This window comes from Pinus tabuliformis, chromosome 5_2 (genome assembly GCF_031772625.1).
Source record: "Pinus tabuliformis cultivar Carrire ecotype Pingquan chromosome 5_2, CPIR1, whole genome shotgun sequence".
NCBI classification, from domain to species: Eukaryota; Viridiplantae; Streptophyta; class Pinopsida; order Pinales; family Pinaceae; genus Pinus; species Pinus tabuliformis.
This window is the reverse complement of record NC_142306.1, coordinates 974,170,417-974,242,505: the sequence shown is the minus strand read 5'-3', so window position 1 is coordinate 974,242,505 and position 72,089 is coordinate 974,170,417.

Sequence of the window (72,089 nt, the reverse complement as noted above, 5' to 3'; positions counted from 1 at the left end):
GATTCCTCTTGCGCCTGTTAACAACTTACATCATTGGTTGGTAATCAGGTGATGTCTTTCCATGTTCGACTCCAGAACATTTCTCACATGGATCGACTTGTACTTTGAGTGAAGATCGAACAGGATTGAAGACCCCGGATCTAGTTTCATCCATTCGGGCTGCGATATATATTCAGGAAAACAAAGACATCAAATATACATCATCGCTGCACAGATAATCATCCAATCTAAGGGATGATGGCTCTATCGGAATCATCAGTCTACACTCAGACGATTGTCTGTCCTATGTACATGAAAATGAATTTATAAAGCTGAGCATGGGAAATGCCCACCTCAGCTAGATCATGAAAATATTATGAAGATAATGTATTGTATTATATCTTATTACAGGTCGCCTTCCAGCTTGAAAAAACTTCGGATCCTCATGATAAAGAATTTCACCCGACATCAAAAATTAACGACCTCATGCTTTAGGGGGCAACTGTTATAGACATTTTTGGGCACTGCAACCCAATCATAAATGTCCATAAACCAAGGGCTCCTAAGTCCCTAAAGGTGTTGTTCCGACCCCTAAAAGAACGAGGTCAACTGATTACAGCATCTCCCAGAAGTTCTCCATGAAAAACTACTCAGAACTGGTCAAAACTGGACCATTTCACCTGCTTCATGGTCAAAGTGCGTTGCATCCCACCTACCGACACACAGTAGGTGCGATGCATGTTGAAAATCCCTTTTATGGGGTGCGATGGGTGAGAGTGGACAAATGGCAGGGTCAGTCTGCAAGGTGTAGAATCATGGAATCTTCCAGAAACTTCTCCTGTGACACTTGCCTCTCTGCATTCGCCTAGGAATGAGTAAGAGATCATCAATCTCCAAGTGGAATCAAGAACTATCAGAGGGAGGACACTAATCAAATCTCAAAAGCTGACTCACCCCCCTTGCAAACATCTATATATGGATCCCTCATCCCAGAGATCCAGAGGCTGGAATTTTGTATCTTGTAAGGAAGTGCTACTGGTTTCTTGGTGTAACATCATAGTGTTGGGTGATCTAAGCTTTTCATGAGGTGAAGAAGGGCTTTCTTGCTGAGAGGATGACGCTGGGTCAGAACTATTGGTTGTAATCCTCTTTGCTCTTTCTTGATTATCAATAAATCTATTCAAGTTTTCCTCCACATTCTTGTATGATTGATGATTTATGCATTTGTGTGGTCAATATATATCTGGTCCTATATTGTTTATGATAGTAGATCTCTGTTCTTGGATAGTATTATGCTGCTTTGATTCTACAGGTGCTCTTTGAAGCTGGGTAGACGAGGAAGCGAGTGGCAAAGATCTACCAGAAGGGAAAAGAATCAAGCAAGGAGCCAAGCGCAAGACAAAGGTTGGTCTCCTTTATTCTTCTCTCATCTACTTCTCATAAAGGAAAACGAAAGTGGTTTTAGTTTGTTTGTTTCTAAGGTAGCTACCAGCCTTAGTGGGATTAGCAGCTCTGCATAGACACTATTCCCGATAACACCATGGAATTCATAGTTGTGGAAAAAATGGATGGGATGGATATAGGAATTGAGGAAATTGCGTTAGAAGGCATTCCAAAGGGGAAGGAACTAGTGTGGGAAGCAAAAGCTTGGGTGCCCCCGCTCGAAGACGGAATGGAGGTAGAGCCAAAAATTGCAGTACTAGTAGTGATAGTAGATATAGCAATAGTACCTCCTCTTTGAACTGAAAGAGGAGTATGCTCACTAGTAGCACTCATAGCTGGATTTGTGCTCCCAGCACTAGCCATCGAAGGAAAAGGACAATAAAAACCAAGGCTTTATGGCCTGTGAGTCGGGGTCCCAATGTATAATAGAACATCTGGATAATTAGGAGGAAGAGGTGAAGAAGCAATCATAGGGGCCTTAGGAATCTCTTCAACCTCAACTTCATCTTCCGACTGGAAGAGAACCCTAGAAAGGATAGGATTATCCTTATCCAAATCACAATTTTCACTAGGTCTACCTTGTGAAACTATAACCTAACATGAAGGATCAATTTTCGATGCATTTGCTGCTAGTGATTGAAAATCACCAACATAATTGCTCCTACGCCTTCTAGAAGAAGGCTTCGCACTCATAGATGAGAGCCCACGAAGCCTCTTGGATCGAAGAACTGGTCGATCAACCACTTTTAATTATTATGAGCACTTGTAAAGACTCAAAAAATTATAAAGCTATAGCAATATAGGAGCAAAGAGCATTCACTGAATGTCTCTAAAGATACAATCAATCAAGCTACTTTCAAGTATTTTTGCTCCTGGTGATTAGGAATAGACACCAAAATACAAGAAAGTAAAATAAAGGACCTTCCAAAGATAGTTTGGGATAATAACAGCCCAAGCCTGTAAGCAAAGGTAACATAAACAGTTATGCTGACCTCCAATCAAAATCCTTTGTCGGTGCAAGTACCCAAGCTTCACAAGGGCACGCTTCGGAAGTACTAATGAGAGTGAACTATAGTTTGGCATATTTAATTTCCATGTTGTGTTTTATATTAATTTTCTCAATTTTTATACTAGACAAATTTTTATGGATATTTGAAAGATGGTCAAAGCACTGAGTTGGGTTAGTAAGATGGTTAGATTTCCATTCTTTTAAGAATACATTTATCAATTGATTCCTTATTCATTTTTGAATGTTTCTCTCCACCTATTATTGGATTACAATAGTGATGGTAATTGTTCACACCATATGGAATATTTATGAAATTTAATTCATTTTACAAAGGGGATCTTCCACGATGCTTATATATTTCTCATTAAGGAGCATTGGAAAGTCATGGAAAAAGTGTTGAAAGTTGGGTTAGTTTCATAAGTTGTCATTCAACTATAAACCACATATTATGCTTTAAATCACCTAACTACACTTAGAATCATCACTAAGGAACTTCATAATAATAAAGTAAATATTCTATGTTGTTTTATTCCCTTTAGCAAATATTTTGATACAATGCTTAGATATAACATTTGGAACATGTTATAAGAGCTAGATGTTCCTTTGAGCTAGAGATATGTCACTCTAAGTTGAGGGTTGGACAGTAGAAGGTAATTGTAATATGGGATTTAAGCAAGTTTTTCATTTATCTACTACTATTTGTGGAATTTACATTGACGTTAAAGAAACACTTGGAAGATGCAAGTTGTGCTAGAAATAATTTAACTATAATTGTCATCATACTTCTTCTTTATATGGATGACAAGAAAATAAGAATTCTCAAGGATTTATGTTTGAGCATAGGTGTGTTAGTAAACATTGGTAAAAATAAGCTTATGATAATCAAATCCAAAAAAATCACTTACATTAATTTTATGTATGACAATAGCAACTTAGTGTTGGTTACTTCTTACAAATATCCTGGAGTTGACCTGCATCATAAGCTTAATTGGAACTATAACATTGAGAAATGGATTAATGGAGGGCAGTAAAACTATTTTGGTCTTGAAAATAAGTGTCTATTCATGGAAATTTTTTGTAACACCCTCCTCCCACATTTACCCAAGCTGACCGGTCCATCAGGGAAACATGTGACGAGAGGCCACTATAATCTGATTCAACCTCCCAGGTCACCTTAAGGAATTGGAACTAAAGAAACACAACCAAACTAACCTTCTAAACATGCTATAGAACCTTCAGGAGCCAACTCACCCTTCCAGGTGACCAACCCCTTAGGGAACTCAACATGCTTAATGACCTAGAGCCCCAATCGCTCCTTTTCCAAGGTATGCATGCGACTTAGAGCCCTAGTCACTCATTTTCCAAGGCATGCATACAATTGAGAACCCCAGTTGCTCCCATGAGCCTACCTGAGTGTGACTATAGCCTAATTTTGTTAGTGTTATGCCAATGACTGCAAGATTTCAGGGCTAGGACCCAGTCACTGCCCTGAACTCCAGGAAACTTCCATAAATGATAAACAACACTAAGACAATGGTACTAATGAAAACATTTGATCAATGACATGACTAGACCCTTACTATCCATGATAGATGTTTTATCAAACATGTCACAAAGATGTAATCTAGAGGTCATAACAACAAATCTGAGCTTAGGGGTCTCATACTTATCTGAGAATCGCTAGGGAGCATTGATGATTTATCACATTAGTTACATTCTCATTTATTAGGTCACATATTCATTGCTCATTCATTCACAAATCAAAACATGATGAGATCCATACATCATCTGTTAGGAAACCAGCTCACAGAAAGATAGAAAAGATAGATTAACGCCTTAGAATTCATCCACTTCGAGGGGGAAACCTCCTTTACATTACACAAATGAACAATTCTTGGATGATACAAATGATAAGACCTATTTTCTATATATAGGAGTCTAAAGGGTCATAATATAATCAGAGCCGACATAACAATAATAATGTAAGGGAACAATAATAACAATAGTGGGCTTCTATGGGGCACAATAATAATAATATGGGGACTACATGGGCACAACAATATAAAAAGGGGGTTGTACTAATAACAATAAGGGGTTACACCAGTAGTATAGGGACCTAACATCATCATTTTCATAAAACAATATCATAACCAACATATAACCAACATAAATAACAACAATATAACAACCATAAAACCCCATATAAACAAGTATATTGACCCATCATATCCAAGAGGAGAGAATCTCTTTTAACATATTCAAAATGAAACTAGTTATATGACTTCGACGAACCACTTGACCATGATAGACTAGGCTGAACAAAATCTCTCTTTCATCCAATCACCCTCGTGCCATATTCCAAGGTTGAATGTGAGATCTCATGAAGTAATCAAGCAAGACCAAACCAGGGCTTCTAGAGGCCAAACCACCTCAACCCTCAACGAGTGATTCCACCTCACAGTCAGACATCACTAACCATCACCAGTTCGGTTTCTACCCAAGTTAACTAGGGCTCCAAAGCATTTGTTCCAACCAGGGGTTCCAGGACTAGTAAGTTAACCCACAGTTGTCATCGGGCTTCTAGATCATTTGTCCAACCAAGGCTTCCAGGACTAGTAACTCAACCCACCAAGGGATTCCATATCATTTTTCCAACCAAGTCTTCCATGACTAGTAACTAAACCTAAGTTGTTACAGGGCTTCCAGATCGTTTGTCCAATAAAGGCTTCAAGGAACTAGTAACTCAACCCATAGCCAAAGGAACATGAGAGCCAACCAGAAAAAAGAAAAAAAAAAAAAAAAAAAAAAAAAAAAAAAAAAAAAAGGAGGAACCCACAACACCATGCCTATCTAGGAAATGGAAATGCTAGGACAAACCACTATCAATCCAATAAATCCTCCATTCCAATGACAGATCATAACCAAGAAACCACATGCATGTGCCATGAATGCCAAAACTAGCAAGATAATCATACATGCACTCGATACCTACAAAGAAATCCAGTTGTAGTTGTTGATATAATTGTCCTCCCGCACTTTCATGCTCTTCGTTTTCCTTCTTGCTCCAAATCCCATGTATGTCACACTCCTCCAAGAGTGCTCCAAGAAAACTCTAAGTGTCGAAGAGTATGACAGAGAGAGAATAGAGAGAGAGAGCTCCAAGCTAAAACTGACAAAATTCTACAAACTGATCCTCATAAGCCTTTTTATTAATGAGGCCTCTATTTTCTTCATTTTCCATTATTCTTTTTAATTTTCCTCCTCACATGCAACCTTTGACCTTTCACCTTCCTTTTCTCCTATTTTCCTTTATTTTCATAAATAAAATTCCAATTAATGCCTCTTTCCTTTCCAAAACCTTTTCCATTTCCTTTTCCAATTTCCTTTAGCCATAATAACTAAAATGAACACCCACTAGGATGTTTTTCCCACCATTCAGCTTGGAATATGTCTCCCATGACCTTGGTCTTATAATTTTTTACATGAAGTTTTAACCAGGGTTGTTACAGAACCCTGCTCCTTGGGAGAACATTGTCCTCAGTGTTCAATGAAACCTATAACCAGAAAGATCATTGAAAACAAAACATATTTCCTATGGAGCTTTATAACATAGCTCGTTGCAGTATTTACAATGGCCGCTACTGAAATATGACAAACATACCGCTTACCGGAGCTTTATAACACAACTCATTACGATATTTGCAATAACAACCACATTTTCTTCAACCAACAAATAACCATATTGTTCATGGAGCTTTATAAATCTAGCTCGATATAGTATTTACAATAATATGCACATATACATATGCACATTTTCTCAACTAGCAAATAAAAGGATACGATGCCTGCATTAGCAACAAGGGAATCTAGAGGCTCACACCTCCATCCTCAAAGTAATACTAGGATTCACCTCCTTCCGAGGAAGTCCAGAATCCACTGCCAAATTCAAACCTGCATCCAATGTCCATTGCTACAATCCTATGCCACTTGTTCTCTCAATGAATAGTTATTGACTCATTGCTCCAGGGCACACTCCTAATGTGCGTCTGATTCCATATGGCAATGCTAATGACCAGAATAAATCCATCCCTAACCTTCCCTTCTTTGATAAACAGTCCCTTGGGAAATTTGGTCACCCCCTTTCGTGCAGTCACAAACCTTCCAAGTTTAGTGGGCATCCCCTTCTCTGCTACATAGTCCCTCAGGCGACCCCTCCCTTTGGAAGATTTCCTCACATCAGAAGTACAAAAACCAAGGCATGTCCCTGCCTCAAAACCATCATACCAGTTATAGCATGCTCCTTGAAATCAATGGATACTATTGGGTACCAGTGTCCCACAATGGCCCTTCTTCTGAAATGATTTTCCAACATATCGTTGCCTGTTATAATTTATTCCACTAACATTGTTAATTCTTGCTTCTTTCACACACACTTCGTGAATCCCTAGAACTATGGTGCCCCAACCTGCCTCACAATTGTGTGCACTCACATAAGCAGTTCTATGATCTAATTGAACCTACTTTACATCATTTTAATACTGAACCCCTTGACAAAAAACTGTTAAAAGAACGGAAGACTCTGCATGAATTGCATATGGATTTTTGGCAGCGCTTCTGTGTACTTCAGTTTGGAGCTCCGAAAAACCAAATGAAATTCCAATATCTTTGGGATAGATTTAAATATTTCCTTCGCAAATAATTATATCCCAAGATGAAGTTGAAGTTCAAACCCCATTCAGCATACTTTAGTGATGGAGCTACGCAATCACCAGTGGACATAGTCACTGTCACAAGTGACTACCCACCTTCCCCTCATCAAACAGATCCACCACCGCAAAGTGATTTGGGAGAACATGCACACACGTATATTCAAATGTCAAAACCTCCCATGATCACTGCTCTCAATTTTCGTGCAGATTTTGTTGCAAAACCCATTGGTTGTCACATGCATTCATTACCTCAGCCTCTGTCTTCGCATTCTATCGATCCTCCAAATTACATTGTCTTGTGTTCTTTCGTTCCGGACTCTACACCTTTTGTGAACAAGGATCAAGCCACTAACGGAGTTGGTGTTGCACAACCAACTTGCATTGTCATTTATGATGAGCATGACTGAGAACCTGAACATCAACCCGTGGTGAAGGATGATCTCCTTCTGTCCACACCTCCTCCACTTTTTCTTAACATCTTTGGTGATTCTTCTATTTATGATTTTCCTTGTGTAAATACTTCCACATATGCATCTACTTTTGATCATTCGTAGAACGAACCTGATTTTAGTCCATCATTCGACAGTGGAGAGGACAAATTCTTCATTGAATATCTACCTGATTTTTCATCTTATTTTTTTGGAAATGTGGAGAGTGAATGTTCTTTCTTCTAATATACCCCTCTTTCACCTCTGAAATAAATAAGTGTAATTCACAGTTCTTGAAAAATGAAAAATGAAAAAATGACAATGTGAAAATTTTGAAAAATGAATAAGGCGAAAGAAGAGAATGGCTTCATACGCAGAGAGGTAATGCAAGTAACTGAGTCGGGGTACTGACCAGGCTCGCTGGCAGCCGAGCGATGTTGTGTTCCTGCGTGACTCCACCGATGTACTGTCCAGGTTTGCTAGCAGCGGAGCAACACCAGAGATGAAACTTAAACTCTAACTATCATATTGCTTGTGCACCAATATACCCCTCATCCCCAATCTAAGCAACTGTGTTGAATTAGCTTGGAATGTGTGTTGATAGTCCAAGAGCAGGGCAGGTGCCACATCTTTCAATCAAGCTAGTGTGGAAATCGAGATGATCTAAGAACTGAACAATACTTTTGGAGGAGTTAGACTTTATTTTCACGAAACAAGGTCCATTCAGAGAGTTGGAGTTCTACTAGTGTGTCGCCAAGTGTTGTAGCAGCTACAACCAACCTCCAAAAATTTTCCTTAGCTTTGTTTTAGAGCCTCCCTACCAACCATCCTTAGCAGCATGTATTGCATTGTCCAAGTACAAGTGCTTCAGTAGAGTTTCAGTGGTTTACCAACCCATGCTTGTCAACTTGTTTCTCTCCCATCCACAGGATGACACTACAAGACTTAACCATTTTCTGGTTGTGATGCTCAACTAGGAAATTGTGCAATTATGGAGGGGAACCAGCCTTCCCTTTGGAAATTGTGTAATCCATCTAGGCTGCCTGCTGGGCTCCAGAAATGTGCAATCCAGTCAGGAAGCCTTTCCTCTTAAAACTATAGAATGCAGCCCAACATTAGGCTTCATCTCACAAATTGTGAAATTCTGACTCACATCCAAGGCTTCAGTCCATAAATTTCACAATGCATGAGGGACATCCAAACTTGCTCAGCCTAGAAACTGCGCAAATGTCATTTCCAGGCTTGTAAGATGTTGCATGCACTCCTAGGTTGAGTGGTCCCCCCTATGACTGAGCAATCTTGATTTGCATGCATGGGCTGCTTTTTGTGAAAAGGAAAAAAGAAAAAAAAGAAAAAAAGCATCCCTAGATTTTAGGGATCCATTTTTAGAAGCTAGAGGTTACATGAAAAAGCCATTTTAGAAACCTCCCACCAAGTGTTGCTTTTTCCTAGGTTTGTGGCATGCACATCATAAGCCTCGATCTTATCAAAATTATTTATTCGAACCTTCAGAGCTCATTCCTCACATTGATCTTGGAGCTCTGACATCCCATGTCGCATCTAGGAGCATTAGGCACATTTAGCTCAACTTTTTCTAGGTAAGTCTGCTTTTCATATCTTTTGCTGCTTTTCTATCGCTTTTTGTATTTCATTGTGTACGAATGTTGTTTGCTTCATTTTGTTGAGTGCTTATTTTGATTTTAATGCATGCTAGCTTGTAGAAGCATTGTTTCAAGTTTTTCATTGCATCTCATTGTTGTCGCATGCATGACACTTTTTCTGCGCTAACAGTCGTCATTGCGGCAACTCGCTTCACACACATGCTTCTTTTCCCATTTTCTAAATATTTCACTCATTATTTGCATGCATGATCATTCACTCTTGTTTTCACTTAGCTTTGCCATCCATCCAAACTTTTGAATCATGTTTTAGTCACTTGTCGGTGGGTCTGGGCTACCTTGTCCCAACCTTGCCTTACTCGGATGGCAATGTGCATTTCTAAGAGTGAAGGCTCTACCTTCCTCCCAGAAATTGCGTAAATCTGGCCCAGCACTGGCCTCCAAGCTTGCTCTGTGCAATTCTGAGAGGCAGTGCCTTGCTGGCCCTAGAAACTACACAAATGCAATTTGTTGGTTTGCAATCCCTACTAATTGAAACTGTGCATTACCCAGTTTCAATCCTTGGCAGGCCAAGCTAGAATGTGCATTACACATTTCTAGCAATCAATCAGCTTCCTGATAGTCTAGACTATGCCTTTTGTAGTTTTGGCAATCAGTCTCGTAGCCTGCCGGTGAAAATTGCACAATCTTCCTAGTCAGTCACTCGGGTATGTTGCATGTCAGTCCTTAAATTTCTTTTGGTTTTCAATTGACATATTTCTTGCCATGAGTGTTTCTATGTCTCCAGGTATCACAATTGTTCGTCTGCCTCTCAATGGTATAGGTACAATGGCTTCCAAGAGAGCAGGGTCAAAGGACACCATCAAGAGTGCGACTGGAGATGCAATTGAGAAAGTGTCTATGAGCTTGCCTATCTACGATGACACAAAGCTTTTCATAGACAAAGATATCAAGATGAAATGGCAGGACATCAATGATACATTCTCAGGCACATTTGAGGAAAATTTGGAAGACCGCAGGGTCTATGTCAACATACACAAGTCTGGCTTGTACTGATTGCATGCAAGTATCCCGCATTTCCATGCGTGGACATGATCCACTGGATTGTCTCACATACTAATCCAGAGAAAATGGTGTTGAGCAGTGCCAGTGGAACATAACTTTCTACCTTCAGGGTGAAGGACTTTCAGGAGATGTATCACTTTCCACAACTGGTGATCACGATGGAGAAACCCTTCAGCAGACCCAACAACAGTGCAAACTCAAGAGATATCTTGAAGAGTTGGGTGAAAGAGCCAACCAAGTTCATGACAACACCTAGCCAAGTTTACAAGATGAAGATACTATGGAAGGCATATCAGTTCTTGGTCATCTTTGCATGCTGCTTATACGGCCAAGAGAGCACAAAGACCTTCCCATAGAGTTGGGTGATCGTGTTGGCTTAATTGGCCAGCAAAGGAAGACCTTGCAACTAGTCTGACATGTTGGCTCTCAGGTTGAAGGAACAAGTGATAGAAGCCCGACATCCACCCAAGGGTCAGCAAGTGAAGATATACATGTCCACTTACATACTGGATGTAGTCTGTGCCCGTCAGCAGTTCCCAGGCTTGGGTTGGGCATGGACACCTTTGGAAACCTCTATGAACACTTATTGTAGATTGTTCTATGAATGCAGCTTCTGTAGAGTTATCATACATTTATCAGACCACTTCGTCACCTTGGTGTACAATATGATATTTGAGTAGGATCCACCTTGGATGTTGCGAGCATCAATGGAGGTATTGATTGACATAGCAGATTGGTATGCCTCACCCCTTGGCACCTTCATACGGATGTACAATGCAGAGAAGGCTCCGCATGTTTTACCAAAGTTTTCCATGGACACGTTCTTCATGCAAGAAGTTTTGTATCACATCTCAACAGGGTTGTCAGCTAGACTGCACAGGAAGAAGAAGCCACCTTGGCCCGCTCTTCCTTTGTGGACCGAGTTGTATGAGATACAGAATCTCAAGCATGTTGAGTCCAAGATGGAGGAATTCAAAAGATTCAACTTTGGCACTAGAAGTTTCAATCCGTATGACCTGCATTGCTTAGTGAAGGACCACTGTGCAAGAGTGCAACATCCTTCGATCCATGGGGCGTGTCATTGGCCTGAGGAGGATCCATGGAGATACTATTATCACTTCTCCAGGCTCAATGAACTGGCCGACATAGGTGTAGAGTTTTTAGCGAAGCGGAAGGAAGAAACATCACAAAGAGTAGCATCATCAACAACAACAGACGGTAGTATACCTACATGTGACAAAGGCAAGAGGAAGTTTGTTGACAATGCAGAGGTAGAGAAAAGCTGCAAGTTCAAAGCAAACCCACTTGTGTTGAAAGCAACTTTGGAGATTGAGGCTAAGAGGCAACATCATGACAGGAGGATCGCGTTGAGGCAGAGAGATAAACAGAGGATGGAGGAAACAAAAAAGGAGTTGCAGGAGTTGAAGCGACAACTCAGGGAAGAACATGAGTTGGCAGAAGAGAGAAGGAAGTGCAGCAGGGATAGGTACAACAGAAGGTGCAACATACACATATTGACGAAACTACACCCAAATAGGTTACAGACTCATCCAGACAGCTGGCATAGAGCAGACAGGGTGAGTAGTCGCAGGAGTAGGACTTAGCTCAAGAGATTGAAAATATGCTAGAGCAGATGGACATGGATATGATTAAGCTAGATTCAGATCAGGATATTGACCTCATGCCCCAAGAGGTCACTCCACTGACTTCACTAGATCTGGAAGTAGCGCAAGTCCCAAGTGATCAAGGAGACACAAAAATCATTGAAGAAAATACCGAAGCGTAGATGAACACCATATCTTTCAACGAGTCACAACACAGAGTTGTGTAGTCACGTAGAATGCCCACTCCGAATGTCCATATATCTTCTACATAGTTTGAAGAATGAGTGATTTTATCTGATGTCCACAAGCATCCAGCAACATTGGCTGATGCTACAAAAGCATATGCCGAAGCCACCAGCTCGAGTGTTAGATTCTTGATAGCTAAAAATGAGTGTATTGATCCAGGATACTTTGGCTTATAGATGTATGAAAAGAATCACATGAAAAATTGCAACTTAACACAAAAATTCAATGTACACTCCAGAAAAGAAGAAGAAAGTACACAAAGGCACAAAAAGAAGACAGCAAGGCTTGATAACGGAGTTCATCCAATTCGGACTACGTCTCCGGGCCCAACTCAAACAATGGGGAGGCCTTTATATTAAATGGCATGAAAGAAGAGAATTTACAATCATCAACTGCATACAAGAGGCTTATACCTCCAATCTGAAAGATGGTTGTGATATGGAGGCCTCAAATGGAGAAGTGGGCAGCACCAATGCTTCCCTGGCGTTGAAAAGGGCTGAAAACATCTAAAACTTGTCCCAAACGGACGAAGTGCACTATCAACCTCCTGCCAAATGAAACAATGTGCTGCAAACATCCTCCCCCCAGGCTTTTCCAACTATTGGGATTTTATCTTGGGTCTTTTGGACAAAATCCCATTTAAATTGGGGCTGTCTGGTTCATGATAGAGACCAGTGGCATAGAAGAATTGGTGGGCACAACTGACCCATAAAATATTCTTTTATTGTTGAGGTGATAATGCTTTAAAAACCTCGAAAAACACTGAAATCTGACCAAATATTTACGTCCCGGACTTCAAGAAACATTAAATCAGGCATATTTTCTTTATCGAGTCTGTGCCTGATATCGCAATCGGCATATCGGGGGTGCACAGTCCTGGTAAACGGGGATGGCCGACCACCGATTGCCAATCGCCGATATCAACTTCGATCGATTACATCAGCATCCCACTCATATCACCCCAGTGCTTTATCACCAATTGCATTGCAAGTCGGCCCCTACCATCGCCGATATATACATATATATAGCCCTCTGATCCGATGATCCAATTTAATCAGAGATTGGCAATCGAGGTTTCCTCTGCACCCTTCTTAAATCCACCTCCATTAATCCCCCGATTGTGATTTTTGGCCTTTTAAGGCTTAAACCCATTTTTAAAGGGAAAATCCTCATTTTCTTAAGGAAAAAAGAAACCTTCTTTTCGCGATAACTTCACCATCTAGACTCGGATTGAAGTGTTGTTCACACCGTTGGAATCAAGATGGCAAGATCTATGCTCTAGTCCTGAGTTGAATTCATTCAAAACACTTTGATTTCTAAGCTTTTCCATGCCATTGTTTTGGAAGATCCACCTGGATCAATCCTCCCCATTGAGGAGCTTTTGGACCACCAAAAGCTTTTCATTAGTCAATTGGCAAGTGAGGGAATTGTTCCCTCACTTTCTATTTCTCCATCTACTTCGCCTTACTAGGGTGCATTCCCTTGAAACCAACTCAAAGGTATTCTACATCTCCTCGTCGTGAAGTCCTGGTTCTTTTGTCAAGGATGATGTCTTCGGGAAACTCATCGAGATATTTTGTTGCAAAATCATCGACTGTAGGAACTGTGCCTACCTCATCAGTGTCCATGATCAAAGGTGGTTCATACAGCTTTAGTTTCTCCACATTCACTACTGAGTACATCTGCATATATACTGGCAAGTCAAGACAAAAGGCATTATTCCCAATCTTCTCCAAAATAGTGAATGGTCCATACCAGATTGGTCGCAACTTCTATCCTTCCCCCTTCATCCTGTCTTTTCTAATGTGGAACCACATTTTGTCACCCACTTGGAATTGATGGTCGACTCGGTGTTTATCATGTCGAGCCTTGTAACGATCTTGACTTTTCTCCAACTACTCTTGCACTGCTTGGTAAATCAATTGGATTCACTGAATGAACTAATGAGCTTTGTCCCTATCATTACATCCATTGGATCCATCTTCCCTTCCAAATACCATATGAAAAGGGTCCTTTGGTAGGTAACAAAAACATGTCTCGAATGGTAAATGCTGCGTAGATGAATGCACTGCTCAATTGTAGGAATGTTGTACATATGGTAGATGTTCATCCCACAGCTTGGGATGTTTCCCACAATAGCCTCATAATAAGTGTACCACGGTATGGTTTACAACATCTATCTGTCCATCAGTCTGCGGATGAAATGTCATGCTTCTTTTAAATTTGGTGTCCATCATCCTCCACAAGCTGGTCCAAAAATCTCCAAGAAAGCGAGAGTCCCGATCTGACACAATTGATGTGGGTAACCCAAAGTGGACCCAAACATGTTGAAAGAAAAGATAAGCAGTCTGCTCTGCAGTAATCTGCTTTTTACAAGGCATAAGAATACACATCTTGCTAAAACGGCCAACGACGACATACAAATAGTCGTGACTCTTCCTAGACAAAGGTAAACCTCCTACAAATTCCATTGACACACTTTCCCATGGACGACTCAGAATAGGGAGTGGTGTGTAAAGCCCAAGTTTTCTATTAGAGGGCTTTGAAACAAAACACATCACACAACCCTTTACATAGCGAGTCACAATGTTTTTCATATGAGGCCAAAAACAAAATCTCTGTACATGGCATAAAGTCTTTTCGACACCAAAGTGTCTAGACACAAGAAAGGTGTGGGTCTCTCAAATTACATGTACTCTTTCCCCTCTGGGAATACACAATTTACTAAGGTGATACAACAATTTCCCCTGCAAGTGATAGTTGTCCACCTGTGAACCATGGGTTAGTTTTTCATAAACCTCCTTAAAGTCATCATCGTTAGCATATTGTTTAGTGTAACTCTCAAAAGATAACGAAGCATTATGCAAAATAACATAAGCAGAAATAGGAGGGCGAGATAGCATATCGACCACTTTATTGCTAGTGCCCTTCTTATACTTTATTACTAGATGAAATTGTTGAAGAAATCCCATCCACCTGAAATGACGAGATTGCTACAACTTGGTTTGTGACTTGAGGTACTGCAAGGGCTGATGATCTATATGGATGATGGTCTCCTTGCCAATCAGGTAGTGTTTCCACTTTTTCACACTCTGCACCAAGGCATAAAACTCCTTGTCATAGGTTGGATAGTTTATCACAGCTTGAGAAAACTTCTTAGAATGGTAACAAATTGGCTTCTTTTGTTGCATCAGTACAGCTCCCATGGCATAACTATTGGCATCGGTTTCGATCTCGAATGGCTATTGGAGATTGGGTAAGGCTAAGACTGGTGCAGTGTTGATCTTTTCCTTCAATGTTTTGAAGGACTTATGTTGTCTTCCTCCCCATTGGAAGACCTGTTTCACACTGTCAATGAGTGCAAAGGTGCTGCAATAACAGAGAAATTAGCAATAAATCTCCTCCAATACTGGACTGCACCTAAAAAGCTACGAACCTCGGTTACACTAGTAGGCTTAGGCCAATTTACAATTGCTTCGACTTTAGAGGGATCAATTTTTAACTAACCATGACCAACAATATGACCTAGGTAACCCAAAGAGGTTTTCGTGAACTCACACTTTGACAATTTTACAAAGAGTTTTTCTTTTCTCAGCACATCAAGCACTTTCTTTACATGATGCACATGTTCAGACCAACTCTTCTAAAGACAAGTATATCATCTAAATATACAAGAACAAAATAATCAATGAAAAGATGAAATATATCATTCATAACCCGCAAAAAGGTGGTTGGAGTGTTACAAAGTCCGAATGGCATCACCATCCATTCGAACAACCCCTGCTTGGTCTTGAAAGCGGTTTTCCACACGTCCTGCTCCGCAATTCTGACTTGGTGATAGCCATTGCACAAATCCAACTTTGTGAAATAAACAACACTCTTTAATTGGTCTAATAAATCATCTATGTGTGGTAGGGGATAGCAATTTTTCATCGTTATCTTGTTGAGCATGTGGTAATCCACACACGTCCGCCAAGTGTCGTCTTTCTTTGGCACTAAAACAATCGGCGAACCACATGGAGAGGTGCTCGGCCTGATGACACCTTGGTCCAGCAATTCCTGCACTTTTCTCTTGATTTCCTTGATCTCAATCGTCGACATCATGTACATGCCAATATTTGGTAGAGTGGCATCATGTTGTAGATGGATTCCATGTTGGATTTCCCTCTTCAGAGGTAATCCCTTAAGTTCTTGAAACAACTCATCATAATTAGAAATCAATTCAGTTAATTCCTATTTATGTTCCCAATCGCAGCCCTGGGAAGCATCAGCGAATGCTGCCTCCTTTTCCCTTACAACCATAAGCATGCATCCTTTACTGGAATTCACCAGTCTTTTCATTTTTCTAGCGCCTACAAGGCTGCCATTAATTTTATTTTGATGAGCCCTCACTATATATTCTACCCCATCCTTGGTGATTTGATATTTGTTCTCATGACGGAAAAAGACTGCCTTTCTATCATACAGGTATGGGTTCCCTAACACCATGCCACAAATATCCAATGGTATTACATCCAATTCTACTTTGTCTACTAGCTTAGAAGCAATCACAAATTTGACCTTGCACTACTGGGTTACATTCAATTTTTCTTTATCATGTATCCATTCTAGCGGGTAAGGTTTCGGGTGTGGTTTTGTCTCTAAGTCGAGTTTCTTTACCAGGGATTTTGCAATTAAATTTGCTTGGGACCCAGTATCAAACAGAGTTTCAACTTTGGTATGATTTACAACAACCCTGATATGAAATAATTCAATTCTTTTCCGGTCATTCGAAAGGGACTCATTTACAGAACTAGTGCCTTCATTAGAATTAATAGGAGGTGTAAGAGTACCTTTTTCTCCCGCTGTTGTGACCAGTGCTTCATCTCTCGAATCCGATCCAAGGTCTTGCTAGGCTGCTACCACTGTTTTCTGCTTCCCTTTTCCTCCATACTTCTTTGGACGCCTTTCTGGGTGCTACTTCCAACAGTGATTGTCATCGTGGCCTTCCTTCTTGCAGTGATTGCAATAAGGCTGCTCTCCTTCTTTGGCTGCTGCTATTTTCTTCTCCTTCCCTTTCTATTTCATTTTGGATTTACCATTGGGAGGTTTGAACGGTGACTTTCTGGACTGATCATCTCTTTCATTCTTGCCCCTGTTCTCAATATGAATTGCTTTTACGTTGGCTGAATCAATAGTGGTTGGTTCAAACAATAACAAAGAATGCCTAATATAACTATGCAGTGAGTCAATATACTTAGTTACAGCTTCAGTTATATCAAGTGCAATACCCAAATTCAGTGCTTGCTTCCTAAATTCTTCTGTAAAACTCTGAACATCCTACCCTTTGCCTTGCCTTAAATATTGCCAATTCATTAAAGATTTCTGCTTGTATCCTAAGGGATAAAACTATTCCTTTAACGCAGAAGTGAAATTAGGCCATGAGGAAAAGAGCTTACCCACATTCTTACTGCTCTGTAATTTGCTCTCCCACCAAACAAGAGCTGTGCTGCTCAGTCGTAGGGAGGCTAGCTGGATCTTTGCCTCATCCTCTACGATTTGCTGAATCCTGCAGTAGACATCAATCTGCCTAATCCAATTATTAAGTTTCTCCGCATTACTTCAACACTAAACATAGGAAGATCAAATTTAACATCTAATTTAAGGAAGGGTTTCTTAGATGCATCCTTTGAATTTCTATGATTATGGTGGTGAGAGGAAGGAGAACCTTCACTCCCATAAGGAGAAGGAGGGGGTTCTTCTCCACCATTCCCATGTGGGAACCTTGTCCTTCTGGATTCCTTTCTTCTATTTTCTCCAGTCTTAAAACTAGATGATTGATATTCTCTGCCATTGAATAGAAGGTATTTCTGAAATTACGCTCCTCTTCAAGATGAGCTTCATCTTTAGCCATGTTTCTTCTTCGAGGTGCACGCCTTTCTTCTAGATCGAAAGGTACTAGTTCCCCTTCACCTCTTTGAATCTTACTTCTTGTTAGCATACAAACATGAGATTCACATCTAAAAAGCCCTGCTCTGATACCACTTGATCCAGGATACTTTCACTTATAGATGTATGAAAAGAATCACATGCAAAATTGCAGCTTAACACAAAAATTCAATGTACACTCAAGAAAAGAAGAGGAAAGTACACAAAGGCACAAAAAGAAGACACCAAGGCTTGATAACAGAGTTTGTCCAATTCGGACTACGTCTTTGGGCCCAACTCAAACAATGGGAAGGCATTTATATTAAATGGCATGAAAGAAGAGAATTTACAATCATCAACTGCATACAAGAGGCTTATATCTCCAATCTGAAAGATGGTTGTGAGATGGAGGCCTTAGATGGAGAAGTGGGCAGCACCAATGCGTCCCTGGCTTTGAAAAGGGTTGAAAACATCTAAAACTTGTCCAAAACAAATGAAGTGCACTATCGGCCTCCTGCCAAATGAAACAGCGTGCTGCAAACATCCTCCCCCCAGGATTTTCCAACTATTGGGCTTTTATCATGAGTCTTTTGGACAAAATCCCATTTAAATTGGGGTTGTTTGGTTCACAATAGAGACCAGTGGCGTAGAAGAATCGGTGGGCACAACTGACCCATAAAATAGTCTTTTATCATTGAGGTGATAATGCTCTAAAAACCCCCAAAAACACTGAAATCCGACCAAATCTTTAAGTCCCAGACTTCAAGAAACATTAAATCAGGCGTATTTTCTTTATCGAGTCCATGCCTGATATCGCAATCGGCATATCGGGGGTGCACAGTCCTGTTAAACAGGGATGGTCAACCACCGATCGACAATCGCCAATATCGGCGTCGGTCGATCGTATCGGTATCCCACTCATATTTCCCCGGTGCTTTAACATCGATCACATCACAAGTTGGCCCTTGACATTGCCAATATATACATATATATAGCCCTCCGATCTGCTGATCCGATTTAATCGAAGATCAGCGATCGAGGTTTCCTTTGCGCCCTTCTTAAATCCGCCTCCATGAATCCTCCAATTGCGATTTTTAGCCTCTTAAGGTTTAAACCCATTTTTAAATGGAAAATCCTCATTTTCTTAAGGAACAAAGAAACCTTTTTTTCGTGATAAATTCACCATTCGGACTCAGATTGAAGTGTCGTTCACGCCGTTGGAATCAGGATGACGAGATATACGCTCTGGTCCTGAGTTGAATTCATTCTGAGCACTTTGATTTCTGAGATTTTCCATGCCATTGTTTATGAAGATCCACCTAGATCACATATGGCTAAGGAGTTACAAGAGGCCAAGCAGGGAGGAGAACATGTTACAGCATCCGCCAGAGTAGAGTTGAGGAGAGCGATACTGGATGAAGTATCGCCTCTCGAGATAGCCATGCGGTGATCCGGATTTATGCACGAATGAAATAAAGTACAGAATTAAACATAAATACAGAGATGCAGTAGAAATAATACTTCATTTCATTAATGTAAAATACTGAAATATGCTTACAAATAGAAATGGAAATAAACTAGCTCGAGCGATGGTAGCTTATCTATGAGAATAGATGTGGCGGCTACATGCCTCTGAATTGTGTTACAATGAGGCTCGAAGGCCTATTTATTGTTGAGAAATACTGGAAAACCCTAAACATTCAAAAACCTAACCCTAGGAGATGAAGTGCCAAACTAAGGGCCCCGTTTGGGTAAATTGGTACATCAACTTCCCGAAGATGTAACTTTGGCATATGATCTCCGTTTGATGCACACAATACCTTGTTAGAAATATCTATCCGAGGACTACAACTTTTGAGTGAGAAACATTAATTTAGGATCCATGTTTCTCTTATTTTTCCCAAAAAACGTCGTTTTGGACCTCAAAACGACTCCGAAAGTTCAGGATCCGAAAAAACTGTAAAAAATAGTAAATGGTGCTACAATTAAGGAAACTGAAAAACTGAAAGAGACAGTTGTGGGGGTCCAAGTGTGATAGGCGGGTGGCCACCAACATCCACCTGAATCATGCAGACGTTGTATTCTAGATTCGTCACCATGCATAAGTCAGTTGTCCATCTCAATTGTTGGCAGTAGTGTTGTGTTAGGAGAGCACACATCTTTTCAAATTTACACGTTGTTGTTGATCACATGCAAACATGGACAATGACGTAAAAAGGATCCCCATTGCACTGTCCAAAGATGATGAAACCAAAGGGACGTAACTTTGGCATATGATCTCCGTTTGATGTGCACAATACCTTGTTAGAAATATCTATTCGAGGACTACAACTTTTGAGTGAGAAACATTAATTTAGGATCCATGTTTCTCCTGTTTTTCCCAAAAAACGTCGTTTAGGGCCTCAAAACGACTCTGAAAGTTCAGGATCCGAAAAAACTGTAAAAAATAGTAAATAGTGCTACAATTAAGGAAACCAAAAAACTGAAAGAGACAGTTGTGGGGGTCCAAGTGTGATAGGCGAGTGGCCACCAACATCCACCTGGATCATGTAGACGTTGTATTCTAGATTCGTCACCATGCATAAGTCAGTTGTCCATCTCAATTGTTGGCAGTAGTGTTGTGTTAGGAGAGCACACATCTTGTCAAATTTACACATTGTCATTGATCACATGCAAACATGGACAATGACGTACAAAGGATCCCCATTGCACATTCCAAAGATGATGAAACCAAAGGCGATAGAGTTGAAGGCATGCATCTAGAGCTAGATCTGGGACTATGAGGAACTCCCGCAACTCATCACTAGTTTGTAGGCTTCACATGCACAGGTGTTCAGGAGCATGGATGTCATTGTGTGCATGCATGCGATCCCATCCATTGGCACCCTCTCCGAGGCGAAGTCAAAGAACCATGTCCAATTGGAGCTGGACATGTACTTTAATGAGTTGATATGCGTGGCCACCAACACAGACTTAGAGATCAACGCATAAAGTATGCATCAGTATGTTGCTAGTCCACTGCACTCAAGACTATGATGCACATGCTATTAGATGAGTTGGAAATAGATGCCAAATCAGTGTACCCAGATGCAATGGAGGCAGGAGTTTGCTTTCAGCAGGATGTCACCATTAAGCACGCGGACACCATAACAGACGACCAAGCTTGGCATCAGTTTTCCACCGTCAATCATCGTGAGGATTTTGAAGAGTTGGTCTTCGCACAGTTGTTTGAGTCTTAGTGATGTCTTGCATGGCTTACTCAAGCCTATTTTGTCTCACATGGGTACATGAGAAAATTGTAATGTAAACATGTTGTAACAGTGAAAGACCAAGTGTTGATAGTTGAGTGTAACAGTCATGTAGTAGTTGAAGATTCATGAGGATAGGTGAAGAGCCACAAAGGGGAATGTCAAGGGGCACCCCACCCTTTGCTATTTATAAAACCTCATAACTCATTGTACAGGATTTTAGGAGCCAAGCTTCCTATAGGTGTAACTTAGAGAAAGCTTAGAGTGTATTGTAACGAGCCTTGGCTTCTCCACAATGTAGAACTAGTATATCTCTTTGGAGGAGAAGGCGACAGTGACTGTAGTGTTCCACTGTCGGGACTAGTTGTATGTATGCTTGGATCTTTCATTTTCTTAATATAATAGAGCCAACACGTTTCATGCATATGTTTTTATTGTAGTTTAGCTATCTTGGATACTCTAATGATATATGTAGTTGTTATTTACACATGTATGTATGGACTATTTTGTATATGTTTGTATGAATCTTATCGAAATGTGTTGTTGGTATGACCATCACTTTAGATCGTCGACTAACCTACTTTCAAGCTTGTGATGTCTTGTTGCTTGTGTGTTCCCTTTCAAGCTGCGTGCTATCACAAGTTTCTAAGGGGCACACTCATCCCCCATTCCATGTGTGAGAGCCTTTCATGCACCTTCCTTGACTTGTTGCAAATGTCACACCCTTTCTACTAACAAGGACATCTTACTTACCTCTGCATACAATCGTGGTCAAGGCGATACCGTACTACCCCATTGCTGGGACTCCTACACCAAATGATCTGAGGTCTAGTTGGGACTTCTTACCAGGGAGATTCCCTAACATGTTGGCAGGTTCAACATCATCAAAACAACCCTAAATATTTTAAAATTTTCTTTCTTTGGAATAAATAAATAAAATAAAGCTTGTAAATATGTTAAAATATGGGATACAAGGGGTCACTTCTCAATGTTGGATTGGAGTGGTTCTCGATTATCTCACTGTCTCTTCTTCCTTATTAAATATGCTCTTGGTCCCGGTTTAAGTTCTAAAGTAGATTTTGTAGCATTGAGGACAATTTTTTTCACACTTTAAAGATTGATCTCTTTAAATTGCAGATTCTGGCGATTCCAAGTTAGTGATTAATTGGGAAAGTAGAAAAGTTCAAATGCAAGGCTACAACCTTTACTTTTTAAAATTAGGGAATCTCTAGAGAGTTTGGAGTGGCCTTCTATTTTGTCATATCTTTAGAGAGATAAATATCAAATCCAATGAACATTCCAAGGGAACATTGCCAATTCATGATGGGTGCTCTATCATTCACGAATTCTTTCAAGACATGATAGTTCATGATTTGTCTTTCTCCTTTCAAATTTTATGATGATGTGTAGACCTGCTCTAAAGATGAAATGTAGAAATCCCACTTGTGGTAGGGATTTTTGAGTTTTGTGTGACTTGTCAGGTTTTTTAAGTATGTATGAATAGGTTCACTAGAGACACATTGATCTTTTTTTGTGGGAGATTGAATTTTGGCTGGTTTAAAACACATTGTAATAGAAAATTCTCATAAATATCTAGTGCATCTCACAAGGAGATTAATATGCATATTTTTAAAAAAATATGAAAACTTTCTTCATTTCTAAAATATATATTAATATTAAAAAATGGGTTTCCTAGTAAACCATGAAAAAGAAAAGCACTAGTTTCAAATCATTAGATTAAAGGAAGAGGAACACTATACAATCTTATCCAAAGGAATATGGTGGGTTATTTGGATCTAAGATTGTATTACTAAAATATATTCTTACTAAGGTTGCACTACATAGATATATTATTAGTCCTTGCCATGTTAGGGAATATAGTTTTCATTGAATTTATATTAGTTTGTTACTTTTGTGTACATTTTCCATTATTGGGTGAAAAATGTTTATTAATATTGTTTTTATACTGATTTCTACTACTGTACAATGTCAAATTTTATAACATTTTATATTGGCCCATGGATGAGACTAAATATATTGGAGTGGAGGGTGACATTTTTGAAATATTTATCAAACTTGTAAAAATATATAAAGAAACAACATTAACAAATTTTATTATTGTTCTAATGCTTCCACTGAATTAATAGTTCTATCATGACATTGATATTGCATTAATGAAACTTTGATGGCATGAAAAAAATCAATGCATATCCATTCACTACTAATTACACCAATGGTCGACATTGTCAGCGATGATTATATTTTCTCATGAAATCCTCAATTCTTATGTTTTTATGTAGTATAATAGATGCATCAATTGGTGCAATTTCTTGGACTTTAAATGTTCTAGCTTGGACACACTTTCATTAGAAGAAGAATTAGTTATATTGTGGCTTCACTTTCAAGCTTCATTAAAATTTTTGCATGGAGAAGCAATTAGAGTTGAGGTTGAGGTGGTGGCCGTTTTAGTGCCTTTGGCAAAGGCACACTTGCAGTGGTAATCAATATCCTTATAATCTAATCATACATAGGTATGGTCTCAAGAGATGATGTTTCATTACCCAAGATGATTACTTGAGATGAACTTCCAATACATTTACAATATCTTCTCTTTCTTGTTCTTGGTTCCTAGTCATGTCAACTGGTTCTTAGTCTATATTTATAGTATGTGACGAGAAAAAACAAGTGATTAGATTAGGCAAGAGAGAAAGATAAGAGCTATAATTAAATATTTTAGGTTGAGACATAGAAGTTGAACCATATGAATCACCCACAAAAATAAGAGAAAGACATAAAAATGTAAGTACAAAAACATAATTTTACATAGCAAAATTTTAAAACCTTTTAATTACTTAAAATTTACATATTCTTAAATGCATGAGTAAAAAGAGATAAAACATTTTCTTACACTATTTTTGAATTACTGTTTTTCAAAAAAATCATTTATACTTCATTTTAAAGGAATAATTATTTGAATTAAGGAATAATTATTTATAATTCAAATATTGAATCTTTAAAATAAATAATATACATTTTAAATATTAAAATTTCACCCGAATATTGAATCATATGAACCATAATAGCAAGGGCAATATTGACAAAGATAAGGATATAGACACCAATAATAAGAAGGGCAAGATTAAAATAAAGATAAAGATAGAGACATAGTTGTGGATAACAAAATTGTAAAACCTTTGGGTCGGCTATTGGTGGAGAACACAGGCAAACGAAACAAAACAAAACAGGCGAGATATGGATTAGTTTACGATGCTACACAATGCTTTTTAAGGTAAAAAAGTTAGAAGTATCGAAACTATAAACTCAGCTCGCGTAAACTTTGATTTTTTTGATATCAAATTTTTAAGTATTCCAGAAATCGTTCGGGCCCTCCGATGTCACTTCTCTCCCCGTCTAATGAATAGACTTTGCCATGAGGTTTTCGAGAAAAAATCATGTCTTATTATGCGTTACTTTTGCTTATGTTTTACACGTGGCATTTTGACGAATAACTCGGAGTGCAGCTCAATTCCCTGAGTTTTCGTCGTACAGGTGTCAATCGGGGCCACGTTTGAATAAAGATGTTTTGCACGTGGCATATAAAGATGGATGACGAATAAATCGGTGTCCAGCTCAATTCCCTGACTTTTTGTTGTCAAGATCTGAGGTTTGTTAATAACAAGGGCCACGTTTGAATAAAGATGTTTCCACGTGGCATATGAACACCACTGACGAATAAATCGGCGTCCAGTTCAATTCCCTGAATTTTCGTCGTCAAGGTGTGAGCATTCTGAATAAGCGGGGCCACGTTTAAATAAAGATGCTACTTTGTCAAAAGAAAAAGAATGGTTCGTAGAAGATGGTAGTAGTTGGATATATTTTGAAGTCGTCCTCAGATTGTTTACTTTCACAAAGAGAGGTAACCAAGAAATTGTCGCGTACCCCAAATCCCTGGCTTTTCGCGAAGGTGAGAGAGACGTTTCAATAAAGATGGTAGTTTGAACTTTGTTCCTGCCGAAATAAAGAACACAGTAGTTTGTCAAAGAAGAAAAAACACAGTTGGGCTATTTAAAATAAAATATATATTTTATTTTATGTCCGCGTCTTATATTGTATCCTTTGAATATATTATAAAATATATATTTTAATTTATGTATATTATTGTTCGCACTTTAGACCGGGAGGAAATCATAGCCAAGAGGGTGTGACCTTAGAGTACACATTCTAAATTTAAGTTATATTTTAAAAACCATTATTCCATTTGCATTTTTTTAAATATAATTTTGAAATTAAATAGTTATGCTAATTCATTGAGTAGGTTTAAATTTGACGCAGAATAAGGTTCAGTGTAGTTGGCATATTTAATTTCCATGTTGTGTTTTATATTAATTTTCTCAATCTTACACTAATTAATTTTTTATGGATATTTGAAAGATGGTTAAAGTATTGGGTTGGGTTATTAAGATGGTTAGATTTCCATTCTTTTAAGAATAAGTTCATCAATTGAGTTTTTATTTATCTTTGGATGTTTCTCTCTACTTATTACTGGATTACTATAGTGATGGCAATTGTTCACATTATATGGAATACTTATGATATTTAATTCATTCTACAAAGGGGATCTTCCACTATGTTTATATATTTCTCATTAACGAGCATTAGAAAGTTATGGAAAAAGGGTTGAAGGTTGGGTTAGATTCATAAATTGTCATTCAACTATAAACCACATATTATATTTTAAATCACCTAACTACACTTAGAATCATCATTAAGGAACTTCATAATAATTAAACAAATATTTTATGTTGTTTTATTGACTTTAGGAAATATTTTGATACAATGCTTAGATATAACATTTGGAACATATTATAAGAGCTAGATGTTCCTTTGAGCTAGAGAGATGTTGCTCTGAGTTGAGGGTTGTTAATTATAATATGAGATTTAAGCAAGTTTTTCTTTTATCTATGACTATTTTTGGAATTTACATTGACGTTAAAGAAACACTTGGAAGATGCAAGATGTGCTAGAACTAATTTAACTATAATTGTCATCATACTTCTTTATATGGATGATATGATTCTTATGGTGGGATGTCTCTTTAATATTGATAAGAAAATAAGAATTCTCAAGGATTTATGTTCTAGCATAGGTGTGTTAGTAAACACTGGTAAAAATAAGCTTATGATAATCAAATCCAAAAAAATCACTTACACTAATTTCGTGTTGGCAATAACAACCTAGTGTTGGTTACTTCATACAAATATCGTCGAGTTCACCTCCATCATAAGCTTAATTGGAACTATAACATTGAGAAATGGATTAATGGAGGGCAATAAACCTATTTTGGTCATGAAAATAAATGTCTATTCATGGAAATTTTTTGTAACACCCTCCTCCCACATTTACCCAAGCTAACCGGTCGACCGGGGTAAACATGTGATGAGAGGCCACTATAATGTGATTCAACCTCCTAGGTCACCTTAAGGAAGTGGAATCGATGGAACACAACCAAATTGACCTTCTAAACATGCTACCGAACCTTCAAGAGCCAACTCACCCTTCCAGGTGACCAACCCCTTAGGGAACTCAACATGTTTAATGACCTAGAGCCCCAGTCGCTCCCTTGCCAAGGCATGCATGTGACTGAGAGCCCCAGTCTCTCCCATGAGCCTGCCTGAGTGTGAACTGTAGCCTAATTTTGTCAGTGTTATGCCAACGACTGCGAGATTTAAGGCTAATTTCAAGGGCTAGGACCTAGTCACTACCCAGAACTCCAGGAAACTTCCATAAATGATAAACAACACTAAGACAATGGTACTAATGAAAACATTTGATCAATGACATGATTGGACCCCTACTAGTTATGACAGGCGTTTCATCAAACATGTCACAAAGATGTTATCTACAGGTCATAACAACAGATTTGAGCATAGGAGTCTCATACTTATCTGAGAACTACTAGGGAGCATTGATGCATTATCACATTAGTTGCATTATCATCTATTAGGTCACATATTCATTGCTCTTCATTCACAAATCAAAACATGATGAGATCCATACATCGTCATTGTCATAAAACATTATCATAACCAGCATATAACCAACAGAAATAAAAAGGATATAACAACCATAAAAACCACATATAAACAAGTATATTTACCCATCATATCCAAGAGGAAAGAATCTCTTATTAACATATTCAAAATGAAACCAGTTCTGTGACTTCCACAAATCACTTGACCATGATAGACTAGGCTGTACCAAAACTCTCTTTCATCTAGTCACCCTCGTGCGATATTCCAAGGTCGAATGTGAGATCTCATGAAATAATCAACCAAGACCAAACCAGGACTTCTAGAGGCCAAACCACCACAACCCTCAACGAGTGATTCCACCTCACAGTCAGACAACACTAACCATCATTAGATCGGTTTCTACCCAAGTTGACTAGGGCTCCAAAGCATTTGTTCCAACCAGGGGTTCTAGGACTAGTAAGTCAACCCATAGTCGTTGCCAGGCTTCTAAACCATTTTTCCAACCATGGCTTCTAGGAATACTAACTCAACCCACCAAGGGCTTCCAGATCATTTGTCCAACCAAGGCTTCCAGGACTAGTAACTCAACCTAAGTTGTTACAGGGATTCCATATTGTTTGTCCAACCAAGGATTCTAGGAACTAGTAACTCAACCCGTAGCCAAAGGAACATGAGAACCAACCAAAAAACAAAAGGAAATGAACCCACAACTCCATGGATATCCATGAAATGGAAACACTAGGAAAAACCACTGTCAATCCAAGAAATCCTCCATGCCAGTGATGAATCATAACCAAGAAACCACATGCATGTACCATGGATGCCAAAATAGCAAGGAAACCATACATGCACTCAATACCTGCAAAGAAATATAGTTGTAGCTACTGATCTAGCTGTCCTCCTATGCTTTCATGCTCTTCTTTTGCCTTATTGCTCCAAATCCCATGTTTGTCACACTCATCCAAGAGTGCTCCATGAAAACTTTAAGTGTCCAACAGTATGACAGAGAGAGAATAGAGAGAGAGAGCTCTAAGCTAAAACTGACAAAATTCTACAAATTGATCCTCATAAGCCTTTTTATCAATGAGGCCTCTATTTTCTTCATTTTCCATTATTTTCCTTCATTTTTCTCCTCACATGCAACCTGTGACCTTTCACCTTCCTTTTCTCCTATTTTCCTTTATTTTCATAAATAAAATTTCAATTAATGCCTCTTTCCCTTCCAAAACATTTTCCATTTCCTTTTCCAATTTTCTTTAGCCATAATAACTGAAATGAACACCCACTAGAATGTTTCTCCCACCATTCGTCTTGGAATATTTCTCCCATGACCTTGGTCTTATAATTTTTTACATGAAGTTTTAACCAGTGTTGTTACAGAACCCTCTCCCTTTGGGAAACTGTCCAATGGCACCTATAACCAACAAGGCCATTGTAATCAAAACATACTTCCCATGGAGCTTTATAACATATCTCGTTGCAATATTTACAATTACCACTACTGAAATATGACAAACATACCGCTTATTGGAGGTTTACAACACAACTCATTACGATATTTGTAATAACAACCACATTTTATTCAACCAACAAATAACCATATTGTTCATGGAGATTTATAAATCTTGCTCGATATAATATTTACAATAATATGCACATATACATATGCACATTTTCTCAACCAACAAATAAAAGGATATGATGCCTGTATCAGCAACAAGGGAATCTGGCAGCTCACACCTCCATCCTTAAAGTAATACTAGGATTCACCTCCTTCCGAGGAAGTCTAGAATCCACTGCCAATTTCAAAGTTGCATCCAATGTCCAGTGCTACAATATTGTGCCACTTGTTCTCTCAATGAATAGTTACTGACTCATTGTTCCAGGGCACACTCCCAATGTGCATTTGATATATGGAAATGATAGTGACAAAAATAAATCCATCCCCAAACTTCTCTTCTCTGATACACAGTCCCTTGGGAAATCCGGTCAACCCCTTCCGTGCAGTCACACACCTTCCAAGTTCTGTCAGCATCCCATTCTCTGCTACATAGTCCCTCAGGCAACCCATCCCTTGGCAAGATTTCCTCACATCAAAAGTCTAAAAACCAAGGCATGTCCTTGCCTCAAAACCATCATGCTAGTCATAGCATGCTCATGGAAATCAATGGATACTATTCGGTACCAGTGTCCCACAATGGCCCTACTTCTAAAATGATTTTCTAACATATCATTGCCTGTTCTAATTTCTTTCACTAACATTGTTAATTCTTGCATTCGGTTCAACCACCCAACCCAAACATTTCAACCATGTTTTCTTGTACCACACACATAAATGCCATTAGATTCAAAATAAATTGAAATAACTTCAAATCGTACCTCATTGGTAGCCTCTTAATAAGGTGCACTTGCACTTATGTTCACTTCCTGTCACAACAAGTCAAACTAGATCTTTGATCAAATCGCCATGTATAAACATATCACATTCTATTTGCTAAAAACACAACCATCATAAATCATAATCATAGATCACATGTATAATAAAAATAAAATAAAATATTGACACTTATCCTTTAATTGGTCCTTTTTCTTCTAAATTTGACTTTGTCCTTTCCATACGCACACCAGATCAGTTGCCACATCTTGCAAGCACCTAGTGCTTCTTTCTTTTCTTCAATCACATACACATGCACAATGTACATCACAACAAATTTTTCCACACACAATGTATGCCACCACACAATACATACACTTACACCTGATATACATCACGACACATACACCTACACCCATTGTACAATACAACGCAATACATACTCTTATATCTAGTGTATAAAACAGTACACATACGTACACATAGTACAACACAACACAATACATACTCTTTTATCTAGTGTATAATACAATACACCTACGTACACATAGTACAACACAACAAATGCACATGTCACGATGCCACGACTACACCATGCACATACGTAGTACTACATGTACTCAACATAGCATGTACGACATACACACAATACCACATGTATACTAATACCATAAGTACAACATGTACGTGGTACCACCTATACACAACACCACCTACACAATGTGTGCACAACATCACATGTACATGGCACCACCTGCACAATGTGTACATAGCGCCAGAAGTACAACGCACCACCTGTACAACCTGTACACAATACCAGATGTACACAACACCACATGCACGACATGTACACGACACCACATGTACGTAATGCCACATGCATGACATGTACACAACACCCCCTGCACACCGCACCACATGTACAACATGTACACAACACCACATGTACAATCATGCACACAACACCATATATACATAACACCACATGTACAACATTCGTACAACACCATATGTACATAGCACTACATATACCACATGTACATAGCACCATATGTACACAACACCACATATCCAACATGCACACAACACCATATGCACACAAAACTACATATCCACCATGCACATAGTACAATATGTACACAACACTGCATATCCAACATGTACATAGAACCATCTATACCCAGCACTACATATGCAATATGAATACAACACCATATATACAACAGGCACACAACACCATAGGTACAATCACTGAATATACAATACGCACAACATATACACAACAATAGCACTGCACATCCAAAACTACATTGTCTCTACCAAGAAACCTTGCTTCTAGTTTTTCTCTGTCATCCATGATTATCCTAGCATGTCACGGATCACGTTTTTTTCGTTCCACCCATAAATTTTTCAAGGCTACTCTTCCCACTTGATTCCCCATAAGACCTTAAACCTCTTTCATGCCATTCACATACATAAGCAATCATTCCTCCACAAGCATGATCCCTAACAACCCTGTTAGATAGTGATATATATATATATATATGTATATATATATAGATATAAACATTAGCATAAAACATTCATGATCCTATCAAACAACAACGTACATACTTATATATATGCATATAAACATCAATATAAAATAATCATGATCCCTGACAACCTTGTCAGACAATGGAATACATGCATACATACATATACACACATTAGCATGATCATGATCGCAACATAATTACCAGATATCATAAGGTCTAGGTTAAGATAATTCCCTTTATCCATGCAATGCATGTACAACATTGAGAACAATAGTTGCCAATTTATCCAATGCATCTGATGCCTCAAATCCATTTACTTTACCTTTTCATTACCTTTCTCATGACTATCTTTCCACTGTCCATTTCCACCAATGGACCCAACCAATCCAACTGGTTGTTACATTCTTTCCTTCAGCTGTCCTTATACGTGAAATGAGCTTCCTCCAAGTCTTACATTACCTGCTAGGTTTCATTCATCTCTCCCCAAGCTCCATTAACTTCCTCCTTCCGATCCAATTCCCAAGACCTCAAAACACAAAAGGAAAGAACAATAAACAAAAAAGAATAAAGCCATGAAAACTAATAACAATTCGACACCACAAAAAAATGGCATGGCCATGCATTAGACATAATCAAAACTACAAATCAAGCACAAGAAAATCACAAAATATTGGAAGCACAAAACTAGCAACAAACACCATGAATCAACCCCATGGTTTGCAATGCCTCCAAGTGAAATTTCAACCTGATCCTTCTTCGAAATTTCACGATAGTCTCTTCTGCCATGTTATCCCCTGCATCATACTGCCATAAACACATAACTGTCAGTTCATAAATAAATATACAATATATCATTTACCCTACCTTGTTTTTCCAAGTACATTTCCCTGTAATAGAACACATCCATGCCATCTCTCAAGGGACTCCAATTCCCTCGATGGATTAAGCTATAACTAGAAACTAGCTAATACACCCATCAAATACATGTTCATGACTATAATACATATCCACATAATGTTAGATGAAATCAAGGTTAAGAAGACTTCCTATATTCCAAGCATTCATTCATTTGGAATTGTGGTTTCTAAACCTAGCCAAAGGAATTTTGCCTACTTCCTTTCTTTTACCTTTACCTTGTTGCAACTGAGTCTTACTATGTACTTTCACATCAATCAACGAATAATTATATAAACAAATCAAGTACTACCTTGTCATGCTAATACCAAGCATGTTTCACTGCAATTGTTTACACATGTCAGCCACATGTTCCAAGGATAAAAAAATCATGTCTATTAATTGAAATCAACCTTTTCCAAGACTAACAACCATGTCATAATAAACTAACAGTCATTAATGATACTACTACAACTAGCACCTACTTACACTCAAGCACGTTCTAGTTGTCTCAGCACGTAATGTGTTAGCACAATTGTCTTGAAACAAGATCATTCCTTCAGGAAATCTTATAAAAACATAATCATATCATGAAAGTAATGAAACATTTGGACAACATATATATGACATAATAGACACCAAAAACGCAAACAAAAAATAAACGACATAATCAAACATTCAAATACCAATTATACGACATGTTGTCACTTAAAATACCACCAACAACACAAGTGGTGCAAGGGAGATAGAAAGCCTCCTAGAGATAGCCTCTGAGTTGATTGTAGACTAGTTCCTAGGACATATTAAATAGAGGAGTGCATGAAAGGTTATATGTGAGGGGTTTGCAGCACTCCAATTGTCACATAATGAAAGATAATAAGGGGGCTCGGTTCATTCCTCCAAAGGTATGAGTTATGTATTTCAGGTACTTCCTCACACACATAGTTCCCAGGAGTATCACATAAAATAGCAGAGGCCAATTACTTCAAAGGGTCTTATAGCTTAATAAGCTTGTAGAGTAAATGAGAGAGGATTAGGAGAAAGCATAATTCATCATATAGAGCTGAAAACATCTAGAATTCTATATTGAACACATAGAGCTACAAGCCATGGGAAATTCTACACTTGTTTGAGTTACAAGTAGGGATAATGGACTGAAGAGAGGATGGGTGCTATGATTCATATAGAGAAGCTTGAAGATATAACTTCAGCCCTTCATACAAGAATTATGCATTAATAAATCAACACACAGGGATCTATAAGGAAGCATGAAATAATTTCTAGCCGTTATTATAGCATGAATGTAGAGAAGAATATGAACATAATGGAACTAAATAGGAGGATAACATACTGTAATACTAAGAAGGGGGAATCACCAAAATTTCTTTGATAGTTTGAAAGATATGCTTGTGCAAGGTAATACAGTTTGAAATACAACTCATTCACTTACATATTTACAAGCCAAATTGGTATCACAGAGTTCAGACCAATTGGGTGAGAAATTCTAAAACCATTGTATAATGTTACTTTCCCCTATTTATAAGAAGAGGGGAAGAGCTTGGGTTACAGTTAAAACAAAAATCTTGGCCTGAGCTCTAGCTGTCTACCAAACTAGCTGACTTGACCATAGTAAGGCTCTGTTGCCCAAAGATTACAATCGGGATCTGCTCCCTTTCCTGGAAATAAGAAACTACATAAAATAATAAGAAACATGAGGAAGATGGAGGAATAGGTTCTTTACGGTTCTTGTGAAGGCTTCTGATCAAGACACTTCTCTGTCATCAAGCTCTTTTCTACTATTGAGGCGGTTCACTATCCATTCTCCCTTAAATTCCTTTGGCGCCGACTCTAGATGCGTGCTATGAGAGGGCCTTATCTTGAATGCCCGCATACCTAGCTTGAATGCGCCATACTTCTATTCAGAACCCCAGCTACCGATCCATACATCCTTTAAAGCTCTACACAATCCATTTTAGTGCTCTAATACACATGGGGATGTGTTTTATGATTTAACAAGCAGTCTATCGGGTGTGGGCCTTTAACGCAGAAATAAAACGAAACAGGTGAGTTTCGACTTCCCTTTAAGCCCTCATGCTTTCACCCCCTTTCTATGAATTCCTTCATATGACTGGGGGATATGACTAGGGGCTTAGCCCTCAGGCGCTAAGGCCTTCATGCTCCCGTCCCGGGAGCATTTTTCCTTTGTTACTTGGAATCCCACACCTTGATCCTTGATAACATTTTATCTTTAGCCTTTTTCCCTTGACACTTTCGATCACCGACCTATGGGGTAGAGTGTTGAATGAGCATGAGGATTTTGAAAGGGATGGAGCCGATATCCCTATAACTCTAGTGTATAAAATATCTCATCCGGGGAGTTCCTATATATCGCAACTGCGAACTAGGAAGGAACTTCAGCAGAAGAATGAACTTTTTTGTGTGCGATTGCCAATTGCCAATCTACAAGGTGGGTGACATCATCACTACCATGTGTCACCTTGTAAGTGGTGACACATGTCACTCGGAAATGCCCCTATAGGACCCCTGAAAACACCGAATTTGAATGCCACGTGTCCTCTGTACTGGCATGTCACTTCTGTACTACACGTCATTGATGACATCAACTGCCATGTCATATATATGAGCCAATGGGATTGCACCTCATGGCCTCTTGGAGGAGAGAGAAAAATGGCCCGCTCGACCTTCGTTTGCATGCATTTCCTTTGTTAAATGATTTATGTCTTTCCACGACGATCTAACAATGTATCACAAATCAAGCATATGACAAGGTTCTTAAAGTTAGAACCTCACAGCCACACAGATCACCGATATATGGGATTTACTATGATAATGCGGGACTACAGGACTACAGGACTATAGGACTACAAGATTGATGTACTGTGGGATGCAGGATTGCAATATCGCAAGACTGTGGGACTGCGATATTGCAGGAATGTGGGGTGCGAGATTGCGATATTGCAGGACTGTGTGACTACAATATCACGGGAATGCGGGATGCAATATGGCCGATATGCGAGATTTACTATGCCCGTATCCCCTGACCTCCGATCTGCAATTTTCCTTTGTATTTGGTCCTTTCCTCCTTGCTTTCCAGGTTTTCCAAGGTTATATTTAATTTGCTTTAACTTCTGATCCAGAAGTCCATTTTTTGACTTCAATATACTGTTGGAAATCTCTTTCCGAGCACTATGAAATGGAAGCAGTTTGATTAAGCTCTGATATCATTCTATGGCTTGGGAAATCGCTTCAAATTCACTGTCATGTTGCACTCTTTTCACAACTGCAAGCATATTTAGCAGTGAGTGACAACATTGGCTCCTACTGGGGATAGTGCCTTGTTGGCAAGGTGATGAGAACCTGCAAACCAGTATCCTTCACCATTGGGCATGGAGTCAAAAATATATGAACTTTGTAACCAAAAAAATCTCCATGGGACTTTCCTCATCAATCTAAAAAATGCAGAAATAAAAATTCTAACAAGATGAAAAGAAAATGTTTAGTTGGTGAGCTTATTTATGTACATTCCTACTTATGCACCAGAGCTTAATTCACCTAGGTTATTTCAACCCTCCAATGGAGCCAGAATAGCATTTGAGTGCTAGACCTAGTGCCTTCATGCTCCTGAAAAATAAAAATAGAAACAAGCATGCATCATGAAAAATCTTCAAACAAGGAACCCGATACATGGTGTTGAAACAACCTTTGTTACTGGTTTAAAAATATGCTCATGTACTCAAGTACAGGGTCATGAAATTCACAAGGAAATTTTGCAGGTACCTCCTTTTCATGAGCAATATGCTGACCAATATCCTCTTGGCCAGGGAAGCCACAAACATTTCTCATCTTCATAGCTTTAGACTTTTCGAGAAAATCTTGTTAGATATCATTTTTGGGATTCAACTGCGTTAAGTAAGTCATTCAAACGTATGACCATTTCCATGAGAGGTAGTCGTAACTGACTAATTTCTCATGATTTTTGAATAGTTCACTTAGCACTCATTGCATCGGGTGATGCTCACAGGGGTGAAGAAGTGGGATTGAAACTAGTGAAATGTGGAGAACGAATCACATAGCATTAATCATCACTTCTGGGGCTTGCACCTGGTAACCAAGACTTCCCAGGAGGTCACCCATCCCAGAACTCCTCTGGCTCAAGCGCGCTTAACTGTGGAGTTTTTCCCCACAATCAAGCCCACTTAGCCTGCTACCCCATTTGCAAAACCTTAGCAAGTATTGTGCCTCATGAACCATTCAAGTAGAGATCCCTTGACTCTTTTTGAATTTAAGTATGGGGGATTTACGCAGTGCATTATATTAGATATCATTTTTGGGATTCAACTGTGTTAAGTAAGTCATTCAAACGTATGACCATTTCCATGAGAGGTAGTCGTAACTGACTAATTTCTCATGATTTTTGAATAGTTCACTTAGCACTCATTCAAACGTATGACCATTTCCATGAGAGGTAGTCGTAACTGACTAATTTCTCATGATTTTTGAATAGTTCACTTAGCACTCATTGCATCGGGTGATGCTCACAGGGGTGAAGAAGTGGGATTGAAACTAGTGAAATGTGGAGAACGAATCACATAGCATCAATCATCACTTCCGGGGCTTGCACCCGGTAACCAGGACTTCCCAGGAGGTCACCCATCCCAGAACTCCTCTGGCTCAAGCGCGCTTAACTGTGGAGTTTTTCCCCACAATCAAGCCCACTTAGCTTGCTACCCCATTTGCAAAACCTTAGAAAGTATTGTGCCTCATGAACCATTCAAGTAGAGATCCCTTGACTCTTTTTGAATTTAAGTATGGGGGATTTACGCAGTGCATTATATTAGATATCATTTTTGGGATTCAACTGCGTTAAGTAAGTCATTCAAACGTATGACCATTTCCATGAGAGGTAGTCGTAACTGACTAATTTCTCATGATTTTTGAATAGTTCACTTAGCACTCATTACATCGGGTGATGCTCACAGGGGTGAAGAAGTGGGATTGAAACTAGTGAAATGTGGAGAACGAATCACATAGCATCAATCATCACTTCCGGGGCTTGCACCCGGTAACCAGGACTTCCCAGGAGGTCACCCATCCCAGAACTCCTCTGGCTCAAGCGCGCTTAACTGTGGAGTTTTTCCCCACAATCAAGCCCACTTAGCTTGCTACCCCATTTGCAAAACCTTAGCAAGTATTGTGCCTCATGAACCATTCAAGTAGAGATCCCTTGACTCTTTTTGAATTTAAGTATGGGGGATTTACGCAGTGCATTATATTAGTTAAGCGCGCTTGAGCCAGAGGAGTTCTAGGATGGGTGACCTCCTGGGAAGTCCTGGTTACCGGGTGCAAGCCCCGGAAGTGATGATTGATGCTATGTGATTCGTTCTCCACATTTCACTAGTTTCAATCCCACTTCTTCACCCCTGTGAGCATCACCCGATGCAATGAGTGCTAAGTGAACTATTCAAAAATCATGAGAAATTAGTCAGTTACGACAACCTTTCATGGAAATGGTCATACATTTGAATGACTTACTTAACGCAGTTGAATCCCAAAAATGATATATAATATAATGCACTGCGTAAATCCCCCATACTTAAATTCAAAAAGAGTCAAGGGATCTCTACTTGAATGGTTCATGAGGCACAATACTTGCTAAGGTTTTGCAAATGGGGTAGCAAGCTAAGTGGGCTTGATTGTGGGGAAAAACTCCACAGTTAAGTGCACTTGAGCCAGAGGAGTTCTGGGATGGGTGACCTCCTGGGAAGTCCTGGTTACCGGGTGCAAGCCCCGGAAGTGATGATTGATGCTAAGTGATTCGTTCTCCACATTTCACTAGTTTCAATCCCACTTCTTCACCCCTATGAGCATCACCCGATGCAATGAGTGCTAAGTGAACTATTCAAAAATCATGAGAAATTAGTCAGTTACGACTACCTCTCATGGAAATGGTCATACGTTTGAATGAGTGCTAAGTGAACTATTCAAAAATCATGAGAAATTAGTCAGTTACGACTACCTCTCATGGAAATGGTCATACGTTTGAATGACTTACTTAAAGCAGTTGAATCCCAAAAATGATATCTAATATAATGCACTGCGTAAATCCCCCATACTTAAATTCAAAAAGAGTCAAGGGATCTCTACTTGAATGGTTCATGAGGCACAATACTTGCTAAGGTTTTGCAAATGGGGTAGCAAGCTAAGTGGGCTTGATTGTGGGGAAAAACTCCACAGTTAAGCGCGCTTGAGCCAGAGGATTTCTGGGATGGGTGACCTCCTGGGAAGTCCTGGTTACCGGGTGCAAGCCCCGGAAGTGATGATTGATGCTATGTGATTCGTTCTCCACATTTCACTAGTTTCAATCCCACTTCTTCACCCCTGTGAGCATCACCCGATGCAATGAGTGCTAAGTGAACTATTCAAAAATCATGAGAAATTAGTCCGTTACGACTACCTCTCATGGAAATGGTCATACGTTTGAATGACTTACTTAACGCAGTTGAATCCCAAAAATGATATGCACTGCGTAAATCCTCCATACTTAAATTCAAAAAGAAAATCTTGTTGCTGATCATTTGTTACCCATTTGTCAACATGCCAACCTTCTTGGAAATCTGCAGTAGAATCTTTAGTTTTTGCGCTGCAAGAGTCAGAGATGAGAGGGCCTACTCAGACTTCCCGACAGGGACCTTTCTGCAATAAGTAATCACAGACACTACTTGGTCCTTCGACTTCGGGCTCTTCTTGAAATTTTTGTTGTTGGGAGCCTTCTCCCCACTTGTTGGTAAATGGCCCCTTTTTGACCCCAGCAACCATCTCTTCCCCCTCTAAATAATATGAATCATGCTTTGGAGGAGGGTCTTGGTCTTTTTCTCCACGTGAAAGATGAGCATTGTGAAATGGAGGCTTTTCACTGACTTCCTGGTGGGCTTCCTCTTCTTACAAAGCTTCCCTTGACTGGAAGCGTTGTGGATCTGTATCACTTGACTCTTCACTAGAGTCGTATTCATCATTGGAAGGGGAAACATCACATTCAGCCGAATTATTCCTTGGAGGGTTTGTTGGAAGCTCAATGATGTTTCCTTCTTCACTTTCTCGCTCAATGGGTGATGCTTCTTGATGCGAGTAGATGTTTTCTTGGAGTGGAGCTCCACAAACATCTTCAATAGAGTCATCAACCTCGGGAATGTCTTCATTATTAGAATAAGCGCAGCAATATTCAAATAGAGAATTCAGTGGATATAATCCTCTGTAATAGTGATTGAACGATCTATGAAAACTTCTTAAGGAAGATATGCTGCCACGAGGTATTGTTCTGTACCAGACTCTAGTATCCTCATCTAAAGACCACTTGAACAACTTTATTTGTACATATTCAAGAAAAATACCTTGTTTCTCCATGCATTCATGAAAGTATTTGAGGTGTTGGTCAAATCTTCTCTCTGTATTCCCACTGAATCTAGGCAAATAGGTATTCCACTCATGAAATGCAAGGACATGATTGGGATAACCAACAATAGAAGAGAAATCTAGTGGGGAAAATTGATTGGCCAGAAATGCAGGAAGGGCCATCTCGAAAACCTCCCTATGAGTGATTTGAGTTTCAAAATTAGGGAAAATTTTCAACTCTTGTCACATCAGAGTGAGTATGGGGCTGCTTGAAAGACAGAATGATCAAACAAAGATATTGATAGTGGAGTCGCCAGGATGTTTACCATAAAATTGATAGTAGAGTCGCCAAGGTGAGAGATCTTCAACCCACACTTTTCTTGTTCACCTAACAGAGGAATTGTAAAATTATGTTGTACCCAGGGAAAAATATTATAATCCATTCCCCAACAATGATGCTAGAAAGATGTTGTCGCTTAAAATTGCACCAGTATCACAAGTGCTACAAGGGAGATAGAAAGCCTCCTAGAGACAATCTCTGGGTTGATTATAGACCAGTGCCTGGGACATCTTAAATAGAGGAGTGCATGAAAGGTTATATGTGAGGGGTTTTTAGCACTCCAATTGTCACGTAATGAAAGATAATAAGGGGGCTCGGTTGATTCCTCCAAAGGTATGAGTTATGTATTTTAGGTACTTCCTCACACACAGTTCCCAGGAGTATCACATAAAATAGTGAAGGTCGATTACTTAAAAGGGTCTTACAACTTAATAAGATGGTAGAGTAAACGAGAGAGGATTAGGAGAAATCATAACTCATCATATAGATCCCAGAGCATCTAGACTTCTATATTGAACACATAGAGCTGCAAGCCATGGGAAATTCTACACTTATTTGAGTTACAAGAAGGGATAATGGACTGAAGAGAGGATGTGTGCTATGATTCATATAGATTAGTTTGAAGATATAACTTCAGCCCTTCATACAAGCATTATGCATCAATAAATCAACACACATGGATCTGTAAGGAAGCCTGAAATAATTTCTATTAACTATTATAGCATGAATGGGGAGAAGAATATGAACATAATGGAATTAAACAGGAGGATAACATATTGTAATACTAAGAAGGGGGAATCTGTTATGCTCTTAACAAGCAAGATGATACCAGAATAGCAAATATGCGAAGAAATATACCTAGAACATAGAACATTGAAAAATAACAACAATTATTTTATTATTCAGAAAGTAATGTTTACTTGCCTCTTCGAGGGGGCAACCTCCAATAGAGTAGAGCTCGATTACAAAATAAGACACGATGGTCCTTGCAGGGAGTCTCTATCCTTTATATAGGATTCATACATGCAATACCATGGGGCAATACCATGGTTATTATTAATACCATCTATCTAATACCATGGCCCATTTGCAACTAACTGTGGTCCTGTCATTAAATGTGGGTTAACCACTTACAATTATTAATATGGGCTTTATTGATTCTTTACTTAACTATAACTATGACTCGATCCTATTACATAAATAAGGGGGTTAGGGTGGGACCCTAATATGCCCTCCCCCATAAGAATAGCCTTGTCCTCAAGGTTGAAGTTGTGGAAACTGCTGAAGAATAGTGGCTAGTTCCCAGGTTGCATCTTCGGAGAGGTGTCTTTCCACTTGATGAGGACTTCCTTGATCATGCGGCCACATAGGTGCCGTTCTCGTGTGTCCAGGACCTATTCAGGTTGGAGCCAGATTGACCCTTCTTCATCAAGTTCAGGTAGACTGGTTTGAATTCTGCAATTGTTCCCAATTACTTTCTTGAGGCATGAGACATGGAAAACTGGATGGATTTTTGTAGTGGGTGGCAAAGCTAGCTTGTAGGCCACTTCTCCAATGCACTGAAGTACTTGATACCGTCCATAGAATTTTTGAGATAGTTTCTGACAACCCTTGTCTTTGAGTGATGTTTTCTTATATGGTTGCAAACTTAAAAATACCTAATCTCCTTCTTGAAATTGGCGTTCTGAGCAATGTTGATCTACCTGTTGCTTCATGCATTTTTGAGCTTGATGAATATTCTCTCTAAGATGGGCGAGCATGGTTGTGCGGTTCTGTAGGAGTTGATCCATTGCGTGTACCTTTGAGCACCCCTTGATATAAGAAGTAGGGGAAGGAGGGAGTTGACCATAAACTGCTTCATATGGAGTCATTTTGGTGGTGGCATGATATTTGGTGTTATACCACCATTCAGCTAGAGGTAACCACTGTACCTAGAGATGTTGCTTTTCTGAAGTGAAACTCCTAAGGTAGGTTTCTAGACATTTGTTGACTGCTTCAGTTTGACATCAGTTTGTGGATGATAGGAACTACTGAGTTTTAGTTGGGTACCTTGTAGCCTGAAGAGTTCCTACCAAAAATTACTAGTGAAGACCAGGTCACGATCGGACACAATGGAAGTGGGCATGCCATGCAATTTGAAGATCTGATCCATGAAAGATTGAGTGACCAAAGTTGGTGTAAAAGGGTGCGGTAGGGCACAAAAATGAGCATACTTAGATAGTCTATCCACAACCACCATAATGACTGTTACACTAAAAAATGTCACCTTGACTACTTACAGTTAGTATGGCTCAAATCAACAGTCATGCTACCCTCTTAGGCAAGTCTCATGCCTCTGTTATCCATCTCAAACTCAAAGAAGAGAGAAAAGTCTTGTAAAAACTATGTTTATCTCTGGGGTCGCAGGTTCTCTCTAGCCTTACCTGCGGGGACGCTGACCATGTTCACAAAATCTGCGTCCATGGACGCTCTGTATGTTAAGGGACAGGTGCGTCCCTCTGTAAAAGGCAAAATGCGCGAGTTTTATCTTGAAAAAGTTACTTGTGGTTACTTCTAGAACATTCTAGAGGTCGGTTTGATGAAATGGATGCGCCTCCAGTTGGTTCATGTATCTCTATTAAGGGGGAACTTATCCCATCAATAAGGGAGCTATCCCACCCATAGAGGGGGATGATCCCATTGATAGTGGACCTGAATAACCTCTTTACAGCACTATAAATAAAGGCATTGAGCCAGAAGGAGAAGAGGTTGGAGCTATACATTTTCTTTGGGTAAATGCTGCAGGATTTAGGTCTTCCATTAGAGCCTTTGTGAGGAGAGATTGTCTTCACTTGATTCTACTTGGGAGAGGGTGAGCTTTGTCAAAGTAGAGGAAAACCCTTGATGGACCCTGGGAGGAACTTGCACAACACCAAGGCCAGGTTGTAAGAGTTTCTTTGTTTCGTTATTAATACAAACTGGTTTATTTTTCTCAATAGCTTGTGTTAATGAGTTATTTCATGTGTTCCTTGGTCTGCATGTTGAATATATGTTTTATTATATGAAATGCAAGTGCTTGGTAATTGTTTGATTGTTTGTGGTTGCAGGAATTGACTTGAAGGAGGAGCTCATCCGGATCGTCAAGAACGGACTTCAACAACAGCGTTTTGGAATAAGGAATTGACTTGAAGGAGGAGCTCATCCGGATCGTCAAGAACGGACTTCAACAACAGCGTTTTGGAATAAGGTAAGCCTAAACACTTGTAGTTTTCATGTTGTAAAAGGTGTATTTAGAGAAAGATCACTCCATTTTGTCTTGTTTGTCATTAGAATGTCTTAGACTTCTAGGAAGGTCAGTCGTGTCCGCACCCTTGACAGATTCCGTGTGACAAATTGGCGACTCCGCTGGGGAATCCATTAATGAGAGAGTCTTTTCCTTTATATGAACTTTGCTTTGAGAAAATCATTTTTATTTTCTGGTTTTTGACTGTGAGAATTAGTATTTGGGTGGCTTAGCTTTAGATTTAGTTAGATTTGGTTTTTCTTCATTTTTCCAGAAGGACGCACCCTCTTAGTACTGCACAGTGCGTCTTTGGACGCGCTGTTGCCGTCTGCACAGAGCGGGGCCGCACCTGTGACAACGGGTTGCCTGCGTCTTCCTGTAAAACTTAAGAAAATTCCATTTTTGCTTTAAATTGCTTTTAGATTTTGTTTTTCCTTAGTGTTTTCTGCCCAGATCCTTTAGTACCCTGTCAAGAATTTTCACCTGAACTAGTTTTGTGAGCTTTGAGTGTTTTAGTGGTTTTCAACGAAGTTTAGACCTAGGGTTTGATTTTTGGGAAGGCTTTGTAGTGACTTTGATAGTAGAAAGTTGTCCAGCCTTAGATCTCTCTGGTTAGTCAACCTTCTTAGAAGTCGGGCCTGTCGTAAAGTCTCCTTTTGTGAGCAACTTGCCATTTGAGTTGTTTTGGGTCAAATTTCGAATTACTTGTTTATAAAGTATTGATTTCCATTTTACAAAAAGAACAAAAAGATTAGAGTTTTGTTTTGGCTAGTTTTTGATTCTGCAATAAGCTAGTCCTTGATTTGATTGTGATCAAGTAAAACACCTTAGAAATAATCATTGTTAGTTTTGGCCTCGTTAAGATTGCTTAGAGTAAATTTGCCTTTAGTTTGCTTATGAGTGCATTTTCATAGATTTTAAGAGTTGTTAAGATTGATTTTTGGTTATATTAGATTTACTTGCTTTATTAAAAGAAAAATACAAAAACATCTTCTTAAAAAGTCTTGTTTCAAGTAGCTTTTTGTTTTCAAAAGAAGAAAAGAGTTTTTTCGTGCATGTAAAGAGAGGTTATGTTTTTATGCTTGGAAAAGAAAAACGAATTGTTTCTTTGATTGTCTTCAATTAAGAAGTTGCTTTTATAAAGATTGCATTCTCTCAACTTTTTAGTTAAGCAATTCATCGAAAAAGTAAAGTAGTGGATAAATCATTCTAGGTGCATTTTGTAGTGGTTTCGAGTCGAGTCAACACACCACTAGTTTCACTTCCATCACCTTTTGACTTAAGAAACAACCTTAAAAGTAACGCTTAAATTAAAATCAATCTAGTAATCTTTATTTTTCTAGGGCTCTGAAGCACCAACATAGCTTAGGCTAGGGTCTTGGAGTAGGTGAGTACTTAACTCTCCAAGACTACAAAACCAAACAGATAGTCTATCTTGAGTAGAACAAATCCAATTGTTTCAGTTACATTCTGGGAAAGCTCCTCTTAAAGGAGAAACACGAGCTCGTGTCCGAACCAGTGAGGGGATCATTCCTCCCTCGTTGGGAACGACGCCAGGCAGTACGTATTACAAACGGTAAACCTCGGATTAACCATTGTCGAGGAGCCAGGGGTCACTTATCGGTAAACCTTGGATTGTTGTCAAGGAGCCGGTAAGGGGATTGGAGCTTGCTACTCTGCCCTTGCGTGCTGTCGGAGTTTAGACTGTTCCCCCAGGTGTAATTGTTGTGATTGGTAACCTTAGTGGCCATAATATCTAGGATTCTACCCAAGGTGACGGTGGAGGGAAGGTCCCACTGTACCTGGAGCAGACGTCGGTTATACTCACTTGGATTTTCTGGGGGGTTCGCTTCACTTCGAGACGGTTAAAGTGGAGGAACTTGGTCCAGTCTATTCATTAAGCAGGTTGCCGGGGTAACTGTTCCACCCACTATTTCTGTACTGAATCCTGCGAGGTTGGGCCTAATCACCAACTAGCGCTTTTGGTCCGGAAGACTACTGTTTGTGTGTGGTTTGACGCTCTAGATTATTTAGGCGTGTGCTTCAAATTTGATTGGTTCTTTAGAAGACTTTAGGTGGTTTGATTTGAAATTTTTTACTTTGTTTTCGTGTGTTGTAGTTAAAATCTTTAATTGTGGCGGAATTACCGAGAAGGTCCCGTCGAATTGCGGGCCAGTCTCCTGAAGTTGTTTCTGTGGCCGAATTGTTGAGAAGATCCCGTAGACTTAGGGGATCCCCTCCTCGAGACGACCCAGGTAATTTAGAAGGGTTAAAGGTCCTTGTAACTCCTCCTAGTGGCAGTAGAGTAGGATCACCTGAAGAAGGAGAATCTTCCTTGGTAGTCCATCCAGATTACCAAAGTTTAGAAACAGGTTACAATCCCGAAGCTGTTACAGTTTCCGAGCTTGCTGGTAGTTTTTCATCTGCCAGTGAAACAGGCGAAGAACCTGAAATTTCAGAACCTGTTACTCCAACTCCTAGTGTTCCTGATTCACCAAGAATAGAAAGAATTATCACCGAAAATCTTCCTGTTGGATTAATTGCTATAGAAGAACTTGTTCCAGAGGAAGAAATAGGCGTTTCTGATTCTGAAGATCTAATTACCCTTGATCTAAGGGAGCGTGAATCCATCTTTTACAGTCCTCCTAGAAGTGAATCTTGGTACCTTGCATTAACCAATTTTTTAGACAACTCAGTAGGTTTTTCTACACCTCGTACTCCGGTTCCACCTAGAGGAATTCATTCTCCTGTAAATATGTCTGGTCAGTCATCTGTGTTTTCACAAAGTCCTGAATCATTTTTACATGGCGGTCCTTCTGTTCCTACTGGGTATCAATCACTTTCTGGTACCTTTGCGGGAGCATCTCCTCAACCTGTTGATCATGGGTTATTAGTTGGAAACAGTGGTAATGTACCATTGAGTATAGGTGAAGTTTATATGATGTCAGGTTCAACTCCCATTAACCAACCTCAAGGTGGCCAATTACCGCCTGGGGGGCAACCTTCGTTAATGCCTGGGGGGCAACCTCAAGGTACTTCATTCGTGACTGGGGGGCAACCTCAAGGGTATCAACCCCAAGGGTATCAACCCCAGCCTCAATATGTACCCCAAAGTCAACCTCAGTATCAGTATCAACCTCAAGGATGGCAACCTCAAGGATGGCAACCCCAAGGGTATCAACCCCAAGGGTATCAACCTCAAGGATACCAACCTCAAGGTCAAGGTCAACCCCAGTATTCGTATTTACCTCAAGGTTATCAACCTACGGGTCAATACCCTGGTCAAGGTTATCAACCACCTCAAGGGCAATCATATGGGACTGCACCTTACAGTTATCAACCCTATCCTCAATACGGCTATGGATCTCAGTATCCTCAACCTGTTACGAGTCAATACCCTGGAATGTTAACATGGGATCCGTCACAGGGTCAACAGATGTCGCAACCAAGTATACAGTCGGTACCTCAAGCAGGACAACCTGCAGTTCCTGGTCCACCCCAGCAACCGCAACCTGTCCAGTCAAGTGTTCAGACCCCTGTAACTTCTGTAGTTACTCAGCCGCCAATTGCACCTAGTACTCCACCTCACACGGCTGCAGCAACTACCGCTTCATCTACCATGCTTACTTCTGGAGTATCGGCAGCTCCGGTTTCTACTGTCCCTGTAACCACTCCTCAGACATCTGTACCGTTGTCTGGACCCACGGTTCAAACCACAGTCCAGATGCCTGCAGGCCAACCTGGTACAAGTACGGTTGTTACTACTCAACCTCAATTTGTTCAACCTCCGTACCAGGGACAGTATCAACCTGGGCAAGCTGCCCAACAACCGGTTTACCAGTATCAACCGTATCCTGGGTACACTTATCAACCACCTCAGCAACCCCAGTACGGTCCGGTTAATCCTGGTTTTCCAGGAGGATATAATATCCCCAATGCGACTCCTGTTCCTAGTTATCCTGGATATCCTCCTCCTGGGGCTGGTATTGTGACTCAGAGTTTTAGAGATCCTAACCGGCAGTTACCATTTATTGCGACTTTAGATTTACCCGACTTGACGCGCCTAACGAACGATCCAATTCAATATCTTCCGTTCTGGCCGCCAATGCCAAATAAGTTGCCCAGCGATATACCCAAGTTCGAAGGTAAGTCTGGAGAGGATCCGTCTAATCACGTGATGACTTACCACCTCTGGTGTGCATCAAATTCCATCTCAGATGATTCCATCCGCTTACGTCTTTTCCAGCGTACACTCATTGGTCTCGCAGCCAAGTGGTACATTGAGTTACCACGGGCCTCTTTTTACAACTTTAGCCAGTTAGCTACCTCGTTCTTAACTCATTTTCAGTTACCAGTCAGATACGATAATGGTACAGAATTATTAACTTCGCTAAAACAATCGACATCCACGTACATTTCTGATCACATCCATGAGTGGAGACGTCGAAGAAGATTAGTGAAAGTTTTTATCCCGGACCAAATCTTAGCTGAATGGTTTGTCAAATCATTATTACCAAGAATTACTGAAGATGTAGCTAAGGCCGGAGTAGTTACTGAGGAGCAAGTCATTGCTCAGGCACAATACCTTGACTTAGTTTACACTCAGTCGGGTACGTTACACGAGAAAATTCCGGATCTTCCAAAGTCAAACCAAATCGCTGCTGCTCCTTCGGGATCTCATGCCGCTGATGGTATGATCGGTATCGTGACTACGAAGAGTAAGAAGAAGTCTTCCAAGGCCTCCAATACTCCAATTATCACTTTGCCTGATTCTCCGACAGGAGAGTCTTCTCCTCCTGAACTTACCGCCGACATTCACGCTGTAGAGTCATCTACGGCCAAATCCAAAAACGGTGGAAAGAAGAAAGGAAAGAAGAAGGCTAAAGCAGACAAGGCTCCAAAGGAGAAAACGGAAAAGTCGGAAACCAATGACGAAAAGCGCAAACCTCGATATCCTTGTCTTATTTGTGAAGAAGATCATTTTACGAGAGACTGCCCTCATCGGGCCGAGGTAGTGAAAATAGTCAAAGGTTCTCCCACTCCTGCTGTGTTAAAAAATCCATTTCCAGAGCAGGAGAATAAGATGATAGGTTCTTCTTCGAATGCCAGTGAAGAACCCATTTTGATGATGTCTCATGTCAGGATTGCGACTCGATCGCAAGATTATGGTAGTAAGGCTCCTGTTGATGGTAAGGAAGCAGAATCTTCTCACTCTAACCCATCAACCTCAGCTCCTGGTTCCGATCCACTACAGATCGAAAAACCTAACCCAGACTTAGTGATTAAGCCGCCCGCCAAGGGTGTACTTCGAAGGTCTGCTTTCAATCCACATGCGAGAGCAGCCCAGAATTACAACATTGTTGAAGACTTAGCTGTTTCACCTTCAGCAATGTCGGCACTCGAAGTGCTGCAATCATGTCCAGCGCAACGAAAATTGCTTTTGTCGGCTATTGGAGCTGTCGATGTTCAGGACCCGAACCTAATGATCTTTGATCTAGAAAGTAGTACACCGCGTCTCCCCCATCAAATGGCTTTCCAAATTCCAGTGATAGTCAAAAACAGGCCTATTCATCGGACTGTGATTGATGAGGGAGCTTCTACGTGTATTATGTCGATTCAATGTTGGAGATCGCTTGGTTCTCCTTCGTTGAACCAATCCCCCACCATCCTTAAGGCCTTTGATGGCCGTGGGTTCCGTCCGTTTGGTATTCTACAAGAATTGCCTATAGGGGTCGAAGGTAAAACCGTTAGTCTGGATGTGGAAGTGGTTGATGCCCCTCTAGACTACAACCTTCTTTTGGGTCGAAGTTGGTCATATGCTATGACAGCGGTCGTTTCATCGGTCTTCAGAGTCATTAAGTTTCCACATAACGGTAAGATCGTGACTATTGATCAGCTGACATACTTTTCATCCGACCCAACCTCTTTAGAAACTATCCAGCATGTTGGTAAAACGACAATCCCTTATAGGGACATTGGTGTAGGTTTAGTTAAGGATTCCGGTTTACTGGGAACTTTTCCTCTCCCTCCACTCAATGCAGACCCTTCGTTCGCAACAATTCATATGATCACGTCAGAAAACATTATTTATGATGATCCTTGGTATGTTCCCTCTGACTCTGAGCTAGACTCACTCGGTGATGTTATGCCGTTGAGTCCGTATGAGATTGCTTATGAAGCTCTTATGTCTTTTACCGACTTTCATTCAACCGACCAAATGAATGTGGTCAGTGAAGAGTCACTTTTCACCTCACCCTTAGAACGGATAACGTTTCCCGAAGAAGTGTCATCTGACGAACAACTTCGCGAAATCCTAAGTGTAGATGATCTACCATGGGAAGATCTCCATCACAGATCTTCGTTTTTACCTAAGGATGATGCATTTGAAAATGATTTTTCATCTATCTTTACCGCTGAATATGTCAAAGACGCTCAGGATCCAACGAAACATTCTGATTCAGAGCTGAATTTAGGGAATATTTCTCGTACTATTCCCATTGATATTTCAGTGAAGCCCGGAATCGAGGAGAACATTCATATAGGTGCCGCATGTACTGAAGAAGAAATCCAAACTTACAAGGCCCTATTCCAAGAATTCCGCGACGTGTTTGCCTGGTCTTACGAGGAAATGCCGGGAATTGATCCTGCCATTGTTGTTCATGAAATCAAAACCTACCCGGATGCTAAACCCATTCGGCAACGGTTGCGTCAGATTCACCCTCGAAAAGCGGCTGCGATTAAAGCAGAAGTCGAAAAGCTGTTGAAAGCAGGTTTCATTTATCCGATCCCGTTAACGGATTGGGTATCGAATATTGTTCCCGTCAATAAAAAACAAGGAACAATAAGAATCTGTATCGACTATAGGGATATCAATCGAGCTTGTCCAAAAGACAACTATCCTACGCCTTATATCGATCAAATTATTGATGATTGTGCCGGAAGTGAGATGTTTTCCTTCATGGATGGTTTCTCAGGCTATAATCAAATCAATATTCTACCTGCCGATCAACCAAAAACGGCATTCATTTGTCCATGGGGGACATTTGCTTATTGCAAATTACCTTTTGGACTTAAGAATGCCGGGGCCACTTTTCAACGGGCGATGTCTTATGCATTTCATGACATCAAGCACATTGTGCAACCCTATCTCGATGATTTGCCTGCTCATTCTTTACAACGAGCTGATCACCTTGTCCACCTACGAGCAATCTTTATGAGGTGTAGGCATTATCGAATTCGGTTGAATCCCCACAAGTGTGTTTTCTGTATAGAAACAGGTCGATTGCTGGGATTTGTTGTTTCAAAAGCCGGCATTCGCGTCGATCCCTCGAAAGTCGAGGCTATCATCAAATTGCCTCCTCCTTCGAGTTTGCGCCAACTCCAAAGTTTGCAAGGGAAAGCGAACTTTTTACGCCGATTCATCCCAAACTACGCCGAGGTCACTAAAGGTTTTACACGGTTGTTGAAACAGAACGCACAATTCTTTTGGGACGAGATTGCCCAACAATCTTTTGATGCACTAAAACACGCGTTGACCCATGCACCGTTATTGCATCCTCCCAACTACAACCAGGACTACTTCTTATACCTCGCAGCTTCGCATTCCACCATTGGAATGGTGTTAGTTCAAGAAGATGAATTCAAAGCAGAGCATGTGATATATTATCTTAGTAGAACCTTAAATCCCACTGAGTTAAAATATTCGCATGTGGAGAAATTGGCCCTGGCAGCCGTTCAAGCTGTCCAGCGTTTTCGTCACTACATTCTTCTCCGCAAGACTACAGTTATTTCGGATTGCAACCCTATGATTTATATTTTGACAAAACAACTGCTAGGGGGCAAGTACTCTAAATGGATTGTTATCCTGCAAGAGTTCGACTTGGAGTTCGAGAAGTCCAAGTCTAAGAAATCTTTAGTTTTTGCGGAATTGATGTGTGATTTCCCGAGTGCTGACACAGAGACTGTGGCAGAGGAGTCCATTGCGGACGAATCTTTGTTTCTTATTAGCACTTTAGATCCGTGGTATGGGGATATAATCATCTATCTCCAAACCCAAACCTTTCGGCCTGAAGCTTCCAAGGAAGACCGTCGAAAAATTCGGTTTCGATCCCAGCAATACAGAATTATTGGAGATACACTTTATCGCCGGGGGGCAGACTTAGTTTTTCGACGTTGTTTAACTCACGAAGAGGCTGAGAGAGTTTTGAATGATTGTCACTCTGGAGCATGTGGCGGTCATATGTCTGGGTATGCCACAGCTCAGAAGGTGTTGCGCGCTGGCTATTTCTGGCCGTCTATGTTTAAAGATTGTATCCTTGCTGTCAGAACATGCCACAACTGTCAAGTGTTTGATCGAAAGATGCGCGCTCCACCTGCTCCTCTCCACCCTATAATTGCCGCTGGTCCATTCGCCAAATGGGGCATTGACTTTATTACTTGTAACCCTCACTCGGCCGGGGGGCATGCGTATATCATCCTCGCGGTTGATTATTTTACAAAATGGGCCGAGGCGATGCCTACATTCGACGCAAGCGGCAAGACAGCTGCAGTTTTCGTATTCAATCATATCATAACTAGGTTTGGTGTCCCACAAGCAATCATTACTGACCATGGGAGCCATTTTCGAAACGTCATGATGACTGAGCTTACAAGCCAGCTTGGTTTGCGCCACGATAGCTCTACTCCTTATTATCCGCAAGCCAACGGTTTGGTTGAGTCAATCAACAAAGTTCTAGTCATCATGATTCGACGGATCATTGGTATCCATCGAACGAATTGGCATAACATGTTATTTTCGGCGCTATGGGCATATCGAACTTCAGTGAAAAATTCAACAGGTTTCACCCCTTTCCAGCTAGTTTATGGCTTAGAAGCTGTGTTACCTATTGAATGCGAAATCCCATCACTTCAAATGGCTGTCGAATTACTTCCAGCTACTTCCGAAGAGGAGAAACGGTTATTATACTTGGCTAAATTAGATGAGACTCGACGTGACGCTACTTTAGCTATCGAGACTCACGCGAAACGAATGAAAGCTCAGTACGATAAAAATGTAACCCCTCGAAGTTTTTCGGAAGGAGACCTAGTACTATTATATGATCAAGCTAACGATAAGCTAGGTGCCGGAAAATTCGTTCCCATGTGGCATGGGCCCTACATTGTAAAGCGAAAGCTAGCAAAAGGGGCTTATGAGTTAGTTGATTTTGATGGGGACTCTTTGGGTAAACCCAGAAATGGACTTTACCTAAAGAGGTATTATGCTTAAAATGATGGGTATGGAGAAATTTTTAGATAGGTTAGATTTTCTTTCTAGCTAGCAAGTGTGTTAGTTTAGTCAGTGTGCTTAGCTTAGCAAGTGTGGTTTTTCGTCATTATTCTGGCTTATCTTGGTTTTACTCTTGATATTGTAGATGTCGACGCCTCTCCAAACATACATTGGATTTGCTGATGGTGCTTGTCGTAGTACACGGAATATCTCTTCCGCAGCTTGGGTTATCTATTCGCCCTCTGACGAGTTAGTTTCTATGCATGGGGTAAGCCTCGGTCAAACAACGAATAACATTGCAGAATACAGTGCAGTGGTTGAATTATTATCCGAATCTATTTCATTTGGAATTCGACGTTTGATAGTGAGGTTAGATTCTGAACTTGTTGTATTACAGCTTAATAGAGTTTATGCCATTAGAAATCCTGTGTTATTAAGGTTGTTTTTGAGAGTGCGTCTCTTGGAACGTGAATTTGATTACATTGAATATCAACATATTCCAAGGTCTTTGAATACATTAGCAGATGCAATTGCTTCTCGAATGTTGGACAGACATTTACGATAATCATGCAAGTAAATTTAAAAACATTTCATCACATATGTTAAACAAGATAAGCCGGTAATAGTGATATATATAGATAGAAGTGTGTCAAAAAATATATACATCGTCTTCGATCATAGGTTTAAAACACCTTATGATCGGCAAAATGATAGTACAAAAAGTCAAAAATGTCACATGTGACTACAAAAGTGACTAGTCAATCACTGGTGGTGCTCTCTGTACGACACCACTGCGCGGGCTACCTTACGCAAAAATCTCCTAAACGGTCCAGGGACCGCGACTACGAAGCGCTGAAGCCTGATAGGAATGTCGTCCATAGTAGTCTCAGGTATATCTGCCGTGAGACGCTCTAGATCATGCTCCAACTCAGCTAGTACTTCTGCTGTCGCATCCTGTGGGGCCGGTACCGGTGCAGCTGGATGTAGTCTATCATAAGGCCGGAGGTTGGCTGGACGCTGTGGACCAACATCTGCATTTTGAAAGATTTACTATTAGTTTTGAGACGATATATATAAAAAATACAAAAAATACATAACTAGAAAACTTGTGAAAATAAAAAGTACCTCTGTCGTCCCATTGTTCTCCCTGTGGAAGAACCATGTCCGGATCACCTCTGAAATCCATTCCGGCATACGGAAAGTCCTGTATCACAAAAAGCTGGCCCTCTAACCAGTCAAAATAACTATCTGAGAATCGAACTACTGTCGCGCCCTCGTCAGGATGCCGGGCCATCACCGCAACCCATCGTATCAGCTTTGGCTGCTGGGGACCCAAGATATCAACAGTGAGTTGCTGAGGGATCAGCATTGGAATTCTCTCCAAGGCAAAGCTCACGACTATAGGCCCATATCCAAAAGTCTTTAGTCGTCCGTTCTTTGCCTTGGTCAGTTGGCTCTTCATATGAGCCGACACAGCTTCACACCAGTTGAAAATGGTGCCTTGGTAACAGTCAATTGCCATCCGCATTTGGGATCCGGAAGCAATGTGTAAAGCGGCCGCGCCGCAAATTCTGGTAACCGTGAACGCTATGACTTTGAGTTCCGGCAGAGTGATGTGTTTTATCTCTATGCCTTTTGAATGGTGAGCCCCAGGTGTGCACCAATTCTCGCGGAGACTATCAAGGGATTGGCCACCCGGCCTAGTCCCCGCAAGACTGAGTTGCTCACCTCTGTTTGGCAAGCCAGTGAGAAAGTATACATCCGAGGGCTCTATCTCGAGCTGGTGCCCTCCTATGTAAAAGCATTGTTCTTGTACGTTCCATCGCTCAACCAGCCATTCCAAGAATCTTACCTGGCCCCTCATGCCCGGTATGGTCCAATATTTGTATAATCCGCATGCTCTTAGGGCATCCAGGGAAGGTTGATGATTTATTGCAGCTTCATCTTCCTCTACATGCTCTCTTTCTCTCCAGTCTAACATGATTAATGCCCTGCATATCAAAAATAGCAATTAGAAATTAATTTGGGAATTTTTGGTGGTTTTTTGAGAGAGTTGGGGTTTTGAAATGCGCGTTTCTCGGAGGACGCACCCCGGCTTTGTAGCACAGGGCGCCCGGACGCAGCTGGCCTGAAGGCGGGCTGCGTCTTCCGACCGTTTTCCCGTATGAGAAAAAGTCGGGGGACGCAGGTCACCCGAAGGGCACCTGCGTCCGCCGAGAGGCGCATTCCAAAACCAAAACCCCCCCAAAAAATGAAACTAAAACCTAAAAATTGATTCTAAACGGATAGAAATGCAGAGTGGGATGTGTAAAATACCTGGATGAGACGGCGTTCGATTCCAACGGTCAGATTTTCCGCAGCGACCACGGGAAGTTTCTTGTCAAAAGCTCCTTTTTCAACCTCAACAGTGAAACGGTAAAAATGACATGGTAAAAGGTCTTTTTATAGGTTTTTTGGATGAATTAGTTCATTTTTTACCATGAAAAGATGTTTTTGAATGTATTTTTGCCTATTTTAAACAGGTATGAGTAATGTGTCGCTTTTGTGCAGGACAAAGGGATTTCGAGGGAAATTGTAATTTTTCACAAACAAAATTTCAGAGTCATCTTTTAAGCCCTTTTCTGACTCCTAAAACATGAAAAGATCGCCGAGTGTTTCTTTTTCACTCGTTAAAACGGAATTAAAAGACGGTCCCCTTTTAGCTCTTTTCTGACCGCAAAATCAGGAAAAGATTGCCGGGTTTTTGTCGTTTCGAACTCGATAAGGAAATAAAACGACGTGTCCTTGATCGCTTTTTACTTTTCAGGTTAACGACACTATTATGAAAGTACTCCTTGGTCGCAAGATCAAGCGGTTCCCCCAGGTATTATTTTATACTTTTTCGGGCTTGAGGGACACAAATATACGAAAAAGTTCAACGTGGAGTCTCCTTTAGTTTTTTCAGACTCTCTAAAAATGAAAAACGCCGAGTTTCTCCTATACTGGGCTCGTTAAATTTTTACAGTAGAGGACCTGTTCAATTACAAACAGGAACGAACCACTCCTTCCTAGGGTTCGAATTTAAACTAGGTTGGACTCGTCCGAAGGATGAGCTTATAATCAAGCATATGTTATCCTCCTCAAGCTTGTTAAAAATAAAGAGGTACTTGCCAGAAATGGTGGGGGAAAAAAGAGAAGAATGAACCTATTTGTCACCTTTTGTCTCAGAAGAAACTTTATTACCGCTCTTGAACACGACACTTTTCATTCACCTGGGTTGGGAAATCTTTTACCTCACAGTTGACCAAATCACTTTGAAAGTCTTTAACCGGGTTCCAGGGGTTAACTTTGAGTTATACGTCACCAAGCCATCTGTTGTGTCGTTATGTGTTCAAGAGGTCTGCAAGCAAAAACTTTCATCTGCAAAATACTTGTCATCCATTTGACCATCCCTGAGTCAGTCCTTACAGCAACATTTCTTCAACTTGAACAATGATTTCGTGTTGCGGGCTTGCCTGCAACGGGTCGCTTTCTATCGACATCGACACATTATCTAGAAAGATGACTTAGGAATCGACAGTACCTTGAAGTCTGCATGCATCAATGGCAGGTTTCTCGCCTTTGACGTCAGTTTACATCATTGACTTTCGATCAGAGGATTCCGTGAAGTGTTCGACATCAAAACATCTATTCACATTTCACGGGTTGTGCTTGGTACTTTGAGAACCATTGACATTACTGGTGGTTTCTCTCACGCTTGTTAACAGTTTACATCATTGACTGGTAATCAAGTGGTTTCTACCATGTTCGACATCGAATCATTTAATCACATGGCTAGAATCGTACCAATTCGGGAAGTAGAAGTGAAGACCCTGGATCTAGTTTCTACCATCCAGGCTGCGAGGAGTTTTGTATTCATTATCTATGTAGACTAATCATAAACAGATGGCTGCGTCCATACTGTGTCTACAAAAGTCTATAAAAATGATGTACTGCAAGATCATTCCTGTATCAGAATAGTTAGTCCATTAGTTAAAGTTTTGAATCTGAGTATGGGAATGCCTACCTCAGTGATGATATAATCTTATCCATGTATTTTGTGTTGAAAATTGCAGGTTCCAACCAGGCCATCCACAAGGCAATCCTTGAAATGATAAAGCGCTTCACCCTTCCTAGAATTACAAAACCCTATTCTATTCCAGGCTTCGCACTTTAGGGGGCAATCTGTTACACTAAAAAATGTCACCTTGACTACTTACAGTTAGTATGGCTCAAATCAACAGTCATGCTACCCTCTTAGGCAAGTCTCATGCCTCTGTTATCCATCTCAAACTCAAAGAAGAGAGAAAAGTCTTGTAAAAACTATGTTTATCTCTGGGGTCGCAGGTTCTCTCTAGCCTTACCTGCGGGGACGCTGACCATGTTCACAAAATCTGCGTCCATGGACGCTCTGTATGTTAAGGGACAGGTGCGTCCCTCTGTAAAAGGCAAAATGCGCGAGTTTTATCTTGAAAAAGTTACTTGTGGTTACTTCTAGAACATTCTAGAGGTCGGTTTGATGAAATGGATGCGCCTCCAGTTGGTTCATGTATCTCTATTAAGGGGGAACTTATCCCATCAATAAGGGAGCTATCCCACCCATAGAGGGGGATGATCCCATTGATAGTGGACCTGAATAACCTCTTTACAGCACTATAAATAAAGGCATTGAGCCAGAAGGAGAAGAGGTTGGAGCTATACATTTTCTTTGGGTAAATGCTGCAGGATTTAGGTCTTCCATTAGAGCCTTTGTGAGGAGAGATTGTCTTCACTTGATTCTACTTGGGAGAGGGTGAGCTTTGTCAAAGTAGAGGAAAACCCTTGATGGACCCTGGGAGGAACTTGCACAACACCAAGGCCAGGTTGTAAGAGTTTCTTTGTTTCGTTATTAATACAAACTGGTTTATTTTTCTCAATAGCTTGTGTTAATGAGTTATTTCATGTGTTCCTTGGTCTGCATGTTGAATATATGTTTTATTATATGAAATGCAAGTGCTTGGTAATTGTTTGATTGTTTGTGGTTGCAAGAATTGACTTGAAGGAGGAGCTCATCCGGATTGTCAAGAACGGACTTCAAAAACAGCGTTTTGGAATAAGGAATTGACTTGAAGGAGGAGCTCATCCGGATCGTCAAGAACGGACTTCAACAACAGCGTTTTGGAATAAGGTAAGCCTAAACACTTGTAGTTTTCATGTTGTAAAAGGTGTATTTAGAGAAAGATCACTCCATTTTGTCTTGTTTGTCATTAGAATGTCTTAGACTTCTAGGAAGGTCAGTCGTGTCCGCACCCTTGACAGATTCCGTGTGACAATGACTGACTTATTTCTTGACTTTGGAAGACCTGTAATGAAATCCATAGAAACCTTCATCCATATTGATGCTAGGATGGGCAATGGTTGTAATGTGCTTGGTGCTTTGATTGTCTCTCCTTTGTGGCGCTGACAGACGTTGCATTCTGCTACAAAGGTAAGAATGTCCTTTTTCATGCCTGTCCAAAAAAATGATCTTCAAGTGCGAGCATACGTCTTCTGAAAGCTTGAATGTCTTGTAGTGGGGGATGAGTGCATCTCCGACAAAATGCAACTTTTAAGGGTGGATGTTGGTGATATTACGACTCTGTCCTTGTAGCAAAGAATCTCATCCTATCACAAGTAGCCCTTGATGGAATTTGGATCCGCCTGTTGATGAGCCCCAAAAATGGGTAATTATATGGGCTCATTTAGCCTCCTAATTCGACTTAATCCACCATTCCTGTTATTTTATTTCAATTTTTTTATTACATTTATGCTAATAGAGTGAATTGGGGTAGTCATTATGCCAAAAAGTCTAATGTGTGCTTTATGCAGATTTTTGCTCAATTTTGAGACAAAATCAAAGGTTTAATGAGCGCTTGGTAGCCAAATTCATGGAAAAACAAGGGATAGGATTTGTAGGAAGGTGTCCCCTTCATTTATGAGCCCTTACCTCGAATTCTCCATCAAAAACTCGAAGCACAAGGGGCAACCAAGCAAGTTAAGTAGGACTGTTGTTAACTGCAAGTTTTGGCAGCCGAGTTCCTAAAGTTTAGGAGGACTGTTGGGGTCCTCAATTTGTATAAATAAGAAGGCTTAGGGCCTCAGTTCAGTTAGTTAGATTTTAGTCATTTTTTAGTCTATTTTCGCACTCTAGTGCAGCCCTGTATCAACACATTTTCAAGTTTTTTCTTGTAGACAGTTTTTGGGATGTAACTATTATTTTTTTATCAATAAAGATGAATCCATATTTGCACCAGCTTTGATATTTCTTAGGAGGCTGTAGCTCTTGGGGTTCGGCCCAACCCAAGTGCCAGTACCTCCTTTGTGCACTTTTATGTGTCTTTGTTGCATTCATAGAATAATTTCTGCTATTTAGGTTCAAATCTTGTTTTGTTACTTAGGTTGTTTTTGATGATTAAAGTAGCTTTTCATACTTTAGGTTGATTTGATAGTTTGGTAAAGGAAAAGATCTACAAAAAGGCCATCAAGCAATCCTTGATCCCATCTCTCCCTCCTTGGGACCATGAGCTGAGACCAAGACATACTTGCTGCCACAAAAACACTGTTTTTGCCTCTTCATGCAATTGCTAGTGTTATATTTTTAGTTAGAAAGTTGATACCAGTTGTACTTGCATGTTTAAGATCTATTCTTTCTTAGTTTCCATAGTTATCTTGCATGATTTCCTGTGTATAAACTTCTGTTCGTCATGTTTCTGGTTTTTAGGTCAAATTAGGTCAAAATAGCTAGATCTTTGGTTTTCCTAGTCTTTGTTCAATTAGTTTTGGAAAATAGTGTACTTTTAATACCTCCCTGCCTAGCCTTCCTCCATCATACAACTTGCTCCAACCCCTAATCCAAGATTCCTTCCCTTCATTTTCCACACTTTCCCACTTTTCCATAATTTCTACATCCTTGTGTAGCATTGCTCCTTCCATCCTTGAACGAATCCAACCACCTTAATCACTCCTTGGCTCATTTACCAGGTCCTAGACCTCTTCACATTCTCATCCATCCTCCATTTCTACTTTCCCACCGTTTTTCCACCATCAACCCTCCAAAATCCTCTTTTGGATCTTCCTGTAGAACATCTTGTAGAACCCCTGCAAACTTCCTGTAGAAGTTCACGTGAGCAGTTTTTCGAGATCTAATCACTATGAAACTCTTTGGAAGGGTGCTAGGGACCTCTTCGACCATCTTCTCACCTTCCCAACCTCCTGCAAGCACCCACTCCATTTCCTTTCGCCAGTCAACCTCTGCACAGTCAAAAAAATAGTCAAAGCACATGCATAATAATTCTGCGAAATTACTCAAAAATGCAAAAAGATGTTTTTCTCATATTTCTCTTCAGAAGTAGCTTAGTCACATGCATTTTACCTTTCCAATAGTCAATGGCATCCAGTTCCACTGCTTTCATCTCTTTTCTTGCACCAGTAGGGCTAGTCGATAAAACTAGGCTTTGCTAGGGTTTGCGTTTCTTTTAAGCTTTCAGGTTCTTTTTGCAAGTAGAATAACCTCCTTTGAGTTAGCTTTCATCCATCACAGTTAAAAGCTTCTTCTAAGAGCTCATAGAAGTTGGCTTAAACTCCTAGCAGGCTTGTGCCAGCTGATCAAGTGACAACCTACGACAAGAGCTAGTACTTGTGCATATAGCACCGTCGCTTCCAAGTTTGTTACGAACTACCGGGTTGATAAAAGTAAAGAAGAGAGCCCTAGGAGTTGTAGCATTATTGATGCAATACTGGAGCCCACCATCTTTTTGGCACCGTTGCCGGGGAAGCGTCAGAGTATTGGTGATTGCTGCTTTTCTTCTATTTTCTACTACAACCTTCTGCTAAGTAGTTTATTTCAGCAAGAGTAGAGTAGTTGTTTCATTTCCATTCTGCAATTTCATTTTTGCAAAAGTAGATTAGACATTTCCCGCTTTCATAGATTAGAATTTCTCTTCCGCAATTTCAATTCTGCAAGTGTAGATTAGCATTTCAATTCCGCAATTTCAATTCTGCAAGCGTAGCTTAGCATTTCAACTCTGCAATTTCAATTCTGCAAGAGTAGCTTAGCATTTCATTCCTGCAATTTCATTTCAGTGAAATAGATTAGTCCTTTCCTGATTTCATTTCAATTCTGCAATTTTCACTTTAGCAAGATAGATTTTAGTTAGTTGCAGTTCAATCTATTTCATTTTTACAGGTACATGCAGAAAAAAACAAAAAATCAACCAAAAGGATTTCATTTCATGCCTTGTAGGAGTAGAGATAAGTCAGAAAAATGTTTGCACAACACCCCCACTGCTTCACAGAGCCAACCTTTTCTCTTCTTCGATGGCTGTGATTAAGAAGAACCCCTAGGTGGACAACAAGACATATTTGAAGAACCTCTAGGGGAGAAGAAGAAGAAAACATTCCTCTGGAGCAAATGGCTGAAAACAGAAATGTTGGGAGCAGTACCTTTTCTTCAAACTCATCCATTGAAGGTGAAATTGGAAACATGTGGGAAGAATGCAAGAGCGAGATAAGGCAAATGGTTGCCATGCAAATGGATACCTTGTAGATCCAAAGGAAGCAAGAGGAAGCCGAGAGAGCTTTGTCCATATTTTGTCCCAGGTGCACTAGAAAGCATCCTAGGAATGAATGTCCATTGCACTCCATAGAAGTGTGTTTTTTCTGTGAAGAAGACTATCCTACGAATTAGTTCCCTTCCTTGCCCGGAATTAAAGCTGCATATCAGAGGGCCAAAGGCGCCACTGAACCAATCTATTCCATGAACCAAAGGAGGCCACATGGACCTAGACCTTACCAGCAGGGAATGCAAGGGACATCCCAGACCTATTACGACCCCTATCAAGCCACTTCCATGCCTTCTTGGGGTCCCCCTGCTCATCCTTCCTGGTCCACACCTCCTCCTTGGTCCTTCACATCTCCATATTATGCCCAACCAGCTGCTCATCCATTTCACCCCTACGCTCAGCCATAGCCTCAGTGGAATGCACCTCATCAGGGGTGGAGGCCCCAGTACAACACTCCTCTCGCTCCTTTTCCTCCACCACCTGCTCAACCGCAACCATCGCCTCCTGCTCCACCAAGGCAACCCCAAATGGCCGCTCAATCGAACTCGAACCTAAATAACAGGCAGGCTCAGCAAGTATATAGTGGGAAACCGCCTGCCCAACCATAACCCCATCCACGTCCATCTCAAATATACACCCCCACTCAACTACCCGTACCACCATTTCAAAACCCGCACATTGGAGTAGCTCAACCCAATTACAATGCTGAGGCACAACATGTCTAAACGACTCCTCTTGAGCTCAATGATATTCACCATAGATCAGGAAGAGTATTGAAAAAAATAGATTATATTGAAAGCATTGAAGGACCACATCCAGTAGAAGAAGATGAAAAAGAGAAGATCAAAGAACCATGGGCTGCACTTGATAAAGAGAAGACAACAAAATCAGAGATCGGAGAGCTTCCTCATGGTTACCATCAAATCCTCCATGTATTCAAGAGAAAAATCAGCAAAAAGAGGAAGATGAGAAGGTCATGATAGAAGGTGACATGAAGAATGATCCAGATCAGCAAAAAGACAAAGGATATCAGAGCTATACTGAGATATGGTTCCAGACGGTCACTAAGTTGCAGCAGTACTCTCTTCCTCAGCTATGTTTGATTCCTTCAAAGTCAAATCATTTGGTCTCTGAAATCTGGATACCTGTAAAAGCATGCATTTCAAGCCTCCACATCATTTTGTCTCTAATCTCGATGTGCACATGACTCCATTGGAAGTATTCTTATACTTGAAAATGATTTTTTTTTTCAAGTAAAGTAGGGTAGGAAAAAGAAAAAAAGAAAAAAGAAAGAATGAGAATAAGAGGAAAATAAAAATCTAAGGTGAAAACCTCCTCGGAGGCATCTCAGATTGGCTTATTCATTGAAAACCTCCATGAGGTGGTCAATGGGTTGGAAAGAAGAGAAAATAAAAAGAGAATAAGATCCTTGGGTGAAAACCTCCCTTGGAGGCGCCCAGGGTAGGCAATTAGGGTGAAAACCTCCTTTAGGCACCCCAGTTGTTTTCAAAAAAAGAAGAAAAGAGAAAAAGAAAAATAAACCTAATTTCTATTGAATAATTGTAGGTTGCAGGAAGGACATTGTAGGTTAGGAGGATCACACAAAACAAAGACAAAGGTCAGCACCAGGCTGCAAGCATCGCTCATAACCCATTCCTCTATGACCACTACCCTTTCCTAAGATTTGGTTTCATTCGGGCTAATATTTCACCTTCTACAGGAAGTTTTGTGTCTTCTACAGGAAGATCCTATAGAACCTACAGACAAGCCAAAATCGATCTCAGAAGAGGACTCCAAGGTTGAGAATCTGTCTATGAGGCCTATAAACATCCCTGTTTCCATCCCTTACCCTTCTCCATCATTTTTTCCACCTCATTGTACTTGTTTTCTAAAAACTGTGTTTTCTACAGGAAGTTCCTGTAGAAATTACAGAAACCTAGAAATGGATTTTAAAAAGCAGTTTGGCGAACATGGAAGCTTCATAAAGGGTTCATAAATCCTCCTACAATCTTCAAATCTCTCTGTCATCAATTCCAAGTCTGCATTATAGCCCACGCTCATTTTTTCCTTACTGTGCAAAAACTGCATAATGCTTTGATACAAAAATACATAGAGCAGAATTTTTTTTTTTTCCCTAACTTGAAAACCATGCATCCATTTAAAAAACTGTTTTGTGGGGAGTTGTATAGGGATGATGGCAACATGCCCAAGCAATTTCAACCAATTCCAGTGCACGGTTTCCAAGAAATCAACCTCCATCACCTTCAGCCATTTTTGAATTTTCTCCATATCCGTGCATCCATTTCAAAACCTGTTTCATGGGGAGATGCATATGGGTGATAGTAACTTTCCCAAGAAATTTCAGCCAATTCCAGTGCACGGTTTTCGAGAAATTGACCTCTGTCACCTTCAGCCATTTTCAATTTTTGTCGAAAGTTGTTCATCCATTGACCACAATTTTGCTATGGGAGGTGCATAATGATGATAGAAACATGCTCAAAAATTTCATGTCAATCCGATCTATCGTTTGGGAGCTATGGAGAAAACAAGTCACTGTCCTATAAAAATCTACCATCAGTAGCATGAGGGTGCAAATCTGAACATTGAAACAAACTCCTACAGCTTAGATCTAGCCAGAGGATACCTGCATAAGAAAAATAGCCATGTATCAGCAACCAGACCAGCATGCATCCATAGAAACAAAGGCATGCAGTAGAAGGAAAGGCCACAACACCTCACAGCAAACGCATTCGACTTCCAAGTACGTGACTAAACCCATTCCTCTATTGCATGAATGTAATTTAAGAACTGCATGGACAGTGAGATGGTTGTGATTAAACAAGATCGGTGGCTAGCTAACTGGCCACCCTCATCCAGTTCAGACAGCACCTCATCTAGTTCAAACAACGCTCAGTGGGTGCAATCGGCATCTGTGCTCAACCATCTTGGGAAGAAAACTGAAAACAGGTAATGGTGGTTGTTTAAACTCCAACGTAATTGATGGAAGTGATTACCGGAAAGTAGCATACAGTTTCATAACAGAACTGCAGTTTGCATGGGGCCAACATACATCTGGCCACCTCATCTCCTCACCACGAATCACGCCAGTAGTTAAAAGACAGCTCAGTTAACGCATTCACCACTCTTTGTTCATTGTGCCTTCACGACGTTCTCGACTAGAGTATGCATCTACCACTTCCAGAGCAGCTAACCAGTCATCCTCCACCAGATTTCTACCTATTTTTTTTTTTTAAATCTCCTGCCTATCGGGCTCTATAGGAAGCACAGTTTCATTCTACAGGAACACTGTCTACAGGAAGATTTCTACAGGAAGGGCAGAGAGCAATTCTGCAGCCAGAAAATTTGAGATTTTTGTCAAAATTCAAGCTTGAAAAGAGGTAGGCTTGGGAAACTGCTCTGCATATGATATATTTATATAAGGTGGAGGATTAAAAACACAGTATTGGGTTGAAAGAAAGGAAAGTGAAGCTTAAAAGTCTGCCTATGTTTTTTTTCCTTCTCTGAGTTCTACATAGTCTCTCCGCTTTTTTGCTCTGCATCCAAAATATGCCTTTTTCTTTCTCACATTCTTCTGAAAAAAGGGATGCAAACATAGAATCCAACCTGTGAAAAACCAAATTTGCAAGACTGTCTACTCTCTGAAGAAAAAACAGTGTCTTATAAATATTCTCTGTTCTATCAAAAGTATTGATTTTTCTAAAAAACCGAGAAGCAAATTCAAGTTGGAAACAGTTTGAATAAAAAATTGCAAATTGATGTTGTGAAAGAGAAGAACATGAGAAATTCCTGATTCCAGAAAGACAAACCTGAGCCATTTCTCTATTTCCGATTTTGAAAGTTTGTTTCCTCCCTCCTCACCTGAACATTTCCAGCAGTCACTACACATCATGACAGGGGTATTTTTAGAAATATGGTAGGGGAAGATGAGGAGGAAATAGAAAATAGGAAAATACAAAAATGGAGAAAGAAGAACTTGAAACAGAGGAGGAAATCAAAACAGAAGATGAGAAGGAAGACCCAGGACAGAAAATAAAAAGACTAAAGCAGAGAAGGCAGAAACTAAACAAGATGAGAAGAAAACCAAAACAAAGCATGAGGAAGCAAAGCTAACATAGGCAGAGAAGACAAAAGAAGAGGGAAAAAAAAGGAAGAAGAGACACACCCTAAGATATCAGGGACACAAATAGAAACAGGGGGCATAGAGATTTCTACAGGAAGCGAAAGAAAAGAACAATAGAAAGAGAAATCCCCTGCAATGTTGGAAAGGGAAGCAGTAGCTGTGCTTGTTGCATTAAGCACACCTACAAAACAAAAAAGGAAAAGGAAAAAGGCAGGCCTCCCTGTATTTAACGGCTAGGAAAAGCACAAGGATTCAAACAAGCAGAATAGGAGGAGAAGTAGAAGGACATAAACAAGAAGGTAGAATTTTATGGCACACATGAGCAAACCACTTCAGAATCTTGTGATGATAGGGAGGCCACCAGGGCCATCCAGGATGAGGAGATGGATTAGTTGCTCAGAGGATCAACACCTTCAGTAGGGGGGTGATGATGAGCCCTAGAATGGGTAATTATATGGGCTCATTTAGCCTCCTAATTTGACTTAATCCACCATTCTCATTATTTTATTGCATTTTTTTGATTAAATTTACGCTAATAGAGTGAATTGGGGTAGTCATTATGCCAAAAAGTCTAATGTGTGTTTTATGCAGATTTTTTGCTCAATTTTGAGACAAAATCAAAGGTCTAATGAGCACTTGGCAGCCAAATTAGTGGAAGAACAAGGGAGAGGATTTTTAGGAAGGTGTCCTCTTCATTTATGAGCCCTTACCTCGAATTTTCCATCAAAAACACGGAGCACAAGGGGCAGCCAAGTAAGTCAAGTAGGACTACTGTTAGCTGCAAGTTTTGGCAGCCGAGTTCCTAAAGTTTAGGAGGACTGTTGGGGTCCTCAATTTGTATAAATAAGAAGGCTTAGGGCCTCAGTTCAGTTAGTTAGATTTTAGTTAGATTGTAGTTAGATTTTAGTTAGATTTTAGTCATTTTTTTAGTCTATTTTCACACTCTAGTGCAACCCTGTATCAACACATTTTCAAGTTTTTTATTGTAGACAGTTTTTGGGATGTAACTATTATTTTTTTATCAATAAAGATGAATCCAGCTTTGCACCAGCTCTGATCTTTCTTAGGAGGCTGTAGCTCTTGGGGTTGGGCCCAACCCAAGTGCCAGTACCTCCTTTGTGCACTTTTATGTGTCTTTGTTGCATTCATAGAATAATTTCTGCTATTTAGGTTCAAATCTTGTTTTGTTACTTAGGTTGCTTTTGATGATTAAAGTAGCTTTTTATACTTCAGGTTGATTTGACAGTTTGGTAAAGGAAAAGATCTGCAAAAAGGACATCAAGCAATCCTTGATCCCATCTCTCCCTCCTTGGGACCATGAGCTGAGACCAAGACATACTTGCTGCCACAAAAACATTGTTTTTGCCTCTTCATGCAATTGCTAGTGTTAGATTTTTAGTTAGAAAGTTGATACCAATTGTACTTGCATGCTTAAGATTTGTTCTTACTTAGTTTCCATAGTTATCTTGCATGATTCCTGTGTATAAACTTCTATTCGTCATGTTTCTGGGTTTTAGGTCAAATTAGGTCAAAATAGCTAGATATTTGGTTTTCCTAGTCTTTGTTCGATCAGTTTTGGAAAATAGTGTACTTGTAATATCTCCCTACCTAGCCTTCCTCCATCATACAACCTGCTCCAACCCCTAATCCAAGATTCCTTCCCTTCATTTGCCACACTTTCCCACTTTGCCCTAATTTCTACATCCGTGTGCAACATTGCTCCTTCCATCCTTGAAGGAATCCAACCACCTTAATCACTCCTTGGCTCATTTACTAGGTCCTAGACCTCTTCACATCCTCATCCATCCTCCATTTCCACTTTCCCACTGTTTTTCCACCATCAACCCTCCAAAATCCTCTTTCGGATCTTCCTGTAGAACATCTTGTAGAACCCCTGCAGACTTCCTGTAGAAGTTCACGTGAGTAGTTTTTCGAGATCTAATTGCTGTGAAACTCTCTGGAAGGGTGCTAGGGACCTCTTAGGCCCTTTTCTCTCCTTCCCAACCTCGTGCAAGGGCCCACTCCATTTCCTTTCGCCAGTCAACCTCTGCACAGTCAAAAAAATAGTCAAAGCACATGCATAATAATTCTGCGAAATTACTCAAAAATGCAAAAAGATTATTTTTTTCATATTTCTCTTTAGAAGTAGATTAGTCACATCAATGGCATCCAGTTCCACCACTTTCATCTCTTTTCTTGCACCAGTAGGACTAGTCGGTAAAACTAGGGTTTGCTAGGGTTTTCTTTTCTTTTCAACTTTCAGCTTCTTTCTGCAAGTAGACTAGCGTCCTTTGAGTTAGCTTTCATCCATCACAGTTAAAAGCTTCTTCTAAGAGCTCATAGAAGTTGGCTTAAGCTCCTAGAGGACTTTTTCCAGCTGATCAAGTGACGGCCTGCGGCAAGAGCTAGTACTTGTGCATATAGCACTGTCACTTCCAAGTTTTTTACGAACTACCGGGTTGATAAAAGTAAAGAAGGGAGCCCTAGGAGTTGCAACAATATTGCTGCAATACTGGATCCCACCACCTATAATTGAGTAATGAGTTGGGAGAGCCAGGGATGTGAAAACCAATCCCTACGAGCCTCTTCAATCCATTCTGGAATGGGAAGGGAAATTGCGAGCAGGGTACTTTCCTCCTCAAATTGGCAAGATAATGCATCTGCTACTATATTTTCGTGCCCTTTCTTGTAAATTATCTCATAATCATATCCCAGCATTTTAGCGATCCATTTATTTTTTTGTGGTGAGGATAGGCATTTCTCCAAAAAATATTTAAGACTTTGATGGTCTGTGCGGATTTGGAAGCATCGCCCCAATAAGTAAGGTCGCCAGGTATGTACTGCATGTAATATGGCCATCATCTCCTTCTCATAGGTAGATTGTCCTAGATTCTTCCCACTTAGTTGGTGGCTTGTGAAGGCCAAGGGTAAACCTTCTTGCATTAAGACCGCCCCAATACCCGTACTCGAAGCATCACATTCAATGAAAAAAGATTTGGTGAAGTCAGGTAGTGCTAAGACTGGAGTGGAACACATGGCATTTTTGAGAGCTGTAAAGGCTGGTTGTGCTTCATCATTCTAGAGGAATGAATTTTTCTTGAGGATTTGAGTGAGGGGCCTCACAATGTGACCATAATTGTGGAAAAATTTGTGATAATAGCCCGTGAGACCCAAAAATCCTCTCAGGCTCTTCAAGGTCTTAGGTTGAGGCCAATCCTGCATTGCCTGGATCTTTTTGGGGTCCACCCTAACACCTTCACGCCCCACAATGTGGCCCAAATACTCAACTTCTTCCATGCCAAAAGGACACTTGGACATCTTAACAAATAATTTATGCTCGCGGAGCAGTTGCAAGAGCAGATCTACATGCTGAAGATGTGCGACCCAAGTGCGACTGTAGATGAGGATGTCATCGAAGAAAACAAGGACAAATTTTCTGAGATATGGTTTGAGCAGGTGGTTCATAAGGCTTTGAAAAGTATATGGGGCATTACAAAGACTGAATGGCATGACCAAGAACTCATAATGGCCTTCATGAGTTCTGAAAGCAATCTTTGGAATGTCAACTTCTTTCATGCGAATTTGGTGGTAGCCTGAGCGCAGATCAAGCTTAGTGAAGAATTGAGCCCCATTTAATTCATCCCACAAATCATCAACAACCGGGATGGGAAATTTATCTTTTACTTTCAACTTATTGAGGGCCCTAAAGTCTGGACACATACGTCATTCCCCATCTTTCTTGAGCACCATGACCACCGGTGATGAATAAGGACTAATGCTGGGATGAATGACGCCTGCTTCCAAAAGTTCCTTGATTATTTTTTCTATTTCATTCTTTTGGGTGAACAAATATATATATGGGCGGACATTTGGTGGTTGGGCCCCTGGGACTAAATTGATGTTATGATCATGTTCCCCTCTCGATGGTGGAAGCTCATGAGGCTTGTCAAAGATTGGCAGATGGTTATTTAAGATCTGTTGCATCTCAGGATGAATCAGAAGAGAATTTGGTTCGAAGGCCTGGATAGAATTACATTGAGCTATAACTCCATTTTGGCTCCTTTTTAACAATTTTTCCATCCGATGTGAGCTGATGATAGAGGGAGCTCCTACCTGGAGTCTGTGGAGGGTATGTGTGTGGTTCTTCTGCTTAAATCTCATATATAACTCCTGGAAATCCATTGTGATTGGGCCAAGTGTGCAAAGCCATTCAGCACCTAGGACAATGTCACACCCTCCCATGTGTATGGAAAACATGTGGGTCTTTAACTGATAATCCCCCATTTGAAGTTTGACATTTTCTCAGTGACCTTCACATTTCATTGTTCCCCCATCAGCAATTTGGAATTGGAAGTTAGAAACTGCTCGTACAAAACAATGCACTGCTTCCGCGACTCTTTCATGGATAAAATTATGTGTACTTCCACTATCAATCAAGACTACTACTAGGTGATGCTTAATAAAACCTCTGAATTTTTGAGTTTGAGGCGAAGAAATCCCTGCCAAAGCATGTAGTGAAATTACTGGTTCTTCAAGTACACTGTCCTTCTAGTTGTCCTCTTCTTCCTCCTCTGGTTCCTCAAGTGGTGGGGCTTCCTCCGATGAGCTGTGATCAGTAGCATCAATTTGAAAACATTTGGGCTCCTTGCATTTATTCCCAGGGGAGTATTTTTCATCACAGTAGTAACATAATCCCTGCTTTCTTCTTTCCTCCATTTCTGCAGGTGAAACCTTTTGAACCTTAAGTGTTTGGGTAGTGCTGTGAGCCTATGGGGGTCAACCCTTAGCGGTGAAACTTGGGCGATTGGACTGGACCGCTAACACACGTTCTACTTCACAAACTATCCTGCAAGCCCCCAACCATGAGGGAGGGTGGTGCAGTCGGATGTGAGCTTGTATGGCCTCTTTAAGACCATTGATAAAACATTCTGTGTAGAACTCACCTTCTAGACCTAAAGTGCGGAAAGCTAAGGCTTCAAAGGCTGTAATATATTCATCTATTGTTCTAGTCTGTCAGAGCTTAGTGAGATGACCCAAAAAAGTAGAGTCATGGTCAAAGCGATCCATAAGAGCCTTTTTGAATGTGTCCCAAGTCAAGGGCCTTCCATAGCAACGTTGATGCCATTGCCACCATTGCCATCTTTCATTGTCCAAATACATGCTCCCCACACTAAGCTGAGTGGAATTATCTAGGATGTAATTCAGATTGAAATATTACTCCATTTGTGCTATCCATGCTGTCGGGTGAGAGCCATCAAATTTATGCATATCCAGCTTGGGTGGTCGCAGACGAGATTGTTGGTGGGTGCCCCATAGGTGAAGAGAGTGGCTAGACTCACCCTCACTGTGTTCATTACCAATATATGCCTCCTTGCGAGCTTCTGCCTTGCCCATAGAGAGTGTTGTAGCTAGTTTCGTCAGCTTCTCTTGGATGCCTTTCAAGGATGCTTCAAGGTTGTCCATCCTTTCATTCGCCATAGCTTGAGCTCTAGTTTCTACCATGCACCGATCCGATGTACTAGAAATTTTGGGACCACTCGAATTTTTTTGGCACTAACAATTGAATGGTACCACCTTGCTCAACTCGTCATCCTGATTCTTATGGGCTATGTCACCAATAAGTGCCCCAGGGGGTCTCAGACTTCTTTTTTTGAAAACTCCTAACGGAGTTTTACTCCTTACTTAGGAATACTGCAGTAGCCGAATCCCCAAAATGTCAATGCTGCCAAAAGTCCTGCGAAAATCACGCCCAGGTATAGGAACCCACACAAATACTCAGATCTGGATGGTGGATCTGATGGATCTGAGAAATCTAAATGGCTGATCGGATAGATCTGAATGGTGGAACAGATTGTTGTTGCAGATGTGATGGATCTAATAGATCTGAATGGCTGTTCTGCTAAAGCTGAACTACGAAACTGATTGTTGTTGCTGTTGCAAAACCCCACTTGTGAGATCTGATCTGGCCGAGATTATGTGTGATCCAGAGATAGAGAAGGGAACTATGGTCTCAAGGAGTGTCAGGTGCTACAGATCACAATATACATAAGGGTCTGATAGTAGTACTCGGCCCAATTTTTCAGGGCACTAACCAAGGAGGATCAACTGTACCCTTAGTCGTACAACCTGACTACCCTATCGTACCGGTGAGTAATCTTTCCAAGTGCCATTCTTGGTGTACTATAGCAGCAATATGACCGACAGATTATCTATGGCGAGGTTTCAAGGGAGCTAGGGGGCTTCCGATATACCCAGAGGGTACTTGGAAGACAATCCGTGCACGGTTCTGTCTAATGCGCTACTACTCGAAGGGGTACCCACAGGGGTTACAAGGGAGTCCAACAAGCGTGACCACCTCTTGTATTTACTGCATGCATGCCTCCCCAAATCCACAGGTTTATGTGCTCAACGACAGATCCCGTGGTTTAAAGACGCCGGAACACGTCTCTAGCCAAAGAAATTTTTTCTAAAAAATGGAGATCCCACTAGCCCTGGAAAGCGCTCTGATACCACTTGTTATGTGCTTAACCTGCAAGACGATACTAGAATACCAAATATGCAAAGAAATATACCCAGAACATAGAACAGTGAGAAATAACAGCAAGTATTTTATTATTCAGAAAGCAATGTTCACTTGCCTCTTTGAGGGGGCAACCTCTAATAGAGCAGAGCTCGATTACAAAATAAGACACGATGCTCCTCGCAAGGAGGCTCTATCCTTTATATAGGATTCATACATGCAATACCATGGGGCAATACCATGGTTCTTATTAATACCATCTATCTAATACCATGGCCCATTTGCAACTAACTGTGGTCCCGTCATTAAAGGCGAGTTAACCACTTACAATTATTAATATGGGCTTTATTGACTCTCTAATTAACTATAACTATGACTCAATCCTATTACATAAATAAGGGGGTTAGGGTGGGACCCTAATAGAATCACCACCATTTCTTTGATATTTTAAAAGATCTA